Below are 53,222 nucleotides of genomic sequence, written 5' to 3'. Positions count from 1 at the left end.
AATTGTTACTCCATGGCAATGGCCTATTGACAATAATATTAATGTGGACCGTATCAACAGTTAAGAAGTTGACATAGTCGGATATCTCACCACCTTTTAATCATGGGAAGATAAGATACTTACCATTTGATAAGAGGGCTTGACATTTGCTTTTGGTGATAATGACTTCAAAAAAGGGTTTCTTCGAGAGTGGCCAAAACTCATCCCCTTGCAATTCAATCATGGGATTGATGTGGGTTGGTGACGTTGGTCTCCCATTTGAGGATCTTCTACTTTAGCAACTGGAACTTAACAAAAAGGAACTTATGAACGAAACAGATCACGCTCTTAATGAAAAGATACCTAACAGCGCAAAACACAAGAAAACATCTTGCGCTGAAAACTAAGTCAGAAATTTTGAAGGTTATGGCAAGTTGCTAACAGCTTCAAAAATAACTTCACAAAACATGCATTGGCGCAAGAAACAAAATTCTATTGCAAAGGATGAGCAAAAGGAGAACTTTTTTACCTAGTAGGTAAAATAAAACTGCTTAGAAGTATCCGAAAGGGTGAAAGTGAAACACAAGTAAACCAGTTACAAAACATACGATGAACTAACGAGACATATAAAAAATTTGCCAATAGACTAATAACTTCAGGATTATAAGAAAAAGTATTCCGAACAGCGAGTGGCCAAACTAGAATATATACGTGTTTACAAAGACAGTATTTTTATAATATTATTGTCAACCAACTTCTGCAACTGAAGCCCCCAAATCCCAGGGGTGTGGAACGGAAGTAAATTGTATGGAATGTTGGCCATGAATCACCAGAGTCATCTAAAGCTTGTCTGTAAACTCCAAAAACATGAGGAGAATAGATTGAAAATATTCAGACTGACCAGTGACCACAAGCGAAGCTAAAAACATATGAATATCAAGAATCATTTTAACCTCAACCAAATCCACATCCCTAACCATATCGAAAAAATGCGGAGGCATTAGTCCATCGGAGAACAACCATGGATTGCCATCAGAAGCCAGTAATTGAGGAGCATTCATAATCTGAAGCTATCATAAAAAAAAGGGTGTGTAGGGCAAACAATTAAAGGCGAAAAGTTGGATTGGGGCTGTAGGCTCAAATATTTCCGCAAGCAATGGCCATTGAAGTTGATGAGCAAAACAATGAAGAAAAATGGTGAACAGGTTTTCTTCAACTATGAGATTTTTTAAGACCATTTTGAGCTCCAACATAACGTTGCCAACAAATGGAAAATATATTCAAACTCTTGAGAGTCCAAGGAAAGATATATCTAACAAAAAGATAAACAAGCAAACAAAAACATCAAACATAAACCTAGTATTTTCCAAACTAACCACCTCTTGTGTTCTATGAACAACGTAATTCATTCAAAAGCCATAAGTCATAAGGCATACCACATTAACGATTAAGGATAAAAGCCTAAGACCAAGAAATTTGAAACCAATTTTAATAGGAAAAATTATACCTTGGAGAACCTGGTTGAAGTGGGTTGGTCGCTGAGGTGAGGGTAGCCGATGACAGAACGAGCAAGGGAGAAGGGCAGAGAGAATCAATCAACCTTTTTTTTTCCTTTTTATTTATTTATTAAGAAACAATATTATCTACACAAATCGAAGGGTGGACTAAACTGATTAGTAATAATCTGATTCAAATTCTTTTTTTACGATAATTAATCGTAAACTCTTTCACTTATAATTAAATAATAATACCACTACACCATAGTAGTAAGTGGTCAATCAATCCATTTTAATTTAAGGAAAAATGAAGAAAAAAACCTATAAATTTCTATCTAGGAATCTGAAATCTGAATTGTACCCAGAAGGCAAGAACCGCGATATTGGAATGACATCTTAAATTTTAAAATTGGCATACTTGTACCTTTAAGTTCGAATTGTGATCGATGTTCCATATTCATCACATAACGCAAAAATTATTCATAATGTTACCAATAAGCAAGAGTGATAGAGAAATTTGCTAGAGATTGAAATGAAAGAAAAGTAATGTATCGTATTTTATATTTTCGTAATTGTATCACACAAGGAAAGCAAGTAAACAGAAGAGAGAGAATAGTATTCATTTTCTACTTTTGATCTTATGATGTGCAAGTTACTAAAAGTTACTAACACATCTCTATATATAGAGGCTTCGATTTGGCACCTTTTTAAATGTATGAAGAAAATATACGTTCGAAAATAATGAAAACCAAACTTTTACTACTAAGCCTACAATGTTGACATTTCATTCTTTCATCTTTTGTCAAGTTATGTGAGCATTCACACAGTTTTACGATATATAAGTTTTAAACACAAATCATTAGGTATTGTCATAAGTGAATGTGGAGAAAATTTTCAATCTACTTAGAACACAAGTCGATACATCACGTGTCATAATACAAGTTGATAAATATTGAAAAATAATCTCTCCAATTATAGTATGACATTTGATGTAACAACTCGTGTTCCTAGTAAATAAAAAAATATCTACCCACTTGATGTTCATTATGCTTAATACCACCAAGAGTCACAGGCCTAGGTTTTAGATCATCACCAATAAAGAGCTAAAACCCAAAATTTGCCCCCCCCTTTTTTTTTATCTTTCCGAAATTCAATTCCAATGGAGGGCAAAAAAATCTACACATAAAAATTCAGGCCCATGAAGTGATATGGCAGCAATCATGTGGTGCGGTTTGCATGTTTTATCATGCAGTCGTGGCTTTTTGTCCGCATGATGACATGGCTGTTTAAATCCAAAGGCCAAGATTTTTTTCTACTTTGAAAACGTAAAAACAGATTTTTAAACCAAAAGTATTTTGCTATAGTTCTCAATTTTACACCTGTCATATTCGAAATATTTATCTCTAAAGATAGATATTTTTGATATACTTTTTCTTTATAAAATAAATATGTTCCAAAAATTATATTTAAATAGGTATAAATTTGTAATTTAAACAACAAATAATAGTTGATGTGTGAGTTTTGTAACATAATATTTATGCTAAAAAGCAATAAAACATTAAGGAGAACAAAATGTAATCCCAAAACCATTGAAGTTGAAAAATTATAGCTTTGCACTATTCCTTAAAGTATGGGCAAACCATTGGAGATGGCCTTAGGGGACAATATCGTTGCATGATCACTTTAGTAGTGGAGCTTAAGAATCTTGTGACACATCACTAGAACCAAGTTCGTAAATTTGACTTTTGCATCTCAAATTTGCACCTCTTAATTGTACACTCTCATTAAGCCAAGTCAATACATTCCCACTTAAACAGTAGAACTTTTGGTTTTATTGGCACCTATTGTCTCAGCTTGTAATTTGCATATTAATGTACATATTTTTTGTAATGTAATTGAGACGAAATAACATACGAATTGAAAAGTGACAAAAACAAAAAAGTGAAAACATGCAAATAATAGAGTAAAACACGAAACATATATATATCCCCATGTTTTGAAGTGAATTTCTTGTCTTTGCTAAGGCAGCAACAAGACCCCGCCGCTGGTTTTTATTAAGTTTTGTCGTCCCTACAGTACCGGCACCGTGCTCGTGCCGTTCCGGTTTGACACCTCTACTTCAACGGGAGCCAAGTTCCATATCTCAGTCGGTGCTCGGTGGCGCAAAAACAGTTTTTTGAGTTGAAAAAACTTTGGTACTCAAGTACCAAACAGGTCCGTATAAGATATCTCGATCTATCTGGCGTATCTTTTGGTAGTCAAATTCCCAACTAGGTTGGAAACCTTACACGGTTGCAATATCGTGACCTCGACATGAACAACTATACCAATGCTATTAATCGAGGCATTTTTATTGTTGACCATTTTAGTTTTTATGAGATTACTTTGGTAAAAGTTGCTAGTTTCTCCTCCTCCAGTGTGACGAATAAGTGCTTCATACATAAACAATCGCGTCATGGCAATTGATGAATTATACTTTGGGGAGGTTAACCTGAATGTATTGTTGCTCCTTCAATATTATGCTGGAGATTTTGAGGTTTATTTTGAATGCAAGTTATTTAAAATGTGCCTTTGTTCCTGATTTCTGTTGCAGAAGAAAAAAAAATGAATGGTACACACCTGCCACGCGCCAAGAACAACATCACAGATTTAGACATTAATTTTTCTTGGTCCTGCAGGGGTAGGAACTACATAGTTGAAGCAATAAACATTGTGCCTAAACGGTCTGAAGTTATTCCGGTCAGCTTATTTGCTTTCAAGGTTGTCAATCCCCATACCTGACCAAACTATGGTTTTTAACTTGTGAACCTGATAAAAGAGGATGCAGCAGGCAAGCATGTTCAAGAGTTGCAAGAGATCAAGGAAGCGTTATCAATACACCTCTACGAAGATCAGAAGTGGAACGTAACAAAATAGTGTGGTCATTGCATATGACAAAACAATGGACATACAAGTTTAAACGTAGGAACAGAAATGATGAAGCAGCGCTTACAGTCTCAGAACTAGAAGCAAAAGAAAAAGAAGAGAAGTAAAGTTCATCAAGCATGCAAATGACAAACAGAGATTAACGTGACAGAAACTCGATAACATGTGAATTTGGTCTACTCAAAGTGAAAGATAAATTTGGGGCTAGCCAGCCTTGTTTCTTTGCTTCACTTAATATTTTACTAAAGTGTAGGGTTTCATCGTGTCGCTACAAAATAAAATATCAGCTCTAGATGAATCAAGGTGTACATACAACTCATCGGTTGCCAATATTCTACACGTTGAAGCTTCTTCTTGCAAGGTAATTAAGGAAGCTCAAGAAGGATAAGAACGGTAAACCACCACGGTACCAGTAATCCATGTTCTCCCAAACCTTCATAGTCTCAGACTCTCAAGCGCTGCGTAACTATGAAATGACCTTCTCCATATGTGAAAGGTTAAAACCAAAAGGAAAAATCTGCACTCAACTTCCTAGGTCTCTCTAGGCTTAAACAAATATCAAAACTAAATCATTCGAAGTTCGAACAAAACTTCACACCCAACAAACAGGTAACAAGTGAACAGGTAGAATAAAGGCCTCGGCAATCCTAGCATACATTCATCAATATCACACACGGACGCAAGCCGATCCAAGTGCATAAAGAGGTCTAACTGGATTTCTGAACACTAACACAGTCGATACGATTACCACCACCCTCTTCATTGTATTCCCAACTGAAGAGGTCAAGGGGCTAATTTCGTCAAGTGCTTGATACAACGATTCGTTATAGGAACGGTAGAAGTAATAATATATTGATAGGAACAAAATATAATCCCCGCACCATTGAAGATGAAAAATTATAGCTTTGCGCTGTTCCTTAAAATGTGGCCAAACCTTGGAGATGGCCTTAGGGGACAATATCGTTGCATGATCACTTTAGTAGTGGAACTTATGAAGCTTGTGACACAACATTAAAAATAAGTCCGTAAATTGGACTTTTACATCTCAAATTTGCACCTCATCATTGTACGCTCTCACTAAGTCAAGTCAATACATTTCCACTCAAACAATAGAAAGTTTGGTTTTATTGGCACCAATTGTCTCAGCTTGTAATTTGCTTATTAGTGTACATTTTTTTGTAGCGTGATTGAGACGAAATGACATGAATTTACAAAGTGACAAAAACAAAAAGTTGAAAACATACAAATAATAGAGTAACACATTTTGATTTGGTTTATTCAACAACCAGATGTGTGTACGTGAGAGAGAGAGAGAGAGGGAATAGTGGGGAGCCATTCATCACCAGTCAGACATGAATTGAGTTTGTAGACGAAACGTACGTATCCCCATTTTTTGTTGAAGTGAATTTCTTGTGTTTGCTAAGGCAGCAATAAGACCCCGCTGCTGGTTTTTGTTTAGTTTTGTCGTCCCTACAGTACCAAAATACAGTACCGGCACCGTGCTCGTGCCGTGCCGGTTTGATACCTCTACTTCAATGGGAGCCAAGTTCCATATCTCAGTTGGTGCTCCGTGGCTCAAAAACAGTTCTTTGAGTTGAAAAAACTTGGTACTCAAATAAAATACCAAACAGGCCCGTATAAGATATCTCGATCTATCTAGTGTATCTTTTGGTAGCCAAATTCCCAACTAGGTTGGAAACCTTACACGTTTGCAATATCTTGATATCAACATGAACAACTGACCAATGCTATTAATCAAGGCCTTTTGATTGTTGACCATTTAGGTTTTATGAGATTACTTTGGTTAAAGTTGCTAGTTTCTCCTCCTCTAGTGTGACGAATAAGTGCTTCCTACATAAACAATCGCGTCCTGGCAATCAACGAATTATACTTGGGGAGGTTAACGTAAGCATAATCAAGAGGCGAATATTTTCGACTTTCAGCAAATCTTTCTACATTATTTTGAATGCAGATGAAACTCTACGCAAATCTTTCTTCTCTTGAATCAAGAGTAGCAAGAGATCAAGGTAGCAGTATCAATATACCTCTACAAAGATCAGCGGTGGAACGTAACAAAATAGTGTGGTCATTGCATTGCATATGACAGAAAAATGGACAAACAAGTTTAAACGTTGCAACTAAAAAGATGAAGCAGCGCTTACGGTCTCAGAACTAGAAGCAAAAGAACAAGAAGAAAAGTAAAGTTCATCGAGCATGCAAATGAGAACATGTGAATTTGGTTTACTCAATGTGAAAGATGAATTTGGGGTTTAGGGTTTAGGTTCATCTATAGCCAGCCTTGTTTCTTTGCTTTACTTAAAATTTTACTAAAGCGTAGGTTTTCATCTTGTCACTATAAACTACTATCTTACAAGTAATCCATGGTCCCCAAACCTTCATAGTCTCAGGTGCCGCGTAACTATAAAACCAGACAACATACACCTCAAACTTAACTATAAAATGGCCTTCTCCATACGTGTAAGCTTAACCAAAAGGCAAAGCTCTGCAATCAACTTCGTAGGTCTCTCTAGGCTCAAATAAACACCAAAACTAAATCATTCGAATTTCGAACAAAAACCTCACGCCCAACAAGCAGGTAGAATAAAGGCCTCATCAATCCTAGCATACATTCAACAATAACACAGGGATGCAAGTATGAAATCAAAGGGAAGGAATGATGATATCAAAACCTGAGCCATTATTAAAACTTGATAGCTGTATAATAAACCAAAGCAAAATCACAAATTTTACCAGACCAAGTAAAATTATTTTCAATCCTTCTTTTCACCTCCCTTTTTCTTTTTAGCTGTTGCCTGCGAATACAAGAAAGTCCCAAATATTGCAACGGCGGAGCCAAGTGCATTAAGAGGTCTGACTGGATTTCTGAACACTAACACAGTCGATACGATTACCACCACCCTCTTCATTGTGTTCCCAACTGAAAAGGTCAAGGGACTAATTTCGTCAAGTGCTTGATACGACGATTGGTTATAGAGATGGTAAAACACTCCGGATAACAACACCCATATGTACAATGTGGATGGTTTTCCCACAGCTGCAAGAGCTTTGTGATATCCTTGAACCCATTGAGACCCTTCAACGAAAATAGCGGCGGGAAACAGATAGAAGAACGAAATTATACTGATCCAACCGTACAAATTCAACCCATCTACTTCCTTGAAGTTCTGTAAACTACGTTTCGAGTAAATGTTCCTCAACACAAACCCGACATTGCTAATCAAAGCACCCCAAAGGCCTTGCACATTGAATGACACCTCAGTGATAGCAGCTAGAGCACAACCCATTACAATAGGGAGAATTGAGAGCCAGACCTGTAACGGGTACGAATCTCCTAGGAACGACGAAAACACTACTGAGAAAACAGGCTCCGAGGATTTGATTACATGGGTGAAAGAAACAGCCACCTTAGAGAACGAGACACATGCTGAAATGTGACCTATAGTGTGGAACAATGCAGGTCCAAGGAGTGCAACGATGAAAGGTTTTGAAATTTTCGGGCGGGGTTGGAGCTTCAAAGACCAGAGAATGAACATCCAAACAGACCCAGCAAAGAGCTGAAAAGATGCGAGAAGCCATGGAAATGGAAAGACATTCAGTACCTTCTTGTTGTAGATGTTGAAGACAATGTTTTGGAAGTACCAGAGCCCAAAAATAAGCGCGAGCTGGACGGTGGTGACCTTGGGCTTTGAGACTGTGGCTTCCGTTTCTCCTCCTGGATTAGATTCAGAAGCAGCTTTGGGGATTTGGGATTTGGGTTTCGTTCCAAACCCAGATGGGAATCCACAGGTTTTGCTCAAATGGCTGATCTTTGAGCTCAAATCTCGAATCTGGCACATGGGTTTTGTTTCTTTTGAAGAAATTCCAAATGGGTAGCCATGGATTCTGGTAAAGCTTGAGAATTTGGAGAAATTGGAGGATGTTTGGGGTTTCAAAGAGGTGGGTTCTTGGGGCAGAGGATATGAGTGCGTTTGGATTCTGGTGAGAAGTGATGAGGAGGGGGAGGAGGAGGCATTAATAGGGGGGAGTTGATGGAGCGATTTGGAGAAAATGACAGGGGAAGAAGGACAACTGAGATTCAAGGTAAGCATTTGGTGTTGTGGCATTTGGTTGTGGTTGTGCCGTTGTGGAGAGCGAGAGAGAGAGAGAGAGAGAAAGAAGGACAGTGATTCCGCAAGTACATATAAATACGCAGGGTTTGGAGATTTGAGGAGGACACGAGATTTTTCTAATCCTCTGGTTGTAGATTTTGTAATTCCTTTTCAGTTTGGTATATGCGTAAGATATTTTGTTGGATGTAAGAGGCGGCGTTTAACTCTTGACCGACCAGTGGAATGTAAATGTCAAATAATTAAAAACAAAATAAGAGAGATTCGAGAAACCCAGCACACAAGGTCGGTTACAAAGAGTGGGCGTTTGAGATAGATGTACTCCGATGTTCCACTGCTACCCAAGAAACCTAACAACAAATTTAAGATCAACACAAAAACCAGCAATTCTGCGTTTTACATAGTAAACACTTGGTTCAATTGCATCTGAGTAAAGAGAAGTGTGGTGGTAGTGTTTCAACAATTGGAATAGAGATGAAGAGTAAAGAAACAGACACCCGAGGTAGGAGAAGAAGAGAGACTTTTGACATACGGGTAATTAAGTCATTTTAACTTCAATTTTGGTTAGTTTTATAAGAAATATAGGCCATATTTCATTAAATGGTTCTCAAAATGGTTACATTCCCAAATCTCCGCTCCCTTTTTCGCTTGCCTTTTCTTATTTGCATTCCTCATTCATCAACTGTCATATGTACTCTACTATCAGTTAATGTGTCATAAAACTAATAATTTACTTTCCACATATGGCCTTAGACTTGTTAATTTATTACACGATCTGTTAACAAGATACATAAACGACACGAAAATAATGGACTTCAGGTCAACACAATAACTAATCGAATCGTTATCGGATCACACAATAAGAACCTATTAATAACGGGTCCTTAACAGGTTTACACGAGTGACACGCGGGTAACACGTTTCGACACGTTAAGAGAAAATTTATTTTGATGATTTAAATTTTTTAAACTACTAAAAAACTTACCATAAAATACAAGAGTCATAGTGTACTCGTATATATTGTTTATTAAATATGTATTATTGTATTATTCTGTATAAATTTAAAAGATTTAAGTTTTATTTATTTATCTATGTAGTATACTATAGGTAAAGAGTGGGATTAAAAACCTATAAAGCACATTAAAATTAAAAATATCAAGTAATTTAAAAATATCAAACACATTGAAAAAAATTCTAATAATTAATTTACATGTGCGAAAAATGTGAAGAAAATTTGCAAACGCTCGTGATGCATCCTCTACGTTTTGAGGATGCGTACATCGTCATTTGAATTTTTAAAACCATACAAACCAACATGAATAGTATTTTTTAAAGGAGTTCAAAATAAATAAAATTTGTAATCATTGATGTACAAGTCTGAAAAATGTGAAAGAATATATAAATGCTCGTCATTGGATCCTCTACGCTTACACGATGATTACATATTGTTTAGATTTTTGAAACTCTCCAAATCTCATGAATAATATATTTTATTTGAGTGCCAAATTTAATAATAATTATTGTAGGAAAATGTAAAAAAAAAAAAAAAAAAAAACACAATCACTCGTGCAATGACAAGTTTTACAACTTTAGTGAAGGAGTCAACTCCGAAATCCGACGCCATAATCCATAAACCTTATATTTTAATTTAACCGTAAATTGTCGTTTACACTTTATTCTACTCACCGAATTCATTTTTTAGATTGTCATTATTTATTGATTTAAAATATATTTTCTTTAATTGGTAATGAGTCAGGTCATATTACCTGATAATATTAACTAGTCAATTTCGAGTCAGGTCATATTACCGGTTTACTTTAACAAGTGTTACGCAACACGACCCGTTAAACTATCGGGTATGTCACGAAAACGACACAAACGCGAAAAACAAGACACGAATGCCAAGTTTATATAGCCACCTTAATTTACCATCTAAGACCCAACAAAGATTTGAAATCAAGATTAAACTTAAGTGCCCCACCTACCTCGACGGTGACTCCACTAGGCTCTAACTTAAACACAATATTTAAATGTTCAACTGCAACCATTTAATACTACGGTCTAATAGTATGCCTCTTCACTTGTAAGTTAGAGATCTTATGTTTGATTTTCGTCAAAGACGAATTTGAACCACATTATTGCTAGCCCATTATAAGGCTTAGCCCACTCCCTCACCCCTTAGTATAGATAATATCATTTGTTCAAAAAAAAAAAAAAAATGTTCAACTGCATAATCAATATCCAACGATTCAAATTAAAAAAAAAAAAAAAAAAGAACAAAAATGGTTACTTCTTCCATTTGTGCAGTGACATCCAAACTATAAACTCCCAAGCTTCTATGGCTTGCCTCTCTTTGCTGGTGATTTGTACCTTTTGTTGGTAGATTGTGATTGTGGTGGCACTACTTGGGAAGTGCCACCAGTGCATCCTTGCACTTGTTGAAAACCAAATGGCAATAGCTAATAATTAGTCACCCTATAAAATCCAATTGATACTCTTTTTATCAAATTTACACAAATTATTATTGCAAAAAAAAAAAAAAAAAAAAAGGATAAAAAGAAAGCCAAATTTCATAGAAGAAAGAGAGATTACTATTGAGCCAATAAAAGATATTGATATGGAGCAACATCAGCTTGAAATATTTAGAATTAGCACAATACAACAATAATATAAAATTTGTCTTAGAATTGTAAGAATTGATATGTAATTAATGAAATCCTGAGAGAAGAAATCCTAAATCCCAAATCAAAACTAATTTCCACTGACATGCATTATGAGTTTGAGCCTCAAACTAAACAAAATGTAAACATCATTATAGAACCCACTATGATGAGGAAATAATGGTAGAAGAGTTCAAAGAAAAATCTTTGTTCCTTATAGTCATTTTGCATAAAAAAAATATCCTTAGAGGCAATTGACCAAAGTTTTGGTCCTTATGGGGAATCCTCCCTATTAACTAGTGCATACATGAATTGTTTTTTATTCCTTTTATTTTTTCACTCAGTTTCTTGTTTTTTGTCTGTTAAGTTTCTTTTAATTTATTCAATTCAAAGGTTAAAATATATAAATAAATGAGTGCATGCGTGAAAAAGAAGTGTAAAAGTTAATTTCATTTAAGTGATATTCACACATTTATTTTCTAACCACGCATACTTCCATTTATTTTGAACTTTTGTGTTGAATAAATCAATAGTAATGCTATCGTCATACTTATTTTTACTTCACACATACCTGTCTCAATTCTCGGCCGTCAAATCGAGTAAATTGAAGAAGATCAGTGACAAAAAAAATTAATAAGGGCATATGGGGAAATAAAAGATAGGTGTGTAAATAGCACTTGATTTAGGGTTGGTTTGGGATTGTAGTACTTTGAAAAACAAGTAGCTTATTAAAAAATTTGGAACATTAAATATGTTTGGTAAAATATAAAAAAAGTGTTTTTGTTTTTTTAAATTGCTGTCAATGAAAGTAGACAAACATAAAAATAAAAAAAAATAGAAGCAAAGTCTACCATGTTTCTAAATTTTTTTTTTCTTTTCAAAGCATAGTAATCAGTGCTTATTTAATGAACTTTTTAAATGACAAAGTATGCCGCCACATGTTTTACAAAATTACAATCTTTACCGCTACATTATTGTTTTTGACAATTATTATATCACATTAAATACTATATCATTTTTAGTCATTTAACATATTCAAAGCAATTTATATAAAAGTTTACCAAACACTCAGAAATTGCTTTTTTTTTTTTTTTTTTTTTACTAAAAGCACTTTTACAAAAAAGGATTTACCAAACACTTAACAACTTTAGCTGTTTATTCTTACAATACGCCAGAAACAATTTTTTTTAAAGTACATACAACATTATCAAATTAGCCCTTAAAGAATTGAGACACATAAATTAAGTGCTCGTTTGGATGTGCTTTTGAAATGACTGAAAACGCCTTTGGTGAAAATATTTTTAAAACCAATTTTTAGTAAAAATGCAAGTAAATTCTAAAAAAAACACTTAAAATGCTTATTGAAAGAAGCACAAGTTATGTGCTTCTTCTAGGAAGCACTTTAAGTGCTTTTGGGACAAAAAAACCATTTTTCTAAAAGTGCTTTCAGTAATTTTAAAAATACATCCAAACAAGTCTTAACAAAGTATGTAAAACTTGAGTGTCTATAAATCGTTACCCATGTGGATTTAGTAGATTGGGCTTTGGGCCTCATGATTGTGTTTTCACTTGGCCCAATCATTTTGGTTCTGAGAATTCCGTGGCAAAAGTAGAGTCCTCCCATCATTCGCTAATTAAACAAAATTCAAAAGTAATTTATCAAATCAAAAGCCAACATCTCAAATTGTTGATTGATTCAAACGCCCCAACTAAAACCTCAAAGTTCACCAAAACATTTTTCAGTTTTTGTGACGATTTCGGATCTCAGTTCAAGTGTTTGATTTAGTGTTCGAGTTCGAAAATGGCAGCAAGACAAATGGAAGAGATACAGAGGAAGCTGGCGCTGCTGAATTATCCTAGAGCCAGTGCGGCTGCTCAGTCCCTCCTCTTCGCCGGCATGGAGCGCTACGCCCTTCTCGAGTGGCTCTTCTTCCGGTACACCACACATGTCGTTACCTCTACTTCTTTGACCTTTTCTAGTTCTCACTGTGTAACAATTTTGATTGCCTTGATTGTGTGGTGTGATTTCAGCTTGCTGGGGGACAAGTCGCCATTCTCTCAACAAAATCTTCAAGGGGACGCCAATGAAGAGACCGCTCGAATCCAGTGTAAGCCGTCTTTTGTAGAATGTTGAATTGGGTCGTGCTGAATTTGTTGAGAATTTGATGAAAATGTAGACTTTTATTGGTTTTTGAATTTTATCGTACGGTTGATCTAAAGTTTGTTAATGTGTTGTAATGTTAATTATAAACGAAAATGTGGGCCGCGATTTTTGTTTAACTCGTCTGCAGACTTCTTAAATTTTCATGATGATAATGAAGATTGACAAAAATTATGACTTCAAAGAACTTCTGCAGTAGTTTCCGAACACTAACAGAAAACAACCTTTTGGTATCAGCACTACATATATGTTCTACATGGCCATGCCAAACTGATATGGCAAAATCGCCAATCTCTCAAATCTAGGATAGGACTATTTAGTGTACGAAGATAAGAATACATATCAATCCTACTATATAAAAGATGGATGCTTGCTGCAGCTATTATTGCACAATCTCAACTCAGTGTCACCTTAACGAAGCAAGCACGGGTAGGATATTGCTTCTGCTTGGGAGTTTATAAATTATCCAACTTCTCTCCATATGGACTTTTTAAGATAACTTTGGGGATCATCCTTCCCTTGCTCCTTCCTTTTTGTTTAATCCTTCTTCTAAAGCCATCTGGCCTATCTGTTGATTGTTTTTTCCTTTCCAAATTCCAAGTTTCTGAGTATGTGATATTATATATGATTGTTTTTTTCCCTGTTTTCGGTCATTGATGCAATATTCTCTCTTATTGTTTCTCATAACAAATATTCTTTTGTTTTGCAGATTTGGCAGAGATTGCAAAGTTTTTGGGTATTACGACTACTATTGACACAGAAGCCATCCAAGTTAGTTGTGGATTTGTGTTGATTTAGGAGTATTTTTTCTGCTGATATGGGAAATTTCTTTTTTTCTTTAGCAAGCTTTGCAAATTGAGTGCACTTTTACTTGTGTTGTCTTTTTATTTCATATCCCATTTGAAGGTCATTGTTTGGTTGGTTTCTCAGGCAACCAATCTTTATGACAATTGCATCATGAGTCGAATCAATATATTCATATTTCTATTGAGTTTCCATTAAGTAAAATTTATTAATTGATACTCCTTAAATAATGTCGATCTTTTTTCATTGCTGTTTATTTGAAGTGCTTTGGGTAGCAACTCTTTACTGTGTGAGTTTTCTCCACTTTTGTTGAATGCAAATAAATTTTGTTGTAGGGGCGAGGAAGCTATGAAGATCGCACTGAAATGCTTCGTCTAATTGTAGATCTTGTGGAGGCGAGTATTTATGCTGATAATCAAGAATGGAGGTAGGATGGTACTAAGTGTTACATGGCTTGGCAAGGTGTTATTGTTTGATAAAATAACTTTTACATCTTCTACAGCATGTGATTTGTTTTCTGATTTCGAAAATCATTTTAGGCTGAGACCTGTAATTTCTGCAGTACCGATGAGCAGGTAGCAAAGGACATACAACTAATTGATTCCATAGCTGAAAAACAAGCTCAAATATTCTCCGAGGAGTGCAAATTGTTCCCTGCAGATGTTCAGATTCAGTCCATATATCCATTGTAAGGCTATCTATTTTTCAACACTGCCCATGAAGCAACACAATGAAAGATAATTGCTTCATTGAAAATCTATCCTTGTACTTTTTAACAAAAAAAGAAAAGCCCTCATTTTTGATTCTACTCCCCTGAATTAAAAAGAATAACCGCTTCCCTGAAATTTTCTTGTCAAAAAGAAGAAACCTTTTTGAAAACCAACCCAATTAATTAGGATAAAATGCTTAAATGAGATGATCGCATCATGTAAATTTGAACAACTTATTCCATTAGATACAATAACATCCTGTTGTTTAATCAAAGTTCATTTGCAGGCCTGATGTTTCTGAATTGGAGAAAAAGCTTTCAGAACAATCAAAGATATTCTTAAGTCTTCAACAGAAGGTTGACGATTTGGCTTCAAAGGTTCTCTTCCTTTACTTAGACCTTCTTGCCTTTTACAAAAGTTGCTTATGTTTTCTTATGATTTGTATCCTGGAACTATTCAGCTATTTGATCAGCTTCACCTAGCTCTCTTTGTGCTATATAATTGTGCCAATTGTTTATTTCAGCATAATAACTAAATCGTCCAACTTAAACCAGAAAATAAACTCTTCTTTTTAAAAAAAGTATACTACTGCTTCTCTTTTACAGCCATTCTACTATCATTACCCCCTATCATTGTGTTTATGAAAGTTCTCAGTTTCTCTGACTGCCTCTGACACCTAAAGACACCACCTCCTTACTTTTCCATTTCTCTTTGAGCTTCACCTATCCCATGCTGATATGCAGATGCACAGTAATGCCCTCTCTAGTGCCAAAGATTGCTGAAGGATTCATTTATATGTTCGTAGGGTTCTTCTTAAAATATATATATATATATATATATATATATATATATATATAATTTAGTATGGTATTTTAACATTCCTTTATTGTCGTATGCATTTTGGATTTTTTTCTTCTTCTGTTTTTTATGATCTTTCCCAATGCCTATAAGTCAACTATATTTCCTCTGGCAATGAGTTCTCCCTCGAATTTGGGTTGTCAATCTACATCTTATGTATTTGTAAAGTTCCTTGTCCCAGTTAATTCCTTCTTTTTCTCACTCTATGTGCTATTGCATGTAGCATGCTTACAACCCAGATGAGGATTATGCAGAGGTGGAATCAAGATTGCGTGCACATTTAGAGTCTTTTCTGGAAACTGCAAAATCATTCAATACGATTTACACTAAGGTTGGAGCTGCTCTGTCTTTTTATACTCTGCCTTCTGACAATCTGATGTCCCTTTTTTTCTTTTCTTTTCCTGTTTGTTGTACCACTTTTTAATATTTTGACATGTTACTTAGAATTTTATATCTGCCAAAAAAAGTGAGGCGCGGGTGGTACATGTGCACCATGATGAACTTTATGCTTTTTGGTGGATTCCATATTCACATATCTGGCTTGGTTGGCGTGGGAGAAATTTATGCTTCCGTTTCAGCTCCTTGCTTATATAAAAGTTCACTTTTTAGCTACTACTCCAGTTGGAATGTTGACATTTATTGATGTGCCTGAATCCAAAATACCTTTTTGTTATTTGATTTGCTTTGCTTTGTGTGCATGTGTATGAGGTATCTATGCTTTATCTGCAACCTTGAAATGTCGTCCCTTTTGTAGGAAATACGTCCCTGGACACATATGATGGAGGTACCCCAGCTCCATGGATTTGGGCCGGCTGCCAATCGATTGCTGGAGGCATACAAGATGCTTTTGAAGGTATCTCTTTTGCTAATCTATACATTTTTTATAGCACATTAGTCTGAATGCCAATTCACTAGTTCATATACCGCTATTGTAGTGATGGTTTTTATATCGTATTAAGACCTCATGGGGAATTCATTTTCTACTAATTCAACAGGTGTTACTACCTGTCTAGAAAGTGACATATTTTCTTGTTATACGTAATTATGTACCAGTGAAGTATCTCTCTACTGTAGTTCATCAATATTCAATCTATACTAAATTTCGTTTGCTATTGAATGTCACAAGGACAGGTGTTTTCTTTTATTTAAGGTGATGAACATAGGTATCTAGGGTGTGTGTTGGTTGGAAGGGGTCTGGATTGAAATTGTTCAAAGTAAGCTACATCCCACATTTGGCTTCTTCTCTACAGAGGTGTCATGGGGATAGTCTTTTATCATTGTTCATTTGGTATTACATGTAATCTTGATCTTTGGTTATTCTTTTGGAGTATCACACATAAGTATCTTGGTAGCACAGTGGGGCACGCATGATGGGCCTTAGTTGAAGCTGGCCCGAGTGAACAATTGAACGTTCTTTTGCATATCCCCACATTTTTCATTGGCCTTTTTATTCTGAAACCTTGATCTTCTAAATTTAATGCTGCCCCTTCTCTTCTCTCCCTTCACATTTGTGCCTTGTGTTTGCTGTCCATATGGAAATGCTGTGGTGGCTAATCCACCACTTGTTTACACGGACTATCCCTGGTTCAAATGTCCATAGTGGCCCGTTAAGTTAGCATGGAAAATTAAGTAAAAGAGTAGCTATTTTCTTGTAGCACGTACTCAGTGCTCACTTGGTCGACTTCACCTTTTACCTTTTGTTTTGGAGAAAAAGTGAAGGAAAGAAAGGGGAAAGGCAGTATATCCTTAAGCTAGGAAAGCATTCTTCTTGAGCTCGGTCAAGCATTATCCTCCAACATGGGGAGAAAAAATGGGAAGACTGAATGTCTGGTTATTTATTTTTACCTTGTGATCTTAAAAAAACAAAATGGGTACCAAAATGTTTGTACATAATGCAAAGGGACATAGTGTAGTTCAAACATTTCTGGATTTCTTTGCTTCCCTTCTCTTTTCATCAGACGAGGAAAATCCATGTTCTTCAACTGAACAGTAGGAGAGAACCATAACCAAAATTGTCTGGTGGGATTCTCTCCCATTCTCTCTTGCTCCCAAACATGGTATTACTTCCCCCATTGCCTTTTGTATGTCAGTGTGTCCGTGTTGCTGTAGGTCTAATTGGGTTAGGAGTTAAATATGCCAGGTGGGATTCCTTGGGCATGGAGCAGTGTAGCTCAAATTACTGAATAATACCATATTTTAACCAGAACCATTCGTATGACCATGAATTTTGTAACAAGGCGTTTTCTTATAATTCTTACATTTATTGCAGTTTCTGGGGAACTTGAGGAATCTTAGAGACTCATACGCAGCTCTTGCTGTTGGATCGTCTGACTCAGTTGCTGGCGAGCCCTCATCTGTCACAAGAATAATCTCTGAGTGTGAATCTGCATTGACATTCCTAAATCGCGATCTCGGGATTCTCTCAGCTTCCATTGCTCGCGAGCAAGGTGAGGAGGTGAGTTTATGATGAAATTGTTGTAATTGTTGTGGGGAGGGCCATGAATTCAGTGTCTTCCCCTTCTTTCGGGACTGCAGATGTATGTTTGGAAAATGTTGTTTCTTCATGTCGAATGAAAGCGAAGTACAATGTAATATTGATTCTGTGTTCATATCACCCATCCTTGTTCGTTTGGCTTGCAGACTGACTACATGACTAGACCTTTCTTTTTAAGTTCCTAGGATTTAACCCTAGGTTTAGTTTTAGAAGGTTCGACATAAAATTATGGAATCAATTGATGCTAACGCGGATCTAGTTTTCAAAATAGTCATCTTGCACTTCTTCCTCTTGCGGTTATATCCTTATAGTGTACATCACGACCAACTTGTCTGTGAAGGCTGGGGGCGGGACTTGTAGTGTATTCAACCTACACATTTACTCAATCCAAAAAAAAAAAATATGCATCAACATGTTCAATTATATACTTGATTTTACGACAAAATATGGTCTTCCTATCATTTTCCGAAAAATTAATACAAAAGTAACTTATGTACTAGAAACCTTCATTAATCCGCTTCCTACAAACAAATATAATAGCAAGTTTTGAAAACGATTACTTTAAACTTGATTCGCTAAGGCATGGTATAAAAAGAGAAGTTAATTGAGAAAGTTCTCCTTGATGACCAAGACTTCATATGGTAATTGAAAGCATTTCTGTTTGCCACCATAAACTATGTTGTATACTCACAATACATCTAATTATCTGACTTGTGTTCTTTCACTTAACTTTGGTTAATTTTTTACAAAATTAAAAAAGTAACATTTAATGTGAAAGTTAATTAGAATTAGGTGAAATGATACGTGGCAGATAATTAAGTGTACGGTGAGCAAAATTACTTCCTACTAGTAATTGTGAAAGTTATGATACCTGTTGGCAAAGCTAATTTTCCTTCATACACAACTTTTCCCAGGTAGCATTTGGTCGAGACTCCAGATTATGACAACCTTACCAAACCGATCATAAACTAATAATCTGGTCAATCTGACTAAATAATAATCAACTTTGTAATTAAATTATATTTTATCAAATTAACTTTAGCCCACATAACAAATTCATACCTCATATTTTGAACATTACGATGTCATACATAAACAAGGAAATTGTAGCAATGGTCTCTCAACTTTAACCCAACTGTATTAATGGTCCTCAAGTAAAAATCTGCGACCATTGGTCCCTTTAACTCATTAACATGTGCAATTATGGTTTTTTTTGTCAACTCTGTTAGAACTTCAGTTAAAATGAGTCACGTGTCACACACGTGAGGCTCAATCAAGGAACAGATATGGAAAACCAGATGAGAAAAATTGTAACAATGGACCCTCAATTTTAATTGAATTGGAGCAATGACCCTTAACTTTAATCCAATTAGAGTAATTATCGCTCAACTTTAATCCAATTAGAGTAATGGTCACATAACTCATTAAAACGTACTTCTATGGTCTCTTTTGTCAACTTCGTCATATCAATCAAAACGAGTCTTGTTGGAAGGAATTCTGAAGAAGTTGACAAAATGGACCATAGCTGTATGTTTTGATGGGTTAAGGGACATTTGCTCCAATTAAGTTAAAGTTGAGGTGCTACAATTTTCTCTACATAAACTTACGAACTTGTTACAATGTCATAGCTCTATTAGTTAATTTGTTAATTTGACCATTAAATAATGGGCTGCCCACTATAGGTCCCCATATTTACTGATATGATGTCAAATTTGTACCACGTGTACAAACAACCAAAAAATTCTACGAAATTACGAAAATGGTATGGAACTCGTGGCGGTAAACCGAATTTGGCATCAGGTTGTGCTGCTGCTATTTCATGAAGATAGGATCCTGGTCTGGGGGTGCAGCGGCGACTTCCGTGACTTTCAAGCGGGTGACAGATGGTGATAGTCTAGTGATTGGTGGTGGGTCAAATCGCGGTGGTGGTGGGGAATGAGCAAGTGGGTTTGAGTCAAGCAGATTGTGGGTTGGGATCTCGTGGGTCTTGCGAGTGGTGCAGGGGTGCAGATGTGCAGAGGTGCAGTGGAAGAACAATGGTGGTGTAGTGTGGATGATTCGATGGTACGAGTAGGCTAGTGCGGCCGCAGGTTGATGCTTCATAATATATTTTTTATTTATTAACAAAAACCTTAACAAAATTGATACATCAAATGAATATAGCCCCAAAAATGTGATTTAATCTACTTGGATGGAGGAAGATAAAGGGAGGTGGAGATTTAGAAGAGGGGAAGGGTTATCATCGCCAGGGTTGGGGCGGGCTGCAAATGTTAGTTCTATTGAATTTAATTTAAAGATTGTTGGAACCAAATTCTCACATCACCATTGATGGAGGAACTACGCAAGTCTGACCACCTAGAAGAAACCAAACAACCATAATCGGACCTTGGGCATCGATGTGATACTGGCCAAATGGCCTCCAAAGGTTAAGTTAGTAAGCAATATTAAGACTTAAGCAGTGGGCAAGATAATAAACAAAGAGTATGTGTAGATTGTGCTATATGTGTTACTAATGTTATGCCCTAGATGAGGGTGTTTATACTAATCGAGTGAGAGACCCTTCAGAATATGGAATTTGTATCAAATTGAGAGAATCTAAGAGAATATATAGGATTAGATATTATTTCCTCTCAGAAGGGTGATTACTTATGGAATGGTCGATCTCAGCGAAGTTTGCAGACTTTGCCTACCTTACTGGGTATAGCAGGATGTGGTAGCACTGGTTTGTTTAAGTAGCTCAATTTGATCGGAGCTATTGAGTTCATGGTTGGATTTATGACGGACGCATATTTCGATTTGCCTTACTCCATCCCTGGAAACTTGGGAGTAAGATTCTCTCCCTTCCGGTCCCTTCTTATTTAATCGGTCACAATTAAGTCACGTCAACATTTTATGTTGACTTCTTTATAGAGAGAGAAAGACAAAATGGAAAGTGAGAATGGAAGGGAACAGAGGATAAAGGATTTATTAGGGCCAGTTTAGCATTGCTGTGTTTTTTTAAAAAAAATTGCTTTTGCTGTGCTTTAAGAATAATTAGCTATAAAATAAAGCAGATGATTGTTTGGTTAACTGTATTTTAAAAGTGTTGTGAATAAGAAAAACAGTGTAAAAGCATTTGGTAAATTTTAATATGTAAAAGTAATATAATTGTATACAATGACAATAGTAGTAGGAGAGAGGAAACGATAACAGTTGTGGGAAAAATGGTGGAAATGGTGGTGTTGGTTGCGGTGGTGGTGATGGTAGTAGCAATGTGGAGGTATGGTGGTGGTGTTAATAGTTGGATGTGGTGGTTGGGGTGTAGAGCCGTAGAGGTAACAATGGTGCTAAGGGCACTGGTAACGTCAATAGTGGCAGTTGTGGTTGTGGTGGCAATGGTGGCGGTTGTGATTATGGTGGAGGTATGGTGGTGGTGCTAATAGTGGGATATGGTGGTTGGGGTGTAGAAGTAACAATGGTGGTAGGGGCGGTGGTAATGCTAGTGGTCGTAATGGTGGCAATGGTGGCGGTTGCAGTTATGGTGGTGATGGTAGCGGTGACGGCAACAATGGTGGTGACAATGGTGGTAGTGGCGGTTGTGGTTGTGATGACACTGATGGCAATTGCGGTGGTGGCAACAATGGTGGTGGTAATGGCATAGGTGGTATAAGGTTAGTATTTGTAGTGGTCGGTCGTAGCGGTCACTTTATTTACTAAGGGATAAAATGTATGTGGAAGACAAATTATGTCATTTTTAAAAAATTAATGAAGGTATCACAACAATTAAAAATATTAATTAGAGGCTCAATTCTGTTTTTTTTTTTTATCAAAGAAGCTTTTAAAAGCAACATACATGCTGTTTTTAAAAGTTGTTGTATGGAGGTCATTGTTTTTAAAATAAGTAGGATATTTTACTTCTACCAAACACTTTTTAACTTCTACCAAACACTTTTTAACTTCTTAAAGTGAAGCAGTTTTGAGTGAAAAAAACAATACCAAACGAGATCTTAAAGGAGAGAGAATCCTACTCCATAAATTTAGTAAAGCAGTTTTTATTTATTTATTTATTTTTTAATTATAAGGAACATAGTGATCAGAAATATAATTAGGGAAGTGTTATTGGCACTCTAAAAATCTCATTCTACACTCCTGTATTTTTCTTTTCTAATATAAAAGGTTTAAAATGTAGAATGTGATTTTTAGATTGCTAATAACAATTTCCTATAATTATTCATGCAGAATCCCATACGCGTTGAGTATTGCATTGGGCCGATTGATTGATCCATTCATAATTTATGACTAATCCACGCAAAATTATCTTTTCCTATATAAAGGTAAAAAAATAAGTATTTAATCATTTCTCCTAATCTTCAAAATCAGACTAATTACCGGAAATATAATAAAGAGAAACTTACACACGCATTGACTCATCACGAAGCAAACAGTAATCTTGGGACAAATCCATGCAAAATCCCCTACTCGTTAATTAATCATTTGATAAGTCAACTTGAATATTTATATAGGATTAGAATTTCATTCCCTCTATCTCTCCTCTTCTTGATTCTCCTACTCTTTCACTTTCCTCTTTTTTCTTTCTTTCTACAAAGAAGTCAACACCTTCAAATAAGAAGGGATCGGAGCAGAAGGAGATTTGAAGGAGAGAGAATTTTGCTATATTCATATGTTGATGGAAGAATCACTGAGAATCCAAGAAAAAGGAAACAAACGTCAATCTAGGCAACAAATTATCGTACAATTGGATATCGAATTCACGGTTGTCGTAAGAGCAAATCCCGGATTTCCTCTTTGAATCACATACTTTAGGCTCCTCTCTACCTATAAATACACACCATAATCCCAATGTCTTGCTCACATACTAATCTTTTCTAGCCATGGCAGCTTATCATTCTCTCGCCTTCGTTTCATTGTCAACAACAACATTGCTTTTTATTCTTTGTGCCTCTAGTTTCTCTTTCGTCTCAGCTCTCAATGGTGGCTTCAGTGTGGACCTCATTCACCGTGATTCACCAAAATCTCCCTTCTACAACCATTCACTAACCCCAGCTGAGCGCCTGCGCAACGCCTTTCGGCGTTCCATTAACCGAATCAATCACTTCAACCCAACAGCTTCTTCACTCTCTCAGCAGGCTGGTCTTAACCAAGCTGAGGCCACTATCATCAGCGATAATGGCGAGTACCTCTTGGATTTATCTATCGGAACACCGCCCTTTCCAATCAAAGGAATTGCTGACACGGGTAGTGATCTAATTTGGACCCAATGCAACCCTTGCGTAAGTTGTTACAAACAAAAAGATCCTCTTTTTGAACCCAAAAAATCCTCAACCTACAAAGCCCTTTCTTGCTCTTCAAGCCAATGTAACTCTCTAAATGGTACTTGCTCTAGTGAGAGTTCTAGTAACTGCCAATACGAAGTCACCTATGGAGACCAATCATACAGCTATGGAGATTTTGCCAGAGAAACCCTAACCCTAGAATCCACCACTGGCAGAAATATAGCATTCCCCGAAACCCTAATTGGATGTGGGTTTGACAATAAATTTACCGCTGGTAGAGGTAGCGCGTCCGGCATAGTAGGCCTTGGAGGTGGCTCAGAGTCCCTAATTACCCAATTGGGTTCTTCTATTGGTGGAAAATTCTCCCATTGCTTGGTCCCATTGGGTTCCGAAACCACAAGCAAGTTGAATTTTGGTAGTAACGCTGTCGTTACAGGCGCTGGAGTTGTGTCCACTCCTATAGTCCAGGGCCAAGATCCTAAAACCTTCTACTTCTTGACCTTGGAAGGTATAAGTGTTGGTAACACAAGAATTCCTTCTTCGTCATCAGCTTTCTCCTCAGGTGAAGGCAACATTATTATCGACTCTGGCACCACATTGACCTTACTTCCACCATCGATGTACTCGGATTTGGAAGCAGAAGTTGATAAAGCCGTTGGTAGTTTGGAACATGTGCGACTCCCCGGCGTTCCTTTGAATCTTTGCTACAAGATTAGTGAATCCAGTTCTGATGATTTCAATCCACCAACCATCACTGTGCATTTCAGCGGTGGCGATTTGAAGTTGCCTCCGACTAACACCTTTATTAGGGTCAGTGAGGAGGCTGTGTGCTTTGCTTTCGGTTCTTCTCCAAGTGTTTCAATCTTTGGGAACCTGTCACAGATGAACTTCTTGGTCGGATATGATACTAAGGAGGGGACTGTTTCCTTCAAGCCAACTGACTGCACCAAGCAGCAGTAAAAGTCCCTATTGCTTGTAATCTGTGTTTTATATTTGGTGATTTTCTATTTAATGTACTTTAGGCTTCTCATTGTTGTTGGTTTGTGATAAATAATTAATCGAATAATAATTTGTTTTTTCATATTCTACTTTCCATTTTTAATTCTCTTCGCTAACTCACCATTTTCATTTAAATTCAAAAGTTGAAGATTAGCTAACTGCAGTTTCACTAGAACTATTTTATTTTCCAGTTAATGATAAGGATTTATTTGATTAGAGACGTTTTTAGGGTTTCTAATCAACTAATTAAATCTTCATCATTTGCAAATAGTATTAAAATTTAAAAATTTTGCCTACAAGAAACTTACACAGTTGCACTTTTTACGAAAGCATTGACTTTTACCATTACTCATTAATCCGATCATTCGTTTTTTGGTTCAATTCATCAGCTGAGGATTTCAGTAAAAATGGCTTAATCACTAAACCCCAAACCCTAAAGCCTAATAAAATTCATGATTTGTTTTGCGTATATCTCTTGTTTTTTGTCTTGTTTTGTTTTGTTTTTTTTTGTTTGTTTTTGTTTTTATTATTATTTTTTTATTTATTATATTTTTTATATTTGGTCTTAGTATTGAACTCAATCACCAAAATCTCCCTTCTACAACCTTGATCTCTAACTCAATCACAGCGGTTGACCAATGCTCTTCGTAGTTCCTTTCGTTGGTTTGAACCAAACGTTTCGACCCGACAGCCACAAGTACTCTCTGTAGTTCCTTTGGTTGTATTTCTTAGCTGCTTCTCGTGCTTGTCATGCCACAGATCCATCAATATAATGGCTATATTAGATTAGCTAAGTTGACCTTGTTTTAGCACGAGAATCCAATAAAATTTAATACATAATGTCCTTTTATTAAGTTTATATTTTTCTAACACTGCTATCGTTTAACTTAAAACATTTCGACAAAGAAAAACCTTTTCCAAAGCGCAATTAACTTAGAACATATATATATATATATATATATGTCAATTGAGCTGTCCTTGAGACAGACCAACCAAGAAACTAGAAGGTTTGCTGGATCTTATCTTTTGTGCAAAGAAAGAAGGTTTGTTGGAATTTTGTGCCAACAAATAGAAGGGGACACCAGCACGTACGTCATTTGCACGTACGTTTAAAACTCAAACGTGATGTGTCTATCGTGTTTTAAGTTTGTTGCGTTTATTTTGTTTTTGTACTAAATTTGTATTGATGACGTTTTGTAGGGGCATGATAATGTTTCTGGTAGCTGTATAAAGGTTTATTATAGTTTGTTTTATTGTGCAAATTTACTCTAGATCAATTTCTTGGCCACTAAAACTTATGTACCTAACTAACAACCTCTAATTATTTGTGAAATTCAATAAAATACCACCCCATAATTTCTGGTAGAAATAACTCAAACCGAGGAATTAGACAAAAGAGGAAACAAACTATAAATCCAAATAATAATTCCCACAAAGCATTAAATTTGATGCTTTGTCAAACTTACTCAATAGAAAATATAGTCAAACCATTCCACTTTCTAGAAACAGTTTTGAATCTCTCAGGTCCAACCATGATTTAATTAATAACCAAATCCTACCAGATGTGCTCTGATATTTTTAGTCTTTTGAGACTCTCATTTAGAAAAGAATCATTCTGGTTACGCCAGTAATTATATAAAATACCATTGCAGAGACTCTTTTGTTATATGTTAGTAGTGTTCTCTTCATCTTTCTCATGGGAGCTATTCACTCACTTTTCACCATTGCATTTGCCATTATTTTCCTCCCATTTCTCTCGCTCACAGAAGATGATGACCATCACCACGGAATCGGCTTCAGCCTCGAACTGATCCACCGCGATTCCCCATCATCTCCGTTGTACAATCCGGCGGAGTCTCATTGGCAACGCTTAAGCAATGCCTTGCAACGCTCGCATTACCGTGTGACCAACCATTTCGGCAGAAAAGGTTCAGGACTACGCGCTACGAGTCCTACAGGGGAAGCCCATTTAATCTATGTTGCAGGAGAGTATTTGGTGAACATATCGATTGGGACACCGCCCAAAACCTTGATTGGCATTGTGGACACCGGCAGCGATCTTACATGGACGCAATGCAAGCCGTGTAAGGATTGTTTCAAGCAAAAAATCCCCATCTTTGATCCCAATTCTTCTTCAACATATGAGCCCCTTTCTTGTTTGTCCAAACAATGCCATTTGCTAAGTGAAGGCACTTGCTCAAACGATAAGTTTTGCTATTACAATTATACGTATGGGGACAATTCCTACACCTCTGGAAATCTGTCCGTGGACACTGTTACATTGGCTTCCAGAACTGCAGGCAAGGCCGCCGTATCAATCCCCAACACCATATTTGGATGTGGACACCACAACGGAGGAATCTTCAGCGGGACTGAGACAGGCATAGTCGGACTTGGAAGCGGAGCTGTGTCGCTTATATCCCAAATCGGAAAAGTGGTTGGTAGGAAATCTTTCTCCTACTGCTTGGTGCCGAGTTACGAACTACAATTTCGTTCAAACTTGCACTCTAAGCAAAGTAGTCAAAGTGAAATCCCGAGCAAGATGTACTTTGGTGGTAAAGTTTCAGGCCGTGATGTGGTCTCAACTCCTGTCCTGTCGAACGGTTCGCAAACCTATTACTACCTTGAGCTACAAGGCATCAGCGTCGGAGACGACTATATTAAGCTTGAAGTTTCCAGTCCTCAAAGTTTTAAGGGCAACATGATCATAGACTCCGGGACTACTATAACAGCTTTGCCTACACAGCTTTATGAAAGTTTCGAATCGGCAATTAGAAAGGCAATTCATCTGGAGGTGACGAGAGATCCAACCGGCATTCTACTGCTCTGTTACAAGACTAAACCGGAAATCGACGCTCCCATTGTTACAGTCCATTTCCGTGGTGCAGACGTGAAGTTAAAATCCGTCAACACTTTCGTTAGGGTTAGGGAAGATGTTGTGTGTCTTGCATTTTCCCCGACCAACGATGTGGGGACCTATGGGAATGTGGCACAAATGAACTTCTTGGTAGGATTTGACCTGCAAGAAAGGACATTGTCCTTCAAGGCAACCGATTGCGGTACCGGGTAAAGAATTGCCATGGATTTTGTTTTCCATATTTATTTGCCAATGTACCTGATGCCAAAGAATAATAATAATAAGAGTGATCATATATAATGGATTTTTTTGAGCATTGTTCTAATTTACAAGAGATTTGATGAAAATAAATAGTAGAAAACTTGAAGATTCACAATTTTTGTTCTCAATGGATTTGTAAAACCGATCGATATTACTAGGAATTTTTCACAACCCGTCACATCAAATTCCGAAAACAGCTGCCGATACCAACTTTACAAAAGCCTGTAGATGGCACCCCCCCGGCCTTTCCTCCCAAATTATTGCAGGGTGCCATTTTTGCAGCACACTGTGATGACTGATGACTGATGAGGGCACATTCGTACTGGCTTCATCTGGCCAGTCACACCTTATTTTTCAGATGTGCAATTTTTCTTTTGCTTTTGGTATTCCTCAAAAATCATCACTCAGTGTAATTAGTCTCTGTTTTTTTGAGATGGCTCGTTAGTCATCCAAAAGAGCGAGATGAGGTTGGAGTTCACGAATTATAACCTTACAGCACTGGGCAGTGAGTCCAGCCTCTCCAGTCTTCCCTGCAACAGAGGTTCTCGAATATGCTAGAGTGGTCATCCAACCTGCTTCAACTCTCTGATCTCACCGGACTGAATCTGGCTCCATTCCTGGAATCTGTGGGAAAGCCATTCATACTGTTTATGACACAAAAGGAGAGCATAAAAAAGAAACTGAAATCGCAGAAAGCGAATATTGTTCTAGGAAAATCATGTAAACCCTGCAACGAATTTTATTTGAACCCATGTCATCGCACTCTACAGTCTACACCCAACTTAAACCATAAATGTGAATCGTCTTTTCTGTCCTATTGTACAATTACCGTTAGAGACAGGATTTTATTAAAACTAAAACCAAATTTATCTATAAACCCACATCCAATAATCAAACCCTTCACTTTGTGCCTCCATTCCTGGAGAGGAATGGGCTCGTCAAACCCTTGAAAAAGTTTCTTTCAGAAGCACAAATAGAGAATGGTGGATTGAAGGACTCTTTACTGGATTTAGAAGAAATGTACTGCAAGTATTTTGAGATGTGTAGTGGAGGTACAAATGTCCACCGTGAAGAAAGTATTTAATGCCTTAGAATAGCTGTAATGACTGACAAGTATTACAAGGAGGCAAAGAATTCCAAGAAAGCTTCTAGTGCAATTGAAGAAATTTTAAAGACAACAGAATTAAACATTTAGTTACTTGTTTCTTCATCACAAAATCTTGTGATTGAAATTCTTGCCAATGAGAATAGAGTTGTCCTAGACAACCAAAAAAAGGGTATGCCGTGAAAAAAGGACTAGACCCCGTGAGCTAGTATGACCTTTGCCATTCATAGATAACAGTCACTCCTCAATCTCCACATATTTTTAAATTGGGTGTAAAGATAAATGTACATATTGGATTTGGTTTGTAAAGGTAGTTTAAGTAGTTAATTTGGGTTTAAATAAACAGTTCATATCAAAATGCCTGTATATGAGTAAAGCAAATGTAATTCTGGGTACATGCAAGAGTCACATATACTACCTGCTGAAGTTCGAAAATTCACTATAGACACTAAAAGATAGGATGAAGAATATAACATGCTACAGATGTAAATTCATGACTTTCCGCCCTTTTCATTTCCACGAAATCTAAAGATTGAAGGCTATATTTTTCTTCCAACTACACTTGATTATAAGCAATTAACTCTATTACGGGCCAAGTTGGCACCTTTCATAAAGCAATTGCAGCTGTAGCAGATAAGGGGACACTTTTGCTCTACTTTTTCTTTCTTTTATGGTGATGGGAAATTTTCCCTCCACTTCGAACTTTTCACCAAGGGGAAGTGAAAGACGACTGGACCAAGCCTAATTGATGACAACAAATCAAATTTTCGAACTTCAGAGACCAATGATATTTATGCTTTGCGAACTAAAAAGCACAAAATGCTCACAATTTTTAACTAAATAAGTGAGAACAGAAAGCTCCAACAACAGCTAATGTAAATACAGCAGAAGAAGAAAAGGAACTTACAATATGTCTTCTAGCCATCACTGTATGTACTACTGAAAGATGGACTTACATTTGAAGGAAGAAGGTTTCTTCATCTCCTCAAGTAAATATCTACAAGGAAACGAATAGAATTAATCTTCTTTATAATAGCATGAAAAACATGTGATTAAGTTCTTCGAAAGAAGTATGTTGATATTAATTATCCAAATCTGCCACTGATACAAAGTAATTTTCTTTTCCTGTTCATTAATTAATTAATAAAAACATTAAAAACTGTCTGAACAAACTCCAAAAATGCAAAATTGAGAAGTAAAAAAAAAAACAAAACATAGTTATGAATCAGTCATAGATTCATAGCTATACTCAATGAGGTTAAAGCAGGAGACTAGGATACATAATTAATCGATAGGAACTTCAAATCATAGTGACTAGAATTGCTTGGTATTTCAATTTTGATTATTTCCTATTGATTTACGACAGAGTAATATATGATGATGACTCACAGGATATATTCACTATAAATCCCATCCAAAAGTGAAATCCTCTCATAAATAAATTCCCTCATGTAACTGCAGCCGAAGTACTAAACGTAGAAAAGCATAAAAATCCTATAATGGCTATTTAAAAGATGATGAAAACAAATACAAGATGAGTAAGCATCATCTCACTACATTCAATATGGTGTATGACAGAATAGACCTGTATATGCATTATTTAAGAAATTGTAATCTTACATTATAATAACAAAATACAAGACAAGGTATGTAAAGTAATGAATTCAAGTCCCTGTATGTAAAATATAAACATAAGATCATTAGGTCACAACATTTTAGAGGTAGCTAATTAAAATGAAGAGCGCAATGAGATTTAAGAGAATATCCAACCTTCAGCTGCAAGAGCAAACTAGAATTCATCATCCGGCACAAATCCCCTTTGAAGCATCTCATCATGGAACCGAAATGCCTCCTTCAAATTGTCCTGGGTCACATGTCCATTTATTAATGACGTATAAGTGGATCTATCAGGTTTTACACCTCTCTCAATCATCTTCCGCAATACTAGCTCGGCTTCGTGCATTCTACCTTGCCTACAGAACCCATTTAGAATTATATTGTATGTAAACTGATCCGACAGTATCCCTTGCTTTTCCATCTCCTGAACTGAGGAAAATGCTTTGTTCAGATTCTCTTCTTTTACATATCCGTTAATCAAAGTGTTGTAAGTAATACTGTCAGGAACAACTCCTTTTGACATCATTTTGCCTAAGAACTCATCCGCCTTTGTTGTGTCACCAGAGCGGCAATAACCTTTAATGACAGTGTTACAAGTAACTAGAGTGGGTTTGATGCCTTCTTCAATCATCTGGTCCCACAACCTAAACGCCTCATGCACGTTCCCCATGCTACAAAATCCATTGATTAGGATGCCATATGAAATGTGATTGGGTAATATCCTTCTTGAAACCATGTCACCCCATAACTCCTTAGCTTTATCCATTTCACCTAGTTTGCAGAAGCCATCAAACAATGTGTTGTATGTGACAATATCAGGCTTAATATTTCCATTAGTCATTGCATCAAACAGATTGAGAGATTTAGTCATATTCCCGTGCTTGCAATAGCCATGAATGAGCGTTGTGAAAGTATAAAAATCAGGAATGACACCCCTTTCCAACATTTCATTGAAAAGCTCATCTGCATCAGAAAGCATTTTCTCTCGACACAGTCCGTTTAAAATTGTATTGAACGTTACCACATCAATAGTGCAACCTTGCTCAAGCATTTCATCACGCAGCTTCAAAGCCTCTAACATCATTCCCTTTCTACAATATCCATCTATAAGAATAGTGTAGATCACATTATCTGGAACCAAGCCTGCCCTTTTCATATCTCTAAAATATAGCAACGCACGATCAATATTTTTGTTCCTCGAAAAAACCCCAATAAGTGAACTGAAACTAACTATATCAGGAACAACACCTCTCTGTGACATTTCATGGAAAATTTCCTCAGCCTCTAAAAAATCACCTTTTCTACAGCTCTCAAAAAGCATTGTATTATAAGTAGTAGTATCAGGATTCAATCCACCTTGCAACATTTCATACAACATTTCCTTTGCTCTTGCATAATTTCCTACTTTACACAAACCATTCATGATAGCATTGTACGTGAAAAGCTCAGGTTTCAACCCCTTAGAAGACATAGAGTTTTTTAACTGAAAAGCTTCTTCTAGAAGCCCTTCGCGACAATATGCATTGATTAGTGTATTATATGTCACAATATCTGAAAACACCCCCTTCTCTTCCATATCTGATAAGAAGAATTTAACGCTCTCAATTTTGCGAGCTTTGCATAAGGCATTAACCATTATATTTAGTGTATAAACGTTTAACTGAATCCCACTGCTAACAACTTCCCCATATACCACCCATGCCAAATCAATCCACCCGACTTTCACAAGCCCACCAAGAAGACTATTGCAAGCATTTATCGAAACACAAAATCCCTTTCTTCTAAACACCTGAAACGCCTCAAATCCTTCTCTCAACTTCTTAGCCTGCACATACGTTCTAACAAACAGATCAAAGACCAAAGAACTTGAGCCGCAACTGCTATAAGTTGAAACCAAAGAGTCTGCCACTCCAACACGCGAAATGCCACTCTTTCTAACCATTCTAAGAATCAGAGGTTGTGCATCTGACACCCTTCGACCACGCACCAACATGTGAATCATTGCACTCAAAGACTCTGACGAATGTTTAAAATTAGGGCTATTTAACAGAATCAAATCAACAAACTTCAGACCCAGTTGCAAATTTTCGCGGCAGCGAGAAAGAACTTCAGCAATAAGAAATGGGTTTAACCGAAAACCGCGCAAGGAAGTGAGGGTGCCTTGCTTCAAACCTAATAAAATCTTTTCCACCAAAAGAGAATCTGATAGAGACGCTGACGAAAACGGTTCTTGGCTTGTACTACTACAGAGTTCTTGCGATTGCATACTTTTAAGACCAAGTTCCAGGTCATTTGGTGGACAATAAGCAAAAGAATGAGGTCTATGAAAGTGAAAGAGTGAGTACTTAGTTGGTTTTGTGAAGGTTGTGACGGTTCTGGGAGCTACATTTCTCAAAATTAGCCGTTGGGTTTGCATATTTGAAACTATAGTTATAGCCATTGAAGAATGAACTTAGAATTCAAAAGGATGAGGGATGCTTGGGGTTTGAAAGGGCCTGTCTACCGATTAAAAGTTCATTCCAGTTTGACTGGGTTAGGTCCCAAACCAAGAACCAGTACCAAACAGTTTGTAGGCCATAAAGTTGAACCGGAAACTGAAAACTGTAAACTTGGACCTTAAATAGACTGACCGTATACCGAAACTTTAAGCATGGTCTGGTCTCATTGAATCATATCCTCATTTCTAGCAGGTTGATCCTGAAAAAAGCAAAAAGCAGTCATCAATATCGAAACAAAACTAGAGAATGAAAATACTTATTCGCGAAATAACAAAGGAAAAATGAGAATAGCAGTTATAAGAATATCGAAATTGCATAATCTAAATGTAATAGAAAACAATCCAACACGCATTGGATTGCAACGAGAATCTCCGAATATGGGCAGAAAGAATTCGAACAGACGATTAATTCAACAAAAATGATAATCCAGATTAACTAAAGGCTAAGGGTACAATTATTTAATCAAAATTTCCATGCTTGTTCCTAAAATTTTTAGATATTTCAGCAAAATTTACAGTAATGGCACATAGTCAGTTGCAAGATATTCCGGCAAAATCTTGTTCCTAAAATTTTAAGAATCACGGAAAGTAGAAGAAAAATAGCCATGAAGTCTGAAGATTGCCTCAGTGATCGGACGGACCAAGTCCAACAGCGGCGACAGGAAGTGAGAGCAGCGAGCGATGGGTTTGAGTTCGAGCTTCGATAGAAACCTTCAGTGGAAGAAGAAGAGGATGAGTTCAGATGAGAGGTTGAGAGGTATGGGAGTATTCTGGTGGCTATGAATGGCGGATTCCGGTGGTTACGACGTTGAGAGAGAAAGAGGCGGGAGAGAATTCCAGAGAGGGAGGTCGACAGACGGAGAGTGCAGAGGGGTTTTTACTTAAACCGACACAGGGTCGGTGTAGGCCCAGGTACTACGTTTAAATTTTTTTCTTTCACTTGTAAGTCAGAAATATTATAAACTTAGGATTGATTCTCGTCAAAAGTAAATTTAAACTAAATTATTCTTAATTTATTGTGAGACTAAGCCCATTATCTCTCTATTAGTCTAGATAATATCGGTTGAGTTGGAGTTATATTGTTGACTTGGGTTGAGTTGTGTTGATGAAAGCTTGTTGGAATTTTATGAATGGACTACATTTTTCTTATTCATGAAGCTTTGTTCAGGGTTGATATATGTTTATGATACTTGGATGGCTAAGATTTTACCACGGTGAATTCCGTTATTTCCAGAGTTCCAGCAACTCGGCAGAACTATATTGGAAATCAAACAAAATACAATATAAGAATGCTAGCAACCTTTTCATTCGAATCTTCTTCTACCTTTCAATTTTTTTTTTTTTCTCTGATCTAAATTACAACATTGCTTGATAATCGAAACTGTCTATTCTCCATGCCAACCTCGAAAGATCAACCTTGCCCAAAGCCCTTTCATGCAAGGAGACTTTTCATTTTAGCAACCGAGGTCATGCGTTCGATTCTCTCTACCTCGATATCACTTGCATAAGACGAATGCATATTTTATTCAAATTTTCCTATGTACAGCCAATAGAATCCATTGGAATATTATCCTTAAACATAACATCACATGTTGTACAGTCATAAACCTTGTAAAACCTACCATTATCTATTCCGAATTGGTCACAGTTCCCTACATAAAGTTCTGAACAAAGCTACCAATACCAACATTACAAAAAGTCTGCTAGACAGATGGTCTCGGACACCAATATACATTTCGTTTTCACATTATGGGACACGAAGCTTTTAGTTCGTCCAATACGCTACAAGGGTGTCAACTCATCTCCAAACAGGGCAGCAAAATGAGCCTATCGCGCTATGCATGGGCATGAGAACGACAAGCATGTTCAGTTTCGCAGGACTGGTAAAGCTCTAATTCCCTTACCTAGTGAGCATGTTTAACTCGAGAAACTAGCGTCCATGAACAGAAATTAAGGCGAACCAGACACCCCAGGGAAGAGTTCTGATATCTTATTGAAAACATCCATAACCTGAGACAACAGAACACAGCAAACTGTCATATTATATTAAATACGTAATATACTCATAACAGCAATCAATGCCACATCCCAACCTGGTAAAGCCACATAATGCCCCTTCAAGTACATTGTGTATCCCAAAACAAGATCAATCAAACTTAATTAAACTTGAGGCATGCTGGGAGAAAACCATTTCCAACGATCCTCAACAAAAACAGATACAAACCAATAATATCGCTTGATCCAAGTCAAAATATCCCATTGTAATATTAAGTAATTGTACTGTTCCGCGTCAGCTGTTAGATCACTATATGCATACTTTGGCGGGTTTTGCTAATGTTTTGTATGAGTTACTGAAATATTGCCTATTGAATTTGGATCTCACAAATTAACCAACAGTATGTGCTCGTTGATGTCTCTTGGAAGGAATTTATTCATCTAAATAAAGGTCTTAATAAAGTACTTCTACGAGTTATCCAAAAGCTCTTAATTACATTCCATTAGATAGATATTATCCAGTTAAAGTTATGAGAAGGAAGCAAGAACACAAATCAGAACTTTACAAGCAGTAGCCATCATCTCCAATACAATAAAGTAATTTATTGTTACTCTCATGCTAGCTAAATAAGAAACAGATGAATTAGAGTGTTAAAACAATCATTTTGAAGAAGAGAAGGAAAAACTCAATAATAATCATATAGTGAGTTACCGATAGGATAAATTATATGTTAAAAAGGTAATAAATAAACACAACTAGAAACCACATAATTAGGCAAATCAGAAATCATTATTGAAAGTAAAAAAGTTCTAACGTACCTCCTTATCGTTTTGATATTTTGCAATGCTCAGTGGGTTCTGTGAACACTGCAAAAGAAACATAAAATTTAAGAGAATCAGTATGTGCCATATAAGAGTGATGCTATTACCTCCCATCATTCCCAGTTGCCCACCCACCAGGTTTCTCCACCTCTACCAACTTGAGAAGTATTAATTTATTCTTCCCACCCTTATCATTCCCATAATGTCTATTTCTTAACTTTGACCATGATACCGGTTAGGACTCCTCCCCATAGTGGGAGGCCAGTCGGACTGACCTTCCTCAGAGTGAGGCTACTGGCGGCCAGTAACACTATAATTCTATTATCTTTTATCTTCATATTTTGCAAAAAACAGTATTGTCGTTAAACATCGTTCTTGAACATAGTTTTACAAAAGAACAAAGTACGTGGGTAAACAGAAACGTAGGGTGAAAAGAGACATTCTAAATCAAATCCAAGTACATTGGAAATACATACATCCATGATTGCTGCTTGAACTCTTGGGTTTTGAAATGCCATAGCAACTTCAGGATTGGCCATTATTTTTGAAATTACTTCCTCAGGTGAAAGCCCAATTTGGTCTGCAAAATATAAACAGAGAAGAATTAAAGAAAATACATGCCGCATGAATTTATCTATTCTCCTTGAGCTTTTAAACCTAGACTCCCCACACCATGGGAGAAAAATAATTCTACCTTCATGTTTTTTTTAGCCAGATACTTTCTTGTTAAATGACAAGGAAATTGTTTTGAATTTTATAAATATCAACTTATCAAGGAAAGAATAGTGTTGAAAGTGAAGAACAGCTTGAAAAACGAACAAATAAGTTTTACAACAATCGAAAGCCAAATAAAGCATACACAATTGACAACTGAGAACGTTTCAAAAGGAAAAATAAAATAATAATAATGGAACAAACAATAAAAGATCAAGAATGATGTAAATTACTCAATCTTAAACTTGGTCTATACTAAAATTATCCAATCAACCTAGTCACTAGCACATCATTCTGCCATGATGGAACTGATCTAACTTCCAGATTTATGGAATTATCAAATTTAATCAGGAAAATGAAGTAGCCGGAAGATAAAAATTGTAAATGAATGCCATTCGCTAGAGCAATTGGAATTTAATCAGAAAAGACTGAAATCCAACAAGACTTGGTACTTCACACTTACCAAACTGCTGCTTAACCTCAGGACTGCTAAGATCAAAATTTTTCAACGAATCCATCATACGATTGTCCCATTCACTGCTTCCGCCCATATTATTTCTGAAACAAACATCAAGCATAAAAAAGATAAGAGAAATTAAATTGGATAAAGATTAGAATATCTTGTTTAGCATAAGCATCACACTGCTCCAGCCTTCTCTGGTAACAAAATGTTTGTCGTAAAGTTTAGTGGACACTATTTCTCAAGTATTAATTCCACAGACACAAGGGTTCAAAATTCTGACGAACAATACATCCTTTAACATGACCAACTAACAAGCATGGTCGTTCAGATATACATGCAATTGAGATCACTGACTAAATCAGGTTTTTTTTTATATTGAAGCAATGGTATGTCAACTATGGTCAAGGTTTGTTACAGGAATGCCGACTTGATTCAGTTTCTGCTTCATGAGAACTTAAAGTATTACAGGATGTCAGAACAGGCAATGCACATGCAACCTATGGCTTTAATTAGATGACTTATGACTTTATTTCAGGCAAGTTAGTACAGCTGTAGCAGATGGGAGAACGATTTTGTTCCATAAATTTTGTATTCTGTTAGAGAAAACATTAATCCACCCTTTTAACAAAATGCCGGGATTGAGAAAATGAGAAGAAAATCAAAATTTGAGTCAAACTTCAGAGACCAAAAATATTGTTTTGCCACATCAATTTATGAAGCAAAAATGCTCAGAATCTAAGTACAAACACAAGAATAAAAAGCTACCAGCAATATCAAACGTAGATAGAGCCAAGAAAAAGAACTTACAGCATGTCCTCTAGCTGTTGGCGATACTCTGGATTTTGTAGCATCCCTATCAAATGATGACCATCAGAATAAGACTAATGATCAAAAGCTACAGATTAAGAGACACAAAATGAACTCTAGGCCAACAAAAAAGAAATGGAATGGAGAAAACAACCCTCCACCATGAAAGAACACATGGTCACAACAAAAAAGAGTATTAAAAAATAAAAATAAGGAAAAGGTTCTACGTAATATGAAAAAAAGACCAGATATTATGCAGTAAGATCAGCTATGACAAAGGGCAACATAGACATTGCTTCAAACAGGCGGATGACCGCAATTAGCCTTATCAGGTGTGAACAAATAACTATCAAATTGAAAACATTATTTATGGTTATAAGCCATATCAAGGCTATAACTGATAACCCAGGATCTTAAGGAAAAGCTGTGTTACTGAAAGATGGACTTACATTTGAAAGTGGTAGGATTCCTCATCTCCTCTGGTAAATAGCTACAAGGGTATAAATAAAATTAATCTTCATTCCAATAGCAAGAAAAACATGATATAGTTCCTCTAGAGGAGTAAGTTGATGTTAAGTCACATTCATGAGACAGAATAAAATTAAAAAATGTTAAACAAAGAGTACGACAACTGGAAGCTTATACAACATATGATATAGACATAGAAGGAAACTCTGAGATCAACTTTTATAATCACATAAACATTCCAATAAATGAATGAAAGGAATGAACAAGATATTTGATAATGGAACTAAACAAGGTGAGGGATTTGCCAAAGGATAACCATCTTCCTATAAAATGTCAAATTTTTGACTGAAAATTGGTATTCCTGAACAACAGACCAAACACTTTCAGCTTGAAATAGTCAATAAGTTATCCTATCCAAATGACGAGGTTACCTTTAACAAGCTTGAAAAATTATCCTTGTCCAAATGAATTTAATACCCCAAAAGTAAACAGTTCAAGCTGGATTTAAATTGCATACGCTGAGAATTTGATAAAATCTTATTCCAACCCAATCAAAATACCATTGACATTCCAGAAATTCACAAAGGTATGCAAGTGATATGTAGCTAATTAGCTAGATTCAACCATGATAAGACACTAGAACAAAATCATTTTACACAACTAGTAAGCACACAAGATAAGAAGGTATATTACGGATAAACCATCTTCTGCACTGTGGGATCTTCCAACATTTTCTCCAAGGCTTCCACTGATATTGCAGGATTTTCTTTTCCTATCCATTAATAAATAAAAACATACTTAAACTGTCTGATTAGATTCCAAAAATGAAAATCATAGCCACTTAAAGACATACTGATTAGGATTACACAGTAATGCAATCAGGATTATTTCATATCCATTTACAGCATAGTCGTGTAATCCTCTCAGCTCGCATAAACTATTTAAGTAAGCACTACCTTAACAGACCTATGCGACTATTTAATTCACATGGCACATTTTCAAGCAGTAGTTTCGGAGAGAGGTGATTTATTAGCAATTTATTTTTCAATTTATCCATATACAACAAGTTTTGGTGTCAACATTAGTCAATTAAATGTATAAAAGTAGTGCCTCATTCTAGGTCTTTTCTTTTTTAAGGGGCTGCCCTAATTTCCCAGGGTTGGGCCTTGCTTTTAGGGCAGGCCAGCCCAATCCTTGATCAGATCCATGCACGAATCTTTACATAACTAGAACTCTAGAACCATTATCCCAAGTGGAGCAGGCGAAATTTAGCATAAGCAGTTCAAAAGTCTTTAGATAAAGATGGCTTTTGTCACAACTAAGCTACCAAAAATATTTGATATTAAATCTAAAGCAAAGCATTCGCTGGAATCCTTAGAGACTGCAAAAGTCTCACATGACTCTTTACATACCAGTAGATTGGGAACCGGTGAAAGAACCTGCCCCCTGCTTAAAAGTAGCTCCATTTTGAGAAACCTTCATGGAGTTTGGAAATAGTTAAATTTGAAGATTAACTAAAAACACAACATCTTGAGGAACAGTGACAGTAGATACTCACTTCCACATCATTCTGGGTACCCTTAGATGAACTTGCTTCAGAAACATCTTTTAAGCCACTTTCGAAAGGACTCTTTTGCTCTGTTTCTTCTGGAGTAACATCTACAAAAGCTGTGAGTAGAACATAAATTTAGAATATCTAACAAGAAACCTTCATAAGAAAATATTTCAATGTCCAAATAAGAGTATCTTGTAAAAAATCAGACGAGGAATTGATGGCCTTCATTTGTTATAGAAATTTTCAATCCATTCACTACAGTAAACGATTAAGGTATTGACAATATTCCTACGTGTCAATATAAGATAGGTCATATGACCAGCCCCCACAGCTGTATGCAGGTAACTGCCTCTGACAGATCTAAGGCTTCCGTTGCAATTCAAGCCCACAAGATCATTTTCAAAAAGATTTTGTGAGTTCAAACATCACGGCAATCACATATTTAACCTTGATGGTTTGTCAATCATACTTTTTGACATTAAACCAACCATAAACAGCAATCTGCCTTGAAATCAGATCAGCTCCGTTAGAATCAAATGGCCTCCATTTATTACTCCAAGCTGTGTGAGAGAACCATCATAGCATGGATTCATACAAACGAAAAATAACACAACTACTAACATATTACAATGATAAGCCTTGCACGCCTTAGATTGGTAGAAGAAATATAACTATTCATCTAAGTAATCTATGTATCTTTTTTTACACATAAATTAATATATATACATATATATGTAGTCCCCTTATTATAATGATCGCTTGTGAGGAGAATATATAGATTGAATTCCTTTATTAATAGGGATCGGACTCAATAGGAATCCCTTGTGAGGAGAATCAAAAGGGGATCCCACTGGGCCACCATGCAATGCAGTTCAGTGATCCAAACGTCCACTACCAGAGCCCCAACAATGAAAACCGTGCCTTTAACAGATGGACCAAGTGTTGTGTTGCCCATACCATTAGCAACTTACCTTTCTTTCCAAATTTGACTACTTTGTTTTTTTGGTCAAACGATAGATTTGGTTAGATTAAGAGCCGACGGGATTCGAACCCACGCCGTAATGCAAGGGCACAACAACCTTTCCACCACTGTGGTAAAGGGCCACTTGCATTTGTGACTACTTTGTTGAACTATTGAAGAAATCTCCCAGGCATATATCTTTATAAGTACGATAATTCCTCAGGAATGATTTAATGTATTGCCCAAAACAAAAGATTTCAACGTTCCTAACAAGATGTCTAACAAAAATCAGTATATGACATGATACCTCAGATATAGATAGCCCACACAGATCTTCACTCGTTCTTGCAGCCATCAATAAATGATACTTTAGAGTGCCCACATATATTTAGAAAAAAAATTATAAAGTCCCAGCCACTATAGAAGCGAATTCCCTGTTTTACTTTCATGGCTATTTGAGCAACTTAAATTTACTATAACCAATATATTGGAACATTGAAAAGGGAATTTAGATCATGTATTAGGATCCCAAGATAAAGTTAAAGAAAAAGAAGCAACGGAAAAACAAGATACATGCATTGAAGGCCATAAGGATTATTAATAACATAAAATATTCTAGGTCAGAGACAATTTTCTTTGTAGATTAAAAATAAATTTCAGATTGAGAAAATTGAACCATATAAATTCTCTGTGCAATATAAATGAGAGTATCGTATGGGCTTACCAAATCTTGACTTTTTATTTAGTTCTGAGTCACTTTTGACATCAGTGGTGGGGGTGGCCGGTGTGGTCGGCGTGGTAGGTGTGGCTTGTGTGGCTGATGAGGCTGGTGCTGCTGTTGCGGATGGTGCTGCATCTACACTGGTTGCAGATACATCTACTGTCGAATGTTGGGAAGTAGGTGGAAAAGGTGAGCCAAAAGGCCCTGATCCTGGAGCTGATGGAAACGGAAAAGGTGACCCCGGAGAAAATCCAGCATTGTTGGACTGGCTATCTTGTGGATTCATTTGACCCATCAACGTCTTAAAAGCTTGTTGCATTGCATAATTCTGAAAGAATACTGAAGACAAGTTAAAATTAAAACAAAACTCACATATCAAAAGAGTGTGAGGCTAGATTTTGTGTCAGACAATAAACAAACACTTATCTTTTTTAACATATGTATTCGCATACACATTTGAGGATGGCAATTTGAAAAAAGTTCTTTCACAAATATTAAACATGTTAAGGGCACTCAACTCAAATATTGTCTTTTTATACACACCCTGCGATATTAAAATCCAGTACTTGAAAAAGAAAAAAAAATAAGACCCATAAATTATAGAATGAAAAGACGCACCTTTAATCTCGTAGCTACCTGTCATTAAATATAACTTGTCAAACACGCAGCAAAGGTGAAATGGTCTAATAAAAGTTCATTTTATCAAGCAAAAAGCATGCAATAATCCATGTTCTCACCCATGAAAATAGTGCTGAAAGCCCAACACCAACTCCAATCCAAAACAGAGGCGACCCTCTAGAACATAAAAGGTAAACAGGTGTAAAGATGAAATGGTCATGAATGTTTGGGCACATGGACGAAAGAAGAAGCAGCCCAAAAAGCTCATAAAATACATGATTAGTTATAAAATAAATTAATAACTGAGAAAGTGAAGAAAACAAATCCTTACACATTTGAGGGAGGGGGAGGTACTGAGATTTGTGGGTTGACACCAATTGAAGATGTTTCTTGGGTACTCGAAGAAGAAATGCTCGCAAAACGTTCCACTTCTAACTTTGCTGCAATGGTATCATAAAAATAACCCGTGTCAGTACAACTAAATTGAAAACTTGCACAACCGAGAGACCATAGGAAATATGGTATCATAGAATCAGTAAGATACAGCACTTTAGAAGAAAAATAAAACAACATCCTTAAAAGCTAGCTTCTTTGTTTTTCCCACCCTCAAGAGCTATCATTATTATAGTCTTATAGATACACAATGTAGAGTAAGAATAGTAGTGTTCCAGAAGGGCTACAAGCACTTTTGACTCTGTTTGTAACAGTCAAAAGTGCGCCTTCACAAAACACTTTCAAGTGTATTTCCTGGAATCGCCTGGATGTGCAGTAAATTCTGACATGCTTCTAAGAGAAACACTTATGATCAGAATTGTTTTTAATATAAGCACTCCTAACCCCTATTCTTGTCTCCAAAAGTGCTCAATTCCAGAAGTTGTGATTCTATTATAACTACTTTAAGACCACACATAAGTCAACTAGCATGTTTTCTCTGTATTCAAGCGTCAGTATGCAGCAATGCAGACAGGATGTGAATGTTATCTTTTCCCGAATACAGCCACTTTCAACAAACCAACTCATCCGCTCTCTTCAACCCGCTAGAAGTAGAAATTTCAACCGCTGCGACTGCCTTTCTTATAGCCACTATGCATGGTTTTGAAGACCCTTCACTACCCAATTCACTAAAGCTTGAAAAATTAAGAAATTTAAAAAAGTTAACAGTCTTGCATTTCAAACTTGGAAATCCAATTCATACAACACCAAGGAACATATTTCCTGTCCCGGACGCATCATTTCAGACTCACAATTCAACATAGAGCAAAACAGGTAAACAAATTTCTAAAAATTTCTTACTTGCGTCAGTCAACAGTACATGGAATCAGTAAAAACCTGGGAGGCGAGGGGCAGTGAAGCGACCAGTGGCTCTGGAATTTTGGTGATTTTTGGAGTTTCTGAGATTGGCGGAGCATCGAAAGAGGGGGAATCGATTGAATGAGGGAGCGAGAATTCTTGGTTGGTTTGAATGGAGGAGCGGCGGCGAGCGAGGAAGCGAGTGAGGAAGAGACAGAGACGTCATGATTTGCTACGAAACAATCAAGGAAAAGGGCACTGCAATTGTACCAACCCAGAACCAGTATAAAGCATAAAACGCAAAGCTTTGGTAGGGTTTTCTTGTGTAACTGAAGAAGAAGAAGAACCTGAGCCCAAGAGTCTCTCTCCCTTTTTTTTTCAATTTAAAATATAAATAAATAAAAAATCTAGTCTCTAGTTTATAATGTTCATTGATTAAGACCATATAATTTTTTAAATTTTGATCAAAGTTTCTAGCATTAATATATTAATGAATTATATGTAAGTTACATAATTTTTATAATAAAAATTAGTAACTGATTTAGAGTTTTTTCATCTTATACGCATATGGGCACACACACAAGTGTGTGAGAAAATTTTTTATTTTTGTTTTTGAAATATAAGAAGAGAGGAATGGAGTCATAGAGAACGTGAGAGTTGGAAGTTTTTTTTTTTTGTTCTTTTATTTTTTTTAATTTTTTTAATTAAAGATATGTTAAGATTACATATAGGTGAGGCTTTTGAAAAAAAAACAAAATTTGGTTGTGTGAAATTACATTTCTACCTCATATTTTTTATTCATGTTCTGTTTTAATTAGATGGTTAAACTGATAATTTCATAGGGTTTTGGTTAATAATGAGTGTTTTATTAATTAGTAGAGATATGTACTCATTCTTAAATATACCAATTTGTTATATGAAAATGGACCCTTTTTTTTTAATATAAAATGCACAGATTTTTTATTTAAAATTCATTCAATCTTTTCTCATATCCATTTTTTAAACTTATATAGATACATTCTATTTCGTTAAATTGAGAATGTATCAATATCTAGTTTAATAGAAGAAATTTAATAATGTTATTAAGTCTAATATTTTTTCTTTTTTTTTATGTCTTTGAATAACGTACTCATGTTTTGGTACAATAATTTTTTGGTTAATTTTTATGAACGTACCCGTGTGTACACACACACACACACACACACACAAAATATATTAGAGAGTATAATTCATCTTTAATATTTTTAATCCCATAAATTTTAGGTTTATTTAAATTTCATTAATATAAATAACTACAAATTTCATTTTTAATATAAAAATATAATAACCTATATAGAAATACATTATTACATTAATGTCAGGGATTTCGATAAAAAAACTAAAAAGCACAAAGGTTTCAGTCAAAGAACATTGGTAGTTAGAGACGACATTCAAAGTGTCCCTTTTTTTTTCTTTTTTTTTTTTAATTCATGTCAGACTTAACAGAGTTGCTCTTCTAAAGTTAGGCTTGGCAAACAGGTCGTGTTTGTCGTGTTTCGTATCATTTTCGTGTAACACATGTTATCTTAGCGGTCAGTGTCGTGTCACACCCTTTATCTTAACGAGTCCTTAACAGGTCGGATCACTTTACCCAACAGGTAAAATGACCTAACTCGGTATGACCCTTTAAGAAAAATACTTTTTTTTCCTTAAATTTGCACATACCACATTGCCACACAAATATTACTTCAAAACATAAAAACATATTTGTCATTAAGTACTACATTTACACTCCAAAATAAGAGCCTAATAAAAAAAAACACGAATACACTACTAGTCTACCACAAAATATCAAATGTGCAAGGATATGCAAAATGAATGAGTTTTTCTTTCAAGGTAGCGAAGCCTATCTTAGAAGTTAAAACCTTACCAATGAAATTCAAAGCTTGCATGTTATTTCTTTTATAAATTCCTTCAATTTTCATCGATCATCATGGGGAAATTGTATTGGAACTTTGGCTTGATTTATTGCCTTCAAGAGTTATGTTAATGATGTTTTCAGTAAGGTTATCCACATCAAAACTCTCTTATGTATAAACTAAGTATAGAAAAAACAAACATTATAAACTATTCAAATTATGAGAAGTTTACCAAAATAATTATGAAAATAAACAAAACAATAGTACTATATCATATAAAAATATATTACCTCATTTTCCAAATTTTCTAAATTTAGTTTAATATATATATATATATATATTATATAATTATATATATAATTATTATAGTATTTTAGTGGTATAAAATTATTAAATTAATATTTTGCTTATAGTGTATCGGGTTACCTGATAATGAACCGATTCGTTATCATGTTGACCCGGTAACCTGTTCATTTCGTGTCGTTTCGTGTCAGGTTAACAAGTCGTGTCAGAAATTGTCAGGCCTATCTAAAGTCATCGTCTTAAAGATTTGTGAGGTCTTTCTTATATGAGCTTAATACTAATTTTACAATAGACTTAAATAATTCTTGTTACATAGAAACAAAATACTAATTGATAAAACAAAAATATAAGAAGAGAGAAGAAGGTTTCACGTCATATCGAATCCCTTATGTTTGCAAAATCCAATTGTATAAAACTCTAATAAATTTAAACATTCAATTTCATCCAATCTCTTATCAATAATATTCAAACCTAGTTAATTACAAAGCACCAAAATTTTGAGATTGTGGGGTCTCGATCATTAAGGATTCCCTTCTTCTTGAACACATGAACTTTTTTTCCATACAGAATTTTGAATTTTTTTTATTTCAATGAATTCGCAGAATTATTGTGTTTAGGTGCAATAATAATTATTTAAATTGATAACTTAATCTTCCATAAGACTAATACGAATGTTCATATGAAAATGACCTCACAGATCCTCAAAATGAGGACCTTATGAGAGCAATTATCTGTATCAAGTGCAGTTTTAATTTGGATTAATGCTCACCTAAGGACCTCATTTTGAGAATTTGTGAGGTAAAACCCTTAGATTAATTTGACGGTGAATTAATTAATAACCATATATTATCCTTGCTACACCCTAATAAAATAATAATGTCGATTAAAAATAAAAAAAAACAACATTTGCGCGTGAAACGGTTTCGCCTTCTTCTCATACCGTCTCTCTCCCCTATATCCCTTCTCTCGCCCTCCCTCTCCATCCAAATTTTCTACCCAGAGAAAATATATAACATACCATTCAATGTCATACATGCATTTCACTTTCCTGATGATTGGATCCTTAACAGTAGGCAGAACATTTCCGTCAGTCGACGTTTTGTTCTCATAATTATCCTTAGCATAGGTTACATAGCTAGAACCACTTGTTTGCACCTAAAATGTGCACAATTTTACTTATTTGGGCCTAAAGTCAAAATATGGCATTTGGAGGATTATTGTGCAAGAGGGCAAACTTGGAAGATAATTGGCTACATCAAGAGGGATGATTTGACATTAAGATATTGCTTTTCCCGGTGGTGGAGGTGTGCCAAAAGCTTTATTTAATCAAGAGAACTACATGCTTTCCCATTGCAAGTGGATTGGAAGGCAACATGCGGGCATTTAGGCAGAGGACATGTGGTGAAAGAAGCAAGCTTGCTTCTTTTAATTATTAATCTATTGCATGTGGTGGAAACATGTGGTGGAAATGTGAGTTGGCCTATTTTAATATTATTTCATATGCACGCTGGTAGTGGAGTTCTATTAGGCAAGTTCAATGTTCTCAACAAAGGGGCTATCTCAGATCTCCATATAAAGAAGCAGAGGCATAAGGATTATGGACACTCAACCAATCAATTAAGCAACTCTACTTAAATCAGCTCCTCAATTTCCTTGTAGACATATACTTTTTGCCAAGCACCCTTTACTTTCCTTGTTTTTAGCTCTACTGCTCACTCGGTATTGATCTCCTTTGTATTTTTATTTACAACCTTCAAAGCCATTCTCCAAACCACCAAAAAATTGCCACAAGACTATAGCAACTTGCCCAATCCGTCTGGAACAAGCTCAAACCTTGTATTTGGCATCCCTTTGTACTTTAAATAATTACATTTCTGTACAACTTATTTCCAGTCATTTAATATACAAGCAATCTACAATACCAGTCATTTACTTTCCTCTGTCATTCACACTTCCATCAACCTTGTCATTTACATGTTGTTATATTTCTCCACATAAGTAAAGTCCTTATCTTTAAGGCAAAGAAATAACCTTGATTTGAACCATTCCCACTCAATGGCGCAATCTCTTGATTAGAAGTCAAACTCAGGCGCAATCTTAATCATTCAGATCTCGTCTACTAGCGGCATCTAGTAGTGGCACGCCCACACCCACCAGTTTTTTGTTCGAGTAAATTCCCATCTTACTCGCGAAGCCCATGGAAAATTTTGGGGGCGAACAAATTGACACGCCCAGTTGGACACTTATATGGAGTTAGATCATGAAAAATCCTTATGTTCATTGTTTTTCTCAACATGCTTTCGACCACTACATTCCAGAGTATGAAGAGGATGACAGTGTTGAAAATTGCCCAAACTATGACTATGACAAAAATCACATCAAGCTAACCTATGAGCTACCAACTTATGGGTACATGGCTGGAGAGTACTCAAGTCCTATGGAATATGATTGTCGGCTAACTAATGACTACCAACTATACAATAATAATCTTGAAGATTGGCCAACTTATGGCCATGGTGAAAGTTATTATTCTTTTGATGACAATCACATTCATGAAAACTACGATAGGTCAACAAATGGCTTTGAGTATCAAAGTGCTGGCAATGAGTACATAGAGCCAATATATGAGATGCCAACTAATGATCATCCGGATGAAGAGCTTTACAATAAGGATGTGGGCAAATTAGAGGAGAAATTGTCTAAACTCCATGTGGTAGGCATCAAATACAATGAAGAGGTGACCAAGTGTTTTGAAAGGATGGTGGAAAGCTACACAACTTTCGGAGAAACTATGAGAAAGTTGATAGATCAAATGTGTCAAATCCCCTATACAAAACAAACTCATCCTACTACAATCAAGGAAGAACAAATCATACACATTGATGAAAGCCAAACAATGGCCCCAATCAATGAAAAATCCATGAAAATGGATTTGGTTGTAGGAGAAAAAACCAACTTGTCGAAACTGATAACGGCTAAAACGGAGCTTATGGCTAGTAAAGGCAAAACACCAACACTTAGAGGACTTAAACTTGCATCTCATGTGAAGCCCGAAGAAGAAGAGAGCTCTTACACTCTCCCCTGCCAACACAAGTATGTCGTCCATGCCGAGATTTCAAAAATGACAGGGCTTGGGGTGACACATGAATGGCCTCCTCCTACAACTCCCAAGCTACATGGTATGGTATGGCTAATTTAAATGTTGGACTTGATTTTTCTGCACTCAACTTTAAAAAGAGAAAAGGGCTTAAGTGTTAAGAGAAATAAAATCTGGACAATCAAGGGTCTTCACCCAGTGTGCCCGAATAGGGCTTTTATTGTTGTTTCCTCGTTTGCCCGAAGTGCTCCCTCTTTCTTTTCCTTGCTTTTTCTCCTTTCTCCTTTCTTCTTTCTCTCTTTTTTCTTTTTCTTTCTCTTTTTTCCTTTTTGCTTGAGTGGGCTTTCTTTTGCTTGCTTTTTGATTTAAAAAAAAAGTCATTCAAAAAAAAAAAAAAAAAAAACCAGGTTGCTTTTTCTAGTTGCCCGATGGGGCTTTTTGTGTTAGACCATCTCCAACCGAATGGTCCAAAGGGCTAGAGGGCCGAAAATAGCCCAAAAATCGTCTCCAACAGAGAGCCAGGCCAAAGGGCTTGTGAGCCCCACTGGACAAAAAAGGGACAAAAGGCCAACCGGCCAACCCAAATGAACTAGCCAGCTGGCCTTAGGCCGGGCCACAATTCAAATTGCAACGGCTAGCTAGTTGATGTCAACTAGCCATTATTTTTTATTTTTTTTACATTTTTGTTTTTACAAAATTTTTAAATTTTTTTTTTAAATTCTATTTTTTTTTCCTATAACTTCCTAAGTCATTAAACAACATTAAATTAAATTAAGTAAATGAAACAACATTAAATAACATTAAACAACATAAAAAAAAACATTTAACAACATGAAACTTAAACAACATTTTTAAAAACATTTAACAACATAAAACTTAAACGCCTACTCCATGTTTGTTTTGGCCCAAAAATGTGCAACAAGCTCCTGTTGTAGGTATTTGTTTGTGGCACGAAAACGTATCATCATATAGCTGACGTCACCTAGCCGTTGGATTTGAATTTGAATTTTTTTGGCCAAAATTAAAAAAAAAAAAATATTCAAAAATTCTCATTTTTTCCCTATAAATTTAAGTTGTTCTGTTTTTAAATTTAATTTGTAATTTTTAAATTTAAATAATAAATTATGTTTAGCCCTTTGGCCCACGGTTGGAGACCATTTTTTGTGACAGGGCTAAAACGAGCCTTATGGCCCTTGGGCCCTCGGTTGGAGATGATAAGAAATATGGTCATGCACTGTTCATTAAAATATTAATTTTTTGGAGGGCCAGAGGGCTCACCCTCCTTCGGTTGGAGATGGTCTTAAATGCCCAACCGAGCTATTCAGTTTGCTTCTTTTAATTTTTTTTTATTTTAATTTTTGTTCTTTTTCTTCCTCTATCTCTCCCCTTCCTTTCTCCATCTTTCTTCCTTTCCCCCTTTATCTTGCTTTATTTCTTGCCCGACTTGGGCATATGTTGTGTTGCCCGAATGGGCTGTGTAAAAATTTATAATAATAATAATAATAGAAAACACAAAAATCTAGGCAGTCGCCCAAAGGTCTTTTACCTTTCTTCCATTTTCCTTCTGTCTGAATGGATGTATTTAGCTCGAATCCAAAAGTTGAAATTAGAAAACCATCAACAACTGCAACAAGATATTCTGATTTTTCTGCCATTAATTGTCGAGGACCTGTCAGCCACCATTTTTAATGGGTGAGAAGTAGAAAAGTGAAGCCTCGTTTGGATTTGGGTTCTCAAAACAGATTAAACCACGGAGGTTGGATGGTGAGTGTAGAAAATTGTTTTTACAATTTGCCTGAATGCTTGACTAGGCTTTCCTTGCATTTGCCCGATGTAAGTTTTCTTCCCTCTATCTCTTTTTCCCTTCTCCCATTCTTTTTCTCTTTCTATCTCTCTCTTGGTTGTTTGCTTCTCTCCCTCTTTCTCCTTCTTTCTTTTTTTTCTCTCAATGTCTGTTTTATAGTTTGCCCGAATGGGTTTTGTGTGTGTATATATCACTGTTCTAAAAATTCTCGTCTAGGTCCCGCCTAGGCACTAGGTGGCTGGCCACCGCCCCGATTAATGTCTAGTGGTTTGACAATTAAGAAAGGGTGCCTATATCTGTTGAGGCATCCGTCTAGCACACCCATACCCGACTAGGTGCAACAATAATTATTTAAATTGATAACTTAATCTTCCATAAGACTAATATGAGTGTTCATATAAAAATGACCTCACAGATCCTCAAAATAAGGACCTTATGAGAGCAATTATCTGTATCAAGTGCAGTTTTAATCTGAATTAATGCTCACCTAAGGACCTCATTTTGAGGACCTGTGAGGTCTTCTTTCATTTAAAACCCTTAGATTAATCTGATGGTGAATTAATTAATAACCATATATTATCCTTGCTACACCCTAATAAAATAATAATGTCGACTAAAAATAAAAGAAAAAATATTTGCACGTGAAACGGTTTCACCTTCTTCCCATACCATCTCTCTCCCCTCCATCCCTTCTCTTGCCCTCCCTCTCCATCTAAATTTTCTACCCAAAGAAAATATATAACATAACATTCAATGTCATACATGCATTTCACTTTCCAGATGATTGGATCCTTAATAGTAGGTAGAACATTTCCGTCAATCGACCTTTTGTTCTCATAATTATCCTTAGCATAGGTTACATAGCTAGAACCTCTTGTTTGCACCTAAAATGTGCACATTTTTACTTCTTTGGGCCTAAGGTCAAAATATGGTATTTGGAGGATTATTGTGCAAGAGGGCTAACTTGGAAGATATTTGGCTACATCTAGTGAGATGGTTTGACATTAAAATATTATTTTTCCCTTTTGTTTGGGTGGTGGAGATGTGCCAAGAGCTTTATTTAATCAAGATAATTGCACGCTTTCCCATTGCAAGTGGATTGGAAGGCAACATACGGGCATTTGGGCAGAGGACATGTGGTGAAAGAAGCTAGCTTGCTTCTTTTAATTATTAATTTATTGCATATGGTGGAAACATGTGGTGGAAATGTGAGTTGGCCTCGTTTAATATTATTTCATATGCAAGATGGCAATGGAGTTTTATCAGGCAAGTTCAATGTTCTCAACAAAGGGGCTATCTCAGATCTCTATATAAAGAAGCAAAGACACAAGGATTATGGACACTCAACCAATCAATCAAGCAACTCTACTCAAATCAGCTCCTCAATTTCCTTGTAAACATTTACTTTTAGCCAAGCACCCTTTACTTTCCTTGTTTTTAGCTCTACTGCTCACTCGGTAGTATCGATCTCCTTTGTATTTTTATTTACAACCTTCAAAACCATTCCCCAAACCACCAGAAATTGCCACAAGACTAGAGCAACTTGTCTGATCCATCAGGAACAAGCTCGAACCTTGTATTTGGCATCCTTTTGTACTTATAATGCTTTGTACTTTAAATAATTACATTTTTATACAACTCATTTCCAGTCATTTAATTTACAAGCAATCTACAATACCAATCATTTACTTTCCTCTGTCATTCACACTTCCATCAACCTTATCATTTACATGTTGTTATATTTCTCCACATAAGTAAAGTCCTTATCTTTAAGGCAAAGAAAGAACCTTGATTTGAGCCACTCCCACTCAATGGCGCAATCTCTTGATTAGAAGTCGAACTCAGGCGCAATCTCAATCATTTAGATCTCGTGTACTAGCGACATCTAGTAGTGGCACGCCCATACCCACCAGTTTCTTGTTCGATTAAATTCCTGGCATGCCCGCAAGGCCCATGGGGAGTTTAGGGGGCAAACACCACTCATGTATCGTTCTTCCATCATTTTTTTCAAACTCTTCACCATCTAGATGCTCCTTTTTAGAAACGAATTGAAGGTTATGTGCTTTCCCTGGATCATTATGGGCTACAAGTTCTGTTTCAAATTCTTTTTCTATAAAATCTGCAATTAATAATTTCTAAATAAACTCCCATTGTAAACACAAATTCCATTTGCATTACTGCTACTGCAAAAAGTTCAAACAGGAAGGGAAGAGGAGGGAGAGAAGGGATGAAAGGGGGAGAGAGAGAGAGAGAGAGAGAGAGAGAGAGAGAGAGAGAGAGAGAGAGAGAAGGGTAAGGGAAAAAAGGTGGAACGGTTTCAGTGTACACCCTTTTTTCTTTTATTTGTAATTGAGATTATTATTTTGTTAGGATGTATCAGGGATATATAAGGATATTGATTAATCTACCATCAGATTAATTTAAGGTTATGAAGTAAGGAGAATGACAAAGAAAAGAAAGCAACAAAAAATGTTATAGGGATGTGCATTGATAATCATCAGTGGTCAGTTTAATGTAATCACATAATTGATTGCTACATTTGTGGATAATTACAAATGAGTATAATATGTAAAGCCGAGTTACTAAATAGAGTCTAAAGCTAATACTTCGTCCCTAAAACATAAGAGCCGGTTGGAAGTGGTTTTAAAATAACCGAAAGTGCTTTTGGTGAAATTAATTTTAGGTTCCAAAAAGTGGTTTTGAGAAGAAACACCAATATTTAGTTCTTGCAGGAAACATGCGGTATGTGGGGGCAACTGTAACATCCCACATTGTCCAGGGGAGTGGATCATGTAAGCCTTATATGTATATTCCCATCTCTACCTAGCATGAGGCCTTTTGGGAGCTCACTGGCTTCGGGTTCCATCGGAACTCCAAAGTTAA

General features: G+C 36.1%; 6 protein-coding genes across 8 annotated transcripts; 3 read left to right on the top strand and 3 right to left on the bottom strand.

The window, feature by feature from the left end:
* Positions 1-7,078: 7,078 nt before the first annotated feature.
* On the bottom strand, positions 7,079-8,891 carry LOC137735154 (xylulose 5-phosphate/phosphate translocator, chloroplastic). The gene has a single exon (XM_068474545.1). The coding sequence runs from the start codon at positions 8,522-8,524 to the stop codon at positions 7,172-7,174; it is 1,353 nt and encodes a 450-aa protein (XP_068330646.1). The 5' UTR covers positions 8,525-8,891; the 3' UTR covers positions 7,079-7,171.
* Positions 8,892-12,827: 3,936 nt separating this feature from the next.
* Positions 12,828-18,347, top strand: LOC137734779 (AUGMIN subunit 7). Its single transcript, XM_068474065.1, has 9 exons — positions 12,828-13,122; positions 13,219-13,295; positions 14,058-14,119; positions 14,488-14,579; positions 14,715-14,840; positions 15,149-15,239; positions 15,944-16,051; positions 16,475-16,573; positions 17,990-18,347. The coding sequence occupies exons 1-9, from the start codon at positions 12,989-12,991 to the stop codon at positions 18,185-18,187; spliced, it is 987 nt and encodes a 328-aa protein (XP_068330166.1). The 5' UTR covers positions 12,828-12,988; the 3' UTR covers positions 18,188-18,347.
* A 3,070-nt stretch (positions 18,348-21,417) lies between these two features.
* LOC137734183 (aspartic proteinase CDR1-like) lies at positions 21,418-24,447 on the top strand. The gene is made up of 3 exons (XM_068473491.1): positions 21,418-21,473; positions 21,616-21,864; positions 23,160-24,447. Exons 1-3 carry the CDS (start codon positions 21,418-21,420, stop codon positions 24,445-24,447), a joined length of 1,593 nt encoding a protein of 530 aa, XP_068329592.1.
* Positions 24,448-26,182: 1,735 nt separating this feature from the next.
* LOC137734182 (aspartic proteinase CDR1-like) lies at positions 26,183-27,556 on the top strand. Its single transcript, XM_068473490.1, has one exon. It carries the CDS (start codon positions 26,183-26,185, stop codon positions 27,554-27,556), a length of 1,374 nt encoding a protein of 457 aa, XP_068329591.1.
* On the bottom strand, positions 27,383-33,019 carry LOC137734897 (pentatricopeptide repeat-containing protein At5g01110-like). Of its 2 annotated transcripts, none has more exons than XM_068474213.1 (3): positions 30,480-33,019; positions 29,617-29,706; positions 27,383-28,228 (listed from the first exon to the last, which is right to left on the bottom strand). In XM_068474213.1, exon 1 carries the CDS (start codon positions 32,764-32,766, stop codon positions 30,499-30,501), a length of 2,268 nt encoding a protein of 755 aa, XP_068330314.1. In that variant the 5' UTR covers positions 32,767-33,019; the 3' UTR covers positions 27,383-28,228; positions 29,617-29,706; positions 30,480-30,498. The 2 variants fall into 2 exon arrangements, with proteins under 2 accessions (XP_068330314.1, XP_068330315.1); XM_068474214.1 differs by having other exon boundaries at positions 29,666-29,706.
* Positions 33,020-34,328: 1,309 nt separating this feature from the next.
* LOC137735187 (protein TIC 40, chloroplastic-like) lies at positions 34,329-43,606 on the bottom strand. 2 transcript variants are annotated; one of them, XM_068474584.1, is made up of 14 exons: positions 43,277-43,606; positions 42,279-42,387; positions 42,067-42,124; positions 41,948-41,965; positions 41,333-41,657; positions 39,651-39,760; positions 39,505-39,538; positions 38,786-38,864; positions 38,074-38,114; positions 37,625-37,670; positions 36,818-36,912; positions 36,117-36,220; positions 35,638-35,685; positions 34,329-34,833 (listed from the first exon to the last, which is right to left on the bottom strand). In XM_068474584.1, the coding sequence occupies exons 1-14, from the start codon at positions 43,461-43,463 to the stop codon at positions 34,774-34,776; spliced, it is 1,314 nt and encodes a 437-aa protein (XP_068330685.1). In that variant the 5' UTR covers positions 43,464-43,606; the 3' UTR covers positions 34,329-34,773. The 2 variants fall into 2 exon arrangements, with proteins under 2 accessions (XP_068330685.1, XP_068330684.1); XM_068474583.1 differs by having other exon boundaries at positions 39,505-39,568; positions 43,277-43,605.
* Between the last annotated feature and the right edge of the window lie 9,616 nt (positions 43,607-53,222).

Source organism: Pyrus communis, chromosome 5 (genome assembly GCF_963583255.1).
Source record: "Pyrus communis chromosome 5, drPyrComm1.1, whole genome shotgun sequence".
Taxonomy (NCBI): Eukaryota; Viridiplantae; Streptophyta; class Magnoliopsida; order Rosales; family Rosaceae; genus Pyrus; species Pyrus communis.
Note: the sequence above shows the minus strand (reverse complement) of the source record. Positions and strands in the feature narration are given on the sequence as shown.

What these genes read in the sequence shown, in the direction of transcription:
- LOC137735154 (XM_068474545.1), bottom strand. Translation starts at nt 8,524, where the DNA reads ATGCCACAACACCAAATGCTTACCTTGAATCTCAGTTGTCCTTCTTCC.
- LOC137734779 (XM_068474065.1), top strand. Translation starts at nt 12,989, where the DNA reads ATGGCAGCAAGACAAATGGAAGAGATACAGAGGAAGCTGGCGCTGCTG. An exon ending in TTGACGATTTGGCTTCAAAG is followed by an intron (nt 15,240 to 15,943) that starts GTTCTCTTCCTT and finishes TATTGCATGTAG; the next exon opens with CATGCTTACAACCCAGATGA. An exon ending in TCAATACGATTTACACTAAG is followed by an intron (nt 16,052 to 16,474) that starts GTTGGAGCTGCT and finishes TCCCTTTTGTAG; the next exon opens with GAAATACGTCCCTGGACACA.
- LOC137734183 (XM_068473491.1), top strand. Translation starts at nt 21,418, where the DNA reads ATGGTGGAAATGGTGGTGTTGGTTGCGGTGGTGGTGATGGTAGTAGCA. An exon ending in ATGGTAGTAGCAATGTGGAG is followed by an intron (nt 21,474 to 21,615) that starts GTATGGTGGTGG and finishes ATTATGGTGGAG; the next exon opens with GTATGGTGGTGGTGCTAATA. An exon ending in AATGGCATAGGTGGTATAAG is followed by an intron (nt 21,865 to 23,159) that starts GTTAGTATTTGT and finishes TTGTGCCTCTAG; the next exon opens with TTTCTCTTTCGTCTCAGCTC.
- LOC137734182 (XM_068473490.1), top strand. Translation starts at nt 26,183, where the DNA reads ATGGGAGCTATTCACTCACTTTTCACCATTGCATTTGCCATTATTTTC.
- LOC137734897 (XM_068474213.1), bottom strand. Translation starts at nt 32,766, where the DNA reads ATGGCTATAACTATAGTTTCAAATATGCAAACCCAACGGCTAATTTTG.
- LOC137735187 (XM_068474583.1), bottom strand. Translation starts at nt 43,463, where the DNA reads ATGACGTCTCTGTCTCTTCCTCACTCGCTTCCTCGCTCGCCGCCGCTC. An exon ending in CACCGGTTCCCAATCTACTG is followed by an intron (nt 38,865 to 39,504) that starts GTATGTAAAGAG and finishes ATTAATGGATAG; the next exon opens with GAAAAGAAAATCCTGCAATA. An exon ending in TTCAAGCAGCAATCATGGAT is followed by an intron (nt 35,686 to 36,116) that starts GTATGTATTTCC and finishes TTTCTTTTGCAG; the next exon opens with TGTTCACAGAACCCACTGAG.